Raw genomic sequence first — 72,089 nt, 5'->3', positions numbered from 1 at the left:
GACGATTCAGAAGTATATTGCTATGATTGAGAAGCCTGAAAAACCCTAGAAGACGAAGAAGGAAGCTAGAATTCAATTCCGGAGAGTAATTAAGGCAAATTTTCATCATTCCATTTATTCTTTTGTTTATTCATCATGACTAAGCAATTTGACTTTGATTGTTTGCTGTTATTTACTTTAATTATGAGCTAAAACCTTTAGACTTCTGTTTGGGGATACAAAGTTGACAATATGGTTTGATTGATTGGTAGGATTAATTCTAAGTTGGTGAATTTTTGTTATTTTAGCTTGCTAAAGAACCTTGTGTGTGAATAATAATTAATTTTCTGTTAATAGGAAGATAATTGATTAGCATGAACATCTATTGATTATTGTCCTCATATGATATATTGTGACCACATAGTTATATGTCTAGGATTAATGAATATGAAACTAGAATTAATAAGAAAATTGAGTAAATTCATGTGCAAGCTTGTAAGATGACTATCAAACAAGAGGTTAATTAAAAAGACTAAATTAGTTAACTATTGCAAGTCTAACTTAACCCGAATAATTAATCTAGTAAATATAATTAAATTAGACAATTGGCCACTGTTTGAGTTAGTTTATTTGCTAAGGATTAGGGTAGTGAACATGAACCTAATCACTTGAATCGGTAACCAACGAAAGAATTAATCCATTGCACTATTACTTTGAAAGTCAACCATAGAGTTAACCGAGTTGAACTAAACCGAAGTTCCTTTCCAATTATTGAATCTAGTTAAATCGTTATTTTCTAGCTTTAAATTAGTAATAATTAGTAAGTTTCTAGTCTTGTAAAACTAGAGAACAACCCCTGCTTTTTTAATTAACTTAGATTAAATTAGTTTTTAGTTTAATTTGCCGTTCCCTGTGTTCGATACCCTGCTTATTTAGCTATACCACAATTGATAGGTTCACTGCCTTTTGTGTGTTATTTGATAATTAAAAGTAGGTTTAAAACTAGTGGGTTTTACACACATCAGATAATATTAGTAAAATTTTCTTTTATGTTCTACTTTGACGTTGTAATCTGCTATGTGTTACATATCCATGATTGTGTGCAAAATTGTGAAAGTACCTAAGTTCGTGCCTCACACCTAGCTTATAGTATCACACTCTCACAAAAAGCACAGATACTCAACATCTTTCTGTTCCATGACAAAAAGATGCCTCGACGACCCACCCGCAGAAACCCTGAGCCAAACCCTCCCGAGTTAAACTCTGTTGCTTTTCAGGCAGCGGTGTCGGCTGCGGTTACCGCGGCTATGGCCCAGATTCACCAAGGGAACAATGGAGGAGTCAACGGACCAAGCGCCGGAAGTTCAAACAACGGGAAGAATGAAGGACCTACCAAAACATGTTCTTACAAAGACTTCACCAACGCCAAACCACGAACCTTTAACGACACTGGAGGAATGATCACCCTGAAACGATGGATCGAGAAGGTGGAATCGGTATTCGAGATATGCGATTGCCTTGAAGAGATGAAGGTGAAGTTTGTCGCATGCACTTTCGTTGACCAAGCTCTCACTTGGTGGAACGGACACGTGGAAGCTATGACACTCCCCGTAGCCAATTCCATGCCATGGGTAGAAATGAAAGAAATGCTGATGGCCAAATACTGCCCTCGTGGTGAAATTCAGAAAATGGAACAAGAGCTGTGGAATCTCACTATCCGGAATGCTGATATAGATGCCTACATATCAAGGTTTAGCGAACTGTCTCTGTTATGCCCTGGTATGATTACCTCAGAGGGTAAGAAGATCAAGCGATTCATCTGGGGACTAACCTCCCCAATCCAAGGAAACGTGATAGCTACAAATCCCGAAACTTTCGACAGTGCTAAGAGATTGGCCAAGAAGCTGTATGACCACAACAACAAGAAGGGTGAGAAACCAGTGGAGACTGAAGTTAAGAAGGAAAATGATAGCAAGAAGGGGAAGAACAACAAGAGAAAGGGGCGTCAAGGCTCCGAATCATCCAAGAAGCAGCAAACAATGGCAGTTAATGCTGCGACCGCGCAAGTTCCATCCACACCACATGCTCCAGCCTCAGCTGCTCCGAGTGCTCCTAGACCTTATTCCGGAAATCTTCCCAAGTGCAACAAGTGCGGTCTCCATCACAATGGAGAATGCAGAGAGATGCAGTGCACCAGCTGCAATCGGAAGGGGCACACGGCAAGGTACTGCAGGACTTACCCTCCTCAGAATCAACAACAGGGAAGCAACAACAACAATAGCCGCAACAACATCACCAACACCGGGGCAACAATGGAGGACCTAGCCACACCTGCTATGGATGTGGAAGGACTGGGCATTTCCGTCGAAATTGCCCTAACAACAACAATCCCGGAAATGGAGGAACAGGAAGGGTGCTGACCATGGGTCAGGGGGAGGCGATTCAGGATCCCGCTGTTGTTACCGGTACGTTTCCCCTAAACCACACTTATGCATGCATCCTATTTGACACCGGAGCGGAGCGAAGTTTTGTGAGCAATAAGTTTAAACATTTGTTAAAACAACAACCCCAAAAGCTCAATGAAACCTTTACGGTGGAAATGGCCAATGGGAAAACCGAATCCACTAGGGAAATCTACATCGGATGTACCCTAACTCTAAATCAACACGTCTTTCGAATAGACTTAATGCCTGTTTCCATTAGGAGTTTCGATGTGATTATTGGCATGGACTGGTTAAGCCCCTACCATGCTGAAATTATGTGTCACGAGAAGGCCGTTCGCCTTCACCTTCCCAATCACGAAACTCTAGTTATTTATGGAGACAAACCTAACACGAACCTTCGCCTCATCTCGTGCATCCAGGCATAGAAACATCTGCGAAAGAACGATTTGACGTTCCTGGCTCACATAGTGGATAAAACCAAGGAAGAGGTTAGCATTCAAGACATTCCAGTAGCACGTGAATTCCCAGACGTATTTCTTGAAGATCTTCCTGGAGTACCCCCAGAGAGACAAGTTGAATTCTGAATTGATCTTGTTCCAGGAGCAACTCCCCTCGCTAAATCGCCTTACCGACTAGCTCCTGCTGAGATGCAGGAACTATCCAGCCAACTCAGCGAACTCCTGGGCAAAGGATTCATCCGACCTAGCTACTCGCCATGGGGAGCTCCAGTCCTCTTTGTCAAAAAGAAGGACGGATTTTTTAGGATGTGCATCGATTATAGGGAGCTAAACAAACTCACTGTCAAAAATCGCTATCCACTCCCACGAATCGACGATCTATTTGACCAGCTCCAAGGAGCTAGTTACTTCTTTAATATAGATCTGCGATCTGGATACCATCAACTCAAGGTCCGAGAAGAGGATATACCCAAAACCGCTTTCCGAACTCATTATGGACTTTATGAATTTTTCGTAATGCCCTTCGGTCTAATGAATGCCCCTGCTGCATTTATGGACCTAATGAACCGAATCTGTCAACCATTCCTCGACAACTTTGTTATCGTTTTCATTGACGACATTCTAGTCTATTCCCTAAGCGAAGAAGAGCACGGCCAACATCTTCGACAAATCCTGGAAACCCTGCGGACGGAGAAGCTATACACAAAACTCTCCAAGTGTGAGTTCTGGCTTCGTAGCGTGAACTTCTTAGGTCATGTTGTTAGTCGGGAAGGAATACATGTGGATCCTTCTAAGGTCAAGGCCGTTGAAGGATGGGCAGTTCCGACGACACCCACAGAAATTCGCCAATTATTAGGCCTAGCAGGCTACTATAGGAAGTTCATTCAGAACTTCTCTAAGATCGCCATGCCACTTACCTCGCTTACACAAAAGGGCATACCATTCAAATGGACGGACAAACAAGAAGTTGCATTCCGAACTCTGAAGCAAGCACTCTGCAGTGTCCCGGTACTATCTCTACCAGTGGGAACGGAAGATTTCGTGGTCTACTGTGACGCGTCAAATCAGGGTTTAGGTTGCGTTCTCATGCAGCGCGGAAAGGTGATAGCTTACGCCTCCCGCCAACTAAAGACACACGAAGTGAACTATACAACCCACGATCTGGAATTGGGAGCAGTGGTCTTCGCTCTGAAGATTTGGAGGCATTACCTCTATGGTACGAAGTGCACCATCTTCATGGACCACAAGAGTCTCCAACACATCCTGAATCAAAAAGAGTTGAATATGAGACAAAGAAGATGGGTTGAACTATTAAACGATTATGAGTGCGAAATCAAGTACCACCCAGGCAAGGATAATGTGGTAGCCGATGCCTTGAGCCAGAAAGAGTACTCTAATCTTCGTGTGAAAACTCTCTCAGTAACCATCCAATATCACCTAACCACTCAGATCAGGGTAACTCAGTCAGATGCCATGAAGACGGAAAACAGAGCAAGCGAAGCATTACGCAGAATGGAGAAGAATCTAGAGGTAAAAGAGGACGGAGTATACTATTTCATGAACCGTATTTGGGTCCCTAAACTTGGAGGATTTAGGGAGGTAGTCATGAATGAAGCTCACAAGACTCGATACTCCATCCATCCAGGTTCGTACAAAATGTACTTGGATATTAAACAACATTATTGGTGGCCTAACATGAAGGCAGAAATTGCCACATATGTCAGCAAGTGCCTTACTTGCGCCAAAGTAAAGGTGGAATACCAGAAGCCCTCAGGGTTATTACAACAACCAGTAATCCCCAAGTGGAAATGGGACGGGATTTCTATGGACTTTGTGACCAAGCTACCCAAGACGTCAGATGGATTAGACAATATATGGGTAATAGTTGACCGACTGACGAAATCCGCCCATTTCCTGCCAATAAAAGAATCTTACAAGATGGAGAGACTGACACGAATATACATCCGAGAAATCGTGAGGCTTCACGGAGTACCCGTGTCTATCATCTCAGATAGAGACAGTAGGTTCACTTCACGTTTTTGGCAATCACTTCAGAAAGCACTTGGAACCCATCTCGACATGAGCACCGCTTATCACCCACAAACGGACGGTCAAAGCGAACGGACCATCCAGAAACTCGAAGACATGCTTCGCGCATGTTTGATAGACTTTGGGAAGTCTTGGGATACCCACTTACCCTTGGTTGAGTTCTCATATAACAACAGTTATCATTCAAGCATCAAGGTCGCCCCTTTTGAAGCGCTATATGGACGTAAGTGTAGATCACCGTTGTGTTGGGCTGAGGTGGGCGACACCCAGCTAGCAAAGGAACTAGCATCGGACAAGGCGTTAACGGGACCGGAGGTCATACGTGAAACAACAGAAAAGATAGTTCAAATCAGAGCTCGACTACAAGCTTTGCGCAACCGACAAAAGAGCTACGCTGATAAACGGCGAAAGCCCTTAGAGTTTCAGGTCGGGGATCGAGTACTGTTAAAAGTTTCACCTTGGAAAGGGGTCATTCGTTTCGTAAAATGGGGAAAACTGAACCCACGATACATTGGACCTTTCGAGATCGTTGCCTGAATAGGTCCAGTAGCGTACAAACTGCAGCTACCCGCTGAGCTCAGCAGTGTACACCCCGTGTTCCATATTTCCAATCTAAAGAAGTGCCTATAAGATGAAACTCTCATCATTCCCCTTGACAAAATTGAAATCGATGAGAATCTCCTATTCGTGGAAGAACCAGTCGAAATCATGGACAGGGAGGTGAAGCGTACTAAGCAAAGTCGCATCCCGATCATGAAAGTACGGTGGAACACGAAGCGTGGGCCAGAATTCACGTGGGAACGCGAAGACCAAATGAAGCAAAAGTACCCTCATCTATTCTAGCATTCTCAGATCTAGCTTTCAAAAGAATTTCGGGACGAAATTCCCTCTAACGGGGGGATGATGTCACAACTAGAAATTTTTGTGCCTTGTAACTACAACACTTATGCCAATTATGAATCAAAGACATGAAATCATGTATGATGCTTACTCTATGACAACAAAATTTCAATCAAACACTTCATACAAGCATTGCAAATAGTCAACAAGCAATTGGAAACCTTAGAAAATCCTTATTTAAGTCCATTATGGATTAGGATTTCCTTACTAGGCCCAATGGACCAATAAGCTTCCAATTGGACTATCTTGGGCTTAGAACTCTTAAATGGGCTCTAACTGGACCCACTTCCATTTGTTTCAATATTTTGGGCCATATTGGGCCTAGAATGAAATAAATTAATTTAGTGAACCATATTGGGCCATAATTAACTTAATTTAGCCTTCATGGGTCATAAAAATCACATTTATAATTATTTGGACCAAAAATCACTCAACATAACCATGAAAATTGGGCTTTAGCATACAAGGCCCAATCCTCATCTTTTCTCCCCAAATCTCGGCCCAAGCCCAACCAAAGAAGGAGAGTTGACTTTCCTATGCCACCTCATATTTGTCCATAGGATTCCCATGCACCATCTCATGTTTTCATGCAAATCAATTCAAGAACCTCTCTTCTCTCCTCTCTCTTCCTGCTCTCGGTCGAAACCAAACACACACACACACAATTCATTCAAAATTCTCTCAAAGAAACTCTCTCTCCATTCTCTCCAAATTTTCAAGATCTAAGGGGTGTTCAAGGGATTTCTTCCATAAAAATCATCATTCAAGTAAGTTGGTGCTTAAATCTATGATCTAACTCACTTCTTTTCATCAAAAATCATCTCTTAATCCATTCAAGTTCATGATCTTGCATCTTAGAACCCACTAAGTCGAGATCCATCTAAGGAACTTGCTAGGGCCAAAAATAGCACCAAACTTCTCCAAATCTTCTTCAAAACCGATCCACAAATCAAGGTGAGTTTCATACCCCCTTCTTTTTTGTTTTTATGAGTTTTTATGGGGGAGAATACAAGTAAATGTGTAGATCTATATGTAAATGTATGCTATGTGTGATTAGATGCATGTATGTGTATGATATCTTGTGTTTGTGATGAATATGTCATTCAACAAGTGTGTAAAAACGAGATCTAAAACATAGGGAAGGAAATGAACATAACTTAAACTATTTTACCCTAAACAAGTCAAGAAAAATAACTCATATGGTTAGTATGAACATGCTTGAACATAAAACCCATTTTTGGGCTTAAATTGTTAAAAATACAAAACTAAGGGCCCAAACCGACAAATTATAGTTTCTGGAGGGTCAAAAGAGTCCAAACAGTTTCTATAATAATTTTTATGAAACAAAACATTTTTGAAGGACTAAAAATGTAAATTTTACATTTAATGGGCTAAACTTGGTCTTTTCGGCCCAATAAGCCTCAATATGCGAGATGTTCAAGTTTGAGGGGCTGAAAGGGAAGTTTTCTGTAAAACAGGGGATTTGAAGTGTATTAAAACTATTTCAATGGTCAAAAATGTTTTTCAAATTCAAAAAGGACCAAAAATGTAAAAAATTTCTATTTTGGGCCAAAACTGTAAAATTTGCGAAATTGAGGGTTTTAACCGAGAAAACATTATTCTGAAAGGATTAAAGCTGTTTACAAAACAAAATTTGGTTAAAAATGTCTTTTCAACAAGTTATGATACCAAAGTGTCAACAAAAATGGTTTAAGGACTAAAATAGAAATTCTTTTATATAAAGGACTAAAAGTGCTAACTTTATAAAAGAAGGGTTGTGAAATGGTAAAAATCTTACTTTTAAACAAATAAATCCCTTAAGACACAATACGAGATCCACGACTACCAGCAAAACGTAATAACAAATACACTTTCAACAACCAATATCGTTACCAAACGAATTGATTCGGTCTCGAATCAATAACAAAACAAAAATCAAATAACCGTAGTCCTTCAATAAACACGCGATAACTACGAGGAGTCAATTTTCAATCTTTGGGATTGAAAGTTTCAAATTGTGCTTCTTGGGCCTTCCTATCCCAATAACATGATCTTTAGGCCTGAAGGGGACGCGCTTACATGTTAATGGGCCTTCTATGATCTTATTCCATGTAAAAGGACTTTCAATAGCTCTATTGTGTTGTTGGGCCCCAAGGGTCCATTAGTACTGCTAGCGAAGTCGAGAAGTCAAATACGAGTCGGGCCAAGTGCCTTTCGCATTCCCAATAGCCTTGAATGACTTATGGAAATAAAGGAGGCTTCTTACCCTCCTTTCTCCTCGATTGTGGGGCTATGAGAAACCGAATAAGCAGATTCGTGATGTTAAACAAGAGAAGTCAGGGTGGTTCGATTATGTGAGTAGTATGGACGACGCCTCAAGGATCGTTCATAATTTGTAGTTACAAACTAGTCATTTTCAATAATGCGTGATTGTAACAACTCACAACCCTTAATTAATCCAATGTTACCTGGGTAACAAAAAACAATCGTAGTATCGGTATAACAATAAACAAGTCAAGTAATTTACGCATTGGGAAAACATCGGGTTTTCCCGGGGAGTTCAACACTTTTACCTACATGATGTATACAAAATTCAACAATTATACATGTTTTCAAAATCGACAAGCATACTTACGGATCTTCACACTTTTTATAAACAATACTCTTTTCAGAAAATATCGGATTTTCTGGGTTTTCAAACTTCACAAAAAAATCATTTTCCATAACATTACTTATGAACTCACCAACATTTCATATGTTGACCGTTTTCAAAATAACTTGATTCTCAGGTAACAGGTAAACAGAAGAATATGTATCAAGTTATGTCATGGTGTTTTGCTTAGATTAATGATCAAACGGTTTATGTTATGAAATTCTAATGTTAAAACAATGTACTGAATGTAAACAATATCGGTTGTAATATTTCAATGCATGGTGATGAATGATGTTATGATTCATGTATAATCATTGTGATGGTATTCAATTTAAGTCACAAGAGCCCTCGGACGTTTCCGCTGTCTGGTTCGGGGGTGTGACAACATGTACCGGAACCAATAATCAAATGACACGTGTCCATTTCTTTCTTCGCAAGTAATGTATTGTGGAAGTTATTGTGGAAGTGATGTGTTGTCATGTTTTCATTGGTTCAAATATGTGTTGACCCAATCATTCATTTTCCATATAACTTTGCCCTATATATATATATATATATAATATATATATATAATATATAAACACCAATTTATTGGTCTCAAAATGTTTCTAATAATGTAATTCCATATATATATATATATATATATATATATATATATATATATATATATATATATATATATATATATATATCTTAGAAGGTTGCCAATAATGTAACTCCATATATAGGCACAAACTTCTAATATGGTACTGTGATCATTTGTAATGTCCAAACAGATTTAAGAAACTCAATGTAGTGCTTTTTATGCAAAAACAAAAATGAGAAACAACTTATTTGTTACCAATATCAAAGGGAAAACAACATGTTTGTAAATGACCGATAAAAATTAACGTTTTTGTTTAGACAACCGAAAAACAGAACCTGAGAAACAGAAATCAAATATAAATCGAAGGTTTGGTTTCTTAGTTTTCGAAAACCAAAATGCTTAAAAATGTGCGTAGTAAATATTTAAAAATCGAACCAAACTTTTGGAAACATAAAAAAAACCCATAATCGAAGTGAATTGTAGTAAATGCTTAAAAATCTATATTTTATCTACATATTATAAATGAAATTTGTAAATAGTTGCTTGGTTGGATGGTTAAGGTTGTAGAGATGGGAAATAAAAGTTATAGGTTCGAAACTTGTCCGTTTTGTTTCATTTTATTTTGCAAGCTATCTTTCAAGCCTTAAATTGTCCCACAATAATGATGGAACACAAACCACAAGAACATCGTCTCTTTCCTTGTTCTCTGTTTCTGATTAAAAAACTATAGAGTTAAGCTTATTCAAGTGAACCAAAACGATAAGTTTAGGTTTGTTTTTAAAATTTGAAAACCAAAATATTGAGTTTGTGTTTGATTTGTGGTCAAAACTGAGCCATGTTCACCTTTAACTCTTACTATGCATGCGTTTGAAGAAGTGACAATAAAGACCTAGTGTTTTTACTTAGACATACAATGTAACAAACAAGAGAAAGAAAAAAAATACCCCGACCTTTGATGCTCACCAAATGGACCGTTTTTAATGTATGTTGTTACTAGGGAACAAAACCATAAAAATATTTATCTTGAACCATCGATGCAAAAGTTTAAAGAAAATCACAAACTAGAAGATTACTTTTGTACCTTGGTACTCAATAATGTGAATTGATAGTTAAACCTCCGTTATTGTGAACATTGATTCAAAATACAAATAGGGTTAATTATTTATTTATTTCATTTTTGTAAATGATTTCAACTATAGAAAAATGTAAAAGGATAAATAAATATTTTTATATGGGTGAGAAACTATCTCTAAATATTAGTAAAAGAAAAACCTTATGACATCACCTTCAACAATCAGAGTCATTGATTGTGTTTCATTCATATCTTTTCCACCTTTAGATCGTTACGTTGACATCATCATTTGGTCAACCCATTTTTTTGGTCCATTAATTTTATGAAATCTATTAATGACAATTACTTTTAACATTAGAAAATCTATTAATGACAATTAAATCTCAACAAAAATAAAATTACTTTTAAAAGTAGAAAATCTATTAATGACAATTAAATCTCACAAAAATAAAATAAAATAATACACCGCCCCACCTTTCCTTACATGTTTCTTTTGTTCTGGTTTGAAAATCACAAACAAATGCATTTCTTTTCAATTTATTGCAGGGAAGAAGATATGTATATCAATGGTGCTGGAAGATATATAAGAAAGATTCTTCCACTAATTTCAATGACGCATACGTCTTATTTCACAATGATTCAATCGATTCTCCCTTCTACAACCTCGAATCCAGATATAATTTTTCTTCCCATGTCTCTATGCACAAACAATCCATAATCTTATCTCTTTGATTCCTCCTTGTGTAACCTCAAATCCCTTTTCATCTTATGATCAGAATCGCAAGCACTCATCTATTTCATCTCTTTCTCTTTCTTCATATTTCTTGCGTTTCACCTTAGGTATCTCCTTCTTCCGATCAATTATTTCTTTCTCCGCACAACGACTTATAGTTGATTTGTTATGTTATGATTTTTGGTGTTTATTTCTCAATTTTGATGAAAAAAAAACATAACTTTTACACTTGCTTTCAGGAATTAAGGGAATCGCCGCTCCTTTTCCGCCTTCCTCTTTCTATCTGTTGCAGAAACCGGAAAGACAACATACACACACAGTTAATGTGTTCGACTTTTTGATTTGTTCATAGGTTGTTTTCTACACCACTCGAACCTCTTGCTTTGCATTTTAGACGATTTTTGTTACTGTTTTCTTCTTTTCCCTAAATTTTTTTCGCAATTTTCTGTTTTTTTATATAGCTTTTGTGTGTTTACTTTTTTCTTCAGGGCTATCTTGATGTTGATATTGAGTTTTTGTTGAACACAATTATGATATGTGTTCTAGATGTCAACTGGCATTTACCCAATACCTCAAGAAAATCTAACGTCATCTTGCAAATAAACTTTTTTTGATGGTATTGTCAGATGAAGATAAACAAAGAAGAGAATAAAAAAGAGGAGTCGACTTGCATTGGGTATCAATTCAATCTCCAAATATGTTACTTGCTAGATTTTTTTGTTGCTAGTCATGGAACAAGTAATATGATATATATATATATATATATATATATATATATATATATATATATATATATATATATATATATATATATATATAAAATTTGCTTTTAGTTGTAGAAAACAATAGAATAGACATAAATGTTGTCGTCAAAAGATATTAGGTGAGTTATTAGCTCTAGAGTTTAGATTGATTGAGTAGATGATAAAGTAATATAAAAAAGTGGTCAACATTTATTTGTATGATCATAAAAAATAGAAGTGGTCAAATAATTTAATAATTTTGCCTCTAACATAAAATGAAACTTTTCTTTTGAACTAAAAAAGAGTATCGTGGGGCACAAAACTTAGAAAAACTCCCAAAATAAGACGCCCAACACGATGAACACGCCCATTAAAAAATATAAAAAATGCTTTTATTTTTTACTGAATTTTTAATATAATTTTCCTATTTTATTTAGATACCAATCGGTTTTTCATGTTATCCTCATCCTAGAAACCTTGCAATTGGCTCGGATGAATCATGAATCATGAAACATTAACATACTATGATTTTGGTATGATGAGGGAGATTGACCAGAAAAAGATTGATAAATCGTCTTGGAATTTATGAAAAAGTTGCAAAAATGTATGAATTTTTTTATTTATTTTTCTAATACTGGAAAGCATGGACACCGTAATGTAGTTTTTTAGGTACTCGAATAGAATTAATATTTGGATTAAGATTAAAAAGTATTATGTTATCATTGCAGATTATGAACAATTTCAAAAGTCTTAAAGCACTTCAACCCATTGGAGACATGTCGTTAATATGGAAAAGTTGAGAGAAGAAGTGTGAGAAGAATATTTAAAGCCCTGGAGCATCTGAGGTTATTCGGTATGTATTGGGATACAATCCCCTTCATTGGAATAAAAAACTAACTGTGGGACACTATACTTGAGAATCTTTGTAGTTAGGTCATTCTTAAGATTCTTACATTTGAAGACCAAACATATTCTAACCTTATTCTGTCACACCCCCAAACCAAGGATGGCGGAAACGTTCGAGGGTGGAGGACTTCATGTAGAGTATCACAACAACGAGTATAATAGTGCTCAAAGTAAATACAACCATCATAAATATAACAAAAAAAAAGTTACACCAATGTATATGTTTACATGAGTCGGATCAATTACATTATGAATCAAAAAGAACTGTTTGGCGTTTTATCGTCCCATCCTCAAAACGTTGTTGGTATCCTGTTTTCACTGAATTCCTGAGAATACAAGTAGTTTTGAAAAGAGTCAACACGAAGGTTGGTGAGTTCATAAGAGATTTTATTGGAGAATTAGACCGTTTTCCTTGTAAAAATGATATGATATGTATTCAGAAAATCCGATGTTTTCTTTATAAAGTTTATGTAATGTAGTCTCATAACCGATGACCAAAATGTATAAGTAACCTTTCTTATTAAAGGAAAGTGAAATGTGCTTAAATTGACATAAACGCACTTGAATTAAATGATGTTCCCGAAACTTCTATTGTTTGTTAATACTCGATGTATATGTAGTCCTAAGTCTTAGGACCGAAAAAAATAACAAGTATCGTCTATACTTAAAGCTATAAATGTGGTTTCAATTGATGTGTAGTCATAAATACCAAAAACCGAATGTAGGCAGTAATATCGGTACTTATCGAGATAAAAGTGATTTTAAAATCGACATAAAACCCATTAAAGTTTTATAAAAATCCCGTGAACTTTATGTATTGTTATATCCTTATGTGAGCCGCTATAATCATACTTAAGACTAAATGAACCTGCCACGACGTTTCTCAGGCGTCGAAGAACTGAAATGACAATCATCACCCGTAGACCTGCAGGTCCAACTGTAGCTAGCAGCAAGGTGTGGGGTGTCAAGCCCAATATAGATCTATATACAACTATCACGTTCTCCCTCCGGGAGACTCTGATTATAACGTACAGGATTTTATATTCCGCACTCGGACGTACGGAAAGAGAATGTCTCACAATTTAGGTTAACAAGTTTACAAGTTGTATGCGGGAGTGTAAAACCTTTCTGTATGAATGTACCCTTTTCATACGTGTGTGTTATGTGATGTATTGAAAACTATACCTATTATAGTTTTATCCAAAACGTTTGTATTATATAAGAACTCTTTTATGAAAAAGCGTTAGGATTACACAATCCATTAGACTATGCTTATTATAGTTTATATATATACGTGTTCTAATTGAATGAATAATCTTATCATGAATGATTTATTTTCAGTTTATGATGATAAAATTTACAACATATCACATTCAATACTTAGAACTTGACATTATACACTTTGCTCAACATAGTACAAAGTGTTGTAAAAATTACAAGCTGTTAACAAATTTTCAACCTTCCTACACTGTTTTTGAAAATTCATAGAAAAATCATACGAAGTCGAAAACTAAATCCTTAAATTCTGGGAGTTCCCAAAATGTGTCTAGTTTACTCATAATTTTTATCATGATTTTTAATGACCTGCAACTTAGGTGAAAAAGTCCATAATCACAGACTGGTCCGGATTGGTGTTTGAAATGATAGGCAGTTTTGTAAAAATCACCATAAATTGTAGAAAAATCGTATGGAGATGTGCAAGTAGTCATTTTAAAGCTAAGAAGTGGAACTATATGCACCTAAAACAGTTTAGAAAACTAAAATGTTTAAGGTGTCCAAAACAGTCCGTGAATGGAGTCCAACTTTTCTGATGAAAGCTGTTAGAAAATTTTAGTTATGTTCTTGGTGTTTTAACTTGTATTCCCCCCCTAAAAACTTAAGAAAACATGAAAATGTAGGGGTATGAACTCACCTTGTGTGATTTCAGTAGATAAGTGTTGAAGAAGAGAAGTGTTCAACCCAAGAACACTAGAAGAATCGCTTGAAGATTCGAAGCTCTAACACAAATTTAATGGAGTTTGTGTAAGATACTCATGATTTGAGTGGAAATAATTGAGATAATCTTAAAGGAAATGGATTATGCTTACCAATGGTGGAGGAAACTCTCAAGATCAGCCCTTGAATCTCGCATTTCTAGAGAGAGAAAGGAGTTTGATCTTCTTGTGAAATGAGAACAAATGAGAGAAAATGAGGAGAGAGGATGGATATCCAGCTCTCAAAACATGGAGATGGCTTGTGAGGAAGGTAAAAAGTACAACGAAGTGACAAGGTATGGTGGGGAGGAGTGTGAGTTAATCATGGAGTGGGTATGGGGTTGCTTGTGTCATAAAATAAGGTAAAGTCAACACTCTTCCTTTGTACTTTACCTAACCTTATTTGGATAAGATTTTACCCTTAAAATGTGATTAAATCATTAATTTAGGGGTCTTATTTTTTAAAATAAAGTTTTGGGTGAAAATCCTATGTTAAAATAATTAAAAATGGGTTTAAAACGCAAAAATACGCAAAAACGGGCGAAAAATGTAATTTCCAGCGAGTTTCTTCGGACCTAGGCCGAAGTCCGGTCAGGCGGAGCTTGGTTCGGACGCGGGTGGCTGGTCTCGGAAGCGAAGGCGCGAGCCAGAAGAAGGGGCGAGGCGAGGGTCTGGTCCGAGGCTCGGTCCGAAAGGAGGTAGTCCGACGCGAAGGCAAGGTTCGGTCCGAGGTCAGGCTAGAACCGAAGGTACTGTTGTGAACAGTAATGAACAGTACTTTCGGTTCGGATTTTCCCTTCTATGTTGGTTCGGTTCGGACTTTCCTTCAGTGTTGGGTTCGGTTCGGATGAACAGTACTTTCGGTTCAGCTCATGAACAGTACTTTCGGTTCGGACCCTCATGAATAGTACTTTCGGTTCGGAGGGTTCGTTTCCTTAAGTCCGTTTTTCGCGTAGACTTCCATTCTTGGGCTATTTTTCGCCAATTTCGAGGGTCGGGATGCCCCGAGTGATTATAGAAAGTCGGGGAGAGATTTCGAGAGAGATTTGAGAGAGATTCCACATACTTGGACAGATTTTGGGAGAGATTCGACATACTTGGAGAGATTTCACATACAGAGAGATATTTGGGAGAGATTTCACATACTTAGGGAGATTTGGGAGAGATTCGACATACTTGGGGAGATTTGGGAGAGATTTGACATAGTTGGAGAGATTTCACATACAGAGAGATATTTGGGAGAGATTTCACATACTTAGGGAGATTTGGGAGAGATTCGACATACTTGGAGAGATTTCACATACAGAGAGATATTTGGGAGAGATTTCACATACTTAGGGAGATTTGGGAGAGATTCGACATTCTTGGGGAGATTTGGGAGAGATTTGACATACTTGGAGAGATTTCACATACAGAGAGATATTTGGGAGAGATTTCACATACTTAGGGAGATTTGGGAGAGATTCGACATACTTGGAGAGATTTCACATACAGAGCGATATTTGGGAGAGATTTCACATACTTAGGGAGATTTGGGAGAGATTCGACATTCTTGGGGAGATTTGGGAGAGATTTGACATACTTGGAGAGATTTCACATACAGAGAGATATTTGGGAGAGATTTCACATACTTAGGGAGATTTGGGAGAGATTCGACATACTTGGAGAGATTTCACATACAGAGAGATATTTGGGAGAGATTTCACATACTTAGGGAGATTTGGGAGAGATTTGACATACTTAGAGAGATTTGGGAGAGGTTTGACATACTTGGAGAGATTTCTCATACAAAGAGATATTTGGGAGAGATTTCACATAATTAGAGATATGTGGGAGAGGTTTCACATACTTAGAGATATGTGGGAGAGGTTTCACATACTTAGAGATATGTGGGAGAGGTTTCACATACTTAGAGATATGTGGGAGAGGTTTCACATACTTAGAGATATGTGGGAGAGGTTTCACATACTTAGAGATATGTGGGAGAGGTTTCACATACTTAGAGATATGTGGGAGAGGTTTCACATACTTAGAGATATGTGGGAGAGGTTTCACATACTTAGAGATATGTGGGAGAGGTTTCACATACTTAGAGATATGTGGGAGAGGTTTCACATACCTAGAGATATGTGGGAGAGATTTCACTGGTGGCCTTTTTGAGTGTCCGGCTACGCACTGCAAGGTCCTTAAACCCCGTTAAGCCTTGATTAGGGATCTTGCATACTCCCGATGAGTATGTAACATTGTTGTATCGGTTTGGCTTTCTACGTACCACCGTTTTAGGTTAAGGAGATTTAGGTGAACGCACTTTTCGATTTATGATCTCTCATTAGAATAGAGAGTTGTTTAGAAGTTATATAACGTAAACTTTAGTACTCACGGCGAATTGGGTTGACCGGTTTGACTTGTTGACTTTTGTTGACTTTGACTTGACCGAAAATTGACGGTTGTCACATCATCCCCCTGTTAGAGGGAATTTCGTCCCGAAATTCGAATTTAGGCAAGGAGTTTGTAAATGACTAAGGTCGGCTCTACATTATTTTGATTCTGACTAAGAGATGAGTTATTATACACGAAATCTTAGTTCATACACATTATGGTATAACCAATACTGGGCGGATAGTAAAATGTGTGATTCTACTTCAGTTTCACATCCCAACGAGGAAAGGAAACCAAGTCAGAATTCTCACATGCTATTATCTACCAGGTGTTCGTTATATATAACTGGGGAATGTATAAGCGAGGAAAATCATAGCAAATAACTTAGTAATCTTTCTTACTACGAGGGTAGATAAGCAAGTCACTTACAACGATAACGATGAACTGATCCTAGTAAGAATGGCACATCCTATGAATACTGCGAACGGGTTGGTCCTATCCGAGAGTATCACTACGGACTTGCAGTGTCCGCATCAAATTTGGAGGGTTGTCCTCGGACATCCTTATCCGATACTCGCGACTGGTGATATTCAGATCTCAGGTCTGATTCCTAAAGGGTACCTCGTTCCTTGTGGTTGGTCGGCCTATTCGTTTATGTGAGGCAGATAGTAAAGGTTTCTACTGGAGATATCGTCAGGGCCTCTGAAGTTAATGGAACTACGAGCAATTTGCCTTTCTATTCAAAGAATAAGAACAGAGCCTTCCAGGGTGAAAAGCTTGGTTCTTCAATTTTATTGATGAATAGTTCGCCAGGTTTGACCTAAGAGTTCTTGTAGCTCGGTAGGAAGCATATGGGTTTGGTTTACACGATTAGGCCTTCTTAGATGGTAGGACATTTACTCGCCCTTCTGGGCTACCTTGGCCCGAAGTTCATGGCAGAACTCGTACCCTGTCTTTCCCAAGCTTCTGTGCTTGGGCCTTGTCTGCTATATGCGTGACATTCCCAAGGTCTCCTGTAAGCTCTTGTGATAAGGTTTCGGAAGCATAACACTCCTCTGATGCGTGTTTTGGGGTTCCATAGTAAAAGGTAATCCGTAGGTTCGAGCTGGATGTTTATGAGAGACGAAGGTTTCGATGTTTGGAGGGGTTAGGTGAAAGGTCCTTTTGTAGATGTTAAATTGGGAAGATGAGGGCTATATCAATGAAGATTGAATGACGACAGCAATATCTTTTTAGACAAAACTAGTTAAGCTGTATTCGCACGAAGAGATTACCGGAGTGATAAAGTATCTTGTGTTTCTTTTTAGGGTGATAAACTTTGTTTGATGTTATCATTATCGTAGATGATTTATACCACAGTGTCTAGTACTGGCGGCAGGTGTGTTTCGAGAATTAGTAATGATATTTGACATCATGACCCCTGACAGGTCTCCCTATGATCGAATGGTATATGAACGTCGTATGCGATCTGATGTTGGGGAATCGTCGAGTGGGTGGCCCCACTCGGTTCTTACTACTAGACACGGCTTAGGAGTCGGGATGAAATTATTTGTTTCAAGACTTCAGTATTTCGATTATAATTAACCTCGATGTATGTATAAAGTCATCACATCTTAGTGGTAATGATCTTTAGATCATATATGAATGTATTTGGTTCGATTTAAACGAGAGAGTATTTTAACTACTTTTAGAAAGACGGTGACTTTAGCAAGCATAACAATTTCATTACAAACATATAGTACTTAAATGTTTTTGTCGTTGGGAAACATTACAAAAGTCCTAATATGGTTCCCTATTACCCTTGCTGGTTCGTTTGTTAAGCTCCTCCGCTTTCCCCGTCATTCCTCTCAGTTGGGCAGTTTCTCTTGAAGTGTCCCGCTTCGCCACATAGGAAGCACACTGGAATTTCTTTGGTACTGGATGTTGAAGTGATGTACTGAGTCGGGGTCCTACAGAAACGGGCGGTGTGCCCTTTCCTGTTGCAGTTATCACATTTTAAGATTCGGCAAGCTCCTTTGTGATGGAAACTGCACTTGGCACACTTTGGGAGAGAACCCTTATATGGTCTGGCCGGCGTTTGGGTGGTAGATCCTGTGGCTAGTATTGGGGCATGAGTTGTGACTGCCGTTGCGGTGGTGGGGGTGGCCATAGGTTGTTGTCTTTTAGTGGATTTTTGAGATTGGTGGCGCTTTTTCATGTTCCAAAACTTTCTCTTCTTGCTCGTAGGTTTGAGACCTGAGGTATTTTTGCTGGCGGACACCCGCTGGTGTTCCTGAATGTTACCATTATCTGTATTGTCAGCACCGCTTCCATTTCTGCTGGCGTTGTTAGCATTGAACTGTGCCATGATGGCTGCCACGGCTGCCGTGACTGCAGCCTGAAAAGTAGCAGCGTCTATCTGCAGAGTTGGCACCTTGCTAGATGGTTGGTTTCCTCTTGGTGAAGACATAGTTCTGTTTCACGATGAAAAACATCTTTGTTAGTGGAAATGATTATCTTAAGTGCATCCTTACAATTTATATTAACGCATATAAATTTTTGCACATTACTGCACTACTCCTAGTGTTTCCGCTAACATTCTTGAAATAGGGCTACAGAAGTGGGTAGGGGTAGGTTTTATACGGGCGTCATGCTTTACCCATCTTAGAATCATGTGTGTCCAAACACGCTTGGCTGGGGAGTTCTGATGGGATCCGGTGCATTAGTGCTGGTATGATCGCACCCGTGAGTCTATGATGAAGGAACTTCTCAACAAAATGATTAAGGGTGAGATGATATTGAGTTTTTAGAATGGCTAAACGTCGCGAGTTTCTAACTAAGCTTTATCTTATATAGATCTGTAACGTAATTTGGTCGTTAAGGGCGTTCTGAAAACAATTCCTAACGGGAGTCTTTACATGGTAACCCATGAATTTCCAGTAGTTCCGCACCCAAGTGGTGCCTTATAGCTGACCCAGGCTGGGCCCTTATTGTGACCAAATGGGAGCATGTTCTCGAAGATTTGACTTGCATCCCTATGATGCAATCCTAATACAGAGTAGAAGTAAGTTTAGGTAGTGATCTTTTGATGTTGGTTGTTTAAAACCGGGTTCCATTGGTTGGTGAATGACATAATCCAACCTTGGAGAGAAGATCAGGAACGATTTCGGAGTTAGATTGCTCTAGTTTTACAACTTGAATAGAGTGGGTTGTAGGCAGGCTCCTATCGCAGCATGATGGGAGTGTTTGAACAAAAGGGTGACACAGAACTCGGCTGATTGATACGTCATTGATGCTTAAGATGTAACAATTAGGGAAGATTGACCTTGTAGAGGGTCTTATATAATATCAATGCAGGGGTGTCTTGGCTGCCTAAAGGCCTCACTAAAGGTGCCTACAGTACAAGATAGTTTCATAGGAAATACCACATAGGGCATAGATAGGGATAACGATTCCTTTTTAACATGAAATGAAGTAAGGCGTTTACTACTGGCGGCGGTCATTTTTCTTGTGATCTCTCAGTTCAGCTAGCTGCCGCTCCATATCAGGCATGTGCCTTTCGTACACCCTCTGGCGTACTCGGAGTTTTATGACATCGGTTCGTGATTCAGCCAGTGCTTGCAGCAGGGTTTCATAGTCTTCCTCAGACTTTTCACGAGTGCTCAAGGCGATTGGTGCGGATTGTACGTATTCTTGCATTTGCATCAACCTCTGCGATACTATGGAGAGTTGTTTTGCCCCGAATTCTCGTCTCAGGCAACTCTACAGACCAGGATTGGAAAAAAATTCTATCTGCTGGGGTTCCTTCGTTTATGTTGCAGAAGTTTCGATCTCCATCGAATGACATAGGTTGGTCTTGCTCTTCGCTCCAGATTTCCAAGCACTCTACCCAAGGAGGCATTGGGCCTTGAAAAGCCGGTCGAGGATTAGGATTGGGAACACGGGTCATCGAGGATAGGTTCACCATTTCAGGTTCGGAGTCGAAACCGTCAGCAAGGCCTTCAGCTTGGTGACCATCCATAGGGATTGGGTGATCATTCTTTGGCTCCTCTCCGAGCCATTCAGTATTGTTGTGGTTAGGGTAGTACGGGTCGTCATGGGGATGAAATCCAGCCATGATATCTTCGCGAGAAATGGGGACATAGGAAGTAACTAAGTAGATGTACTAATTAGATAATTATAAGATGATCTTTATCAGGTACTTCAATACACTGTTTAGTGCATACTAGTCATATGTGTTTGGGACAGGATAGACCTTCGAATAAGCGACCCTAACTCTAAATCCCCAATCCAACGAGAACAGGAAGTAAAGCAAAGATTCACAGATTCTAAATCTATGACGTCCTAGCTACATATAATTTTAATGTATCCACTAAGCAATTATTGACCTATTGATAAAAAATCTATTTAGTTCCCAGATAAATAATTATAACAACACCAAATACCCCTATGGTATTTCATTGTGGTAGTGTTGGTAAGTTTTTAGACTTGTTGCCATATCACAACCATTCTTGGGCATGTGCTAATCACTCCTCGGACGAGCATAGTTGATCAGGCTATGCCAATCCTAAGACTGACCATACATCCCCGAGCTTACCTGTGATATCCAACAATCATTACTTTTGTTTTGTTCTAGAACGACGTGACCCTAGTATGTATGCATGCGCGTATACTTTTAATAAGAAACTACTTATTTCAAAAAGTATAGTTGTTTTGAAAACATAAAATCAGAGACTCTAGTCCCAATGCATTTATAGTTTGTATATCTTATGTGGTTCGATATACTGAGTTCACTATAAACAATGCTCTCATACCAATCTGTCACACCCCCAAACCAAGGATGGCGGAAACGTTCGAGGGTGGAGGACTTCATGTAGAGTATCACAACAACGAGTATAATAGTGCTCAAAGTAAATACAACCATCATAAATATAACAAAAAAAAAAAGTTACACCAATGTATATGTTTACATGAGTCGGATCAATTACATTATGAATCAAAAAGAACTGTTTGGCGTTTTATCGTCCCATCCTCAAAACGTTGTTGGTATCCTGTTTTCACTGAATTCCTGAGAATACAAGTAGTTTTGAAAAGAGTCAACACGAAGGTTGGTGAGTTCATAAGAGATTTTATTGGAGAATTAGACCGTTTTCCTTGTAAAAATGATATGATATGTATTCAGAAAATCCGATGTTTTCTTTATAAAGTTTATGTAATGTAGTCTCATAACCGATGACCAAAATGTATAAGTAACCTTTCTTATTAAAGGAAAGTGAAATGTGCTTAAATTGACATAAACACACTTGAATTAAATGATGTTCCCGAAACTTCTATTGTTTGTTAATACTCGATGTATATGTAGTCCTAAGTCTTAGGACCGAAAAAAATAACAAGTATCGTCTATACTTAAAGCTATAAATGTGGTTTCAATTGATGTGTAGTCATAAATACCAAAAACCGAATGTAGGCAGTAATATCGGTACTTATCGAGATAAAAGTGATTTTAAAATCGACATAAAACCCATTAAAGTTTTATAAAAATCCCGTGAACTTTATGTATTGTTATATCCTTATGTGAGCCGCTATAATCATACTTAAGACTAAATGAACCTGCCACGACGTTTCTCAGGCGTCGAAGAACTGAAATGACAATTATCACCCGTAGACCTGCAGGTCCAACTGTAGCTAGCAGCAAGGTGTGGGGTGTCAAGCCCAATATAGATCTATATACAACTATCACGTTCTCCCTCCGGGAGACTCTGATTATAACGTACAGGATTTTATATTCCGCACTCGGACGTACGGAAAGAGAATGTCTCACAATTTAGGTTAACAAGTTTACAAGTTGTATGCGGGAGTGTAAAACCTTTCTGTATGAATGTACCCTTTTCGTACGTGTGTGTTAGGTGATGTATTGAAAACTATACCTATTATAGTTTTATCCAAAACGTTTGTATTATATAAGAACTCTTTTATGAAAAAGCGTTAGGATTACACAATCCATTAGACTATGCTTATTATAGTTTATATATATACGTGTTCTAATTGAATGAATAATCTTATCATGAATGATTTATTTTCAGTTTATGATGATAAAATTTACAACATATCACATTCAATACTTAGAACTTGACATTATACACTTTGCTCAACATAGTACAAAGTGTTGTAAAAATTACAAGCTGTTAACAAATTTTCAACCTTCCTACACTGTTTTTGAAAATTCATAGAAAAATCATACGAAGTCGAAAACTAAATCCGTAAATTCTGGGAGTTCCCAAAATGTGTCTAGTTTACTCATAATTTTTATCATGATTTTTAATGACCTGCAACTTAGGTGAAAAAGTCCATAATCACAGACTGGTCCGGATTGGTGTTTGAAATGATAGGCAGTTTTGTAAAAATCACCATAAATTGTAGAAAAATCGTATGGAGATGTGCAAGTAGTCATTTTAAAGCTAAGAAGTGGAACTATATGCACCTAAAACAGTTTTGAAAACTAAAATGTTTAAGGTGTCCAAAACAGTCCGTGAATGGAGTCCAACTTTTCTGATGAAAGCTGTTAGAAAATTTTAGTTATGTTCTTGGTGTTTTAACTTGTATTCCCCCCCTAAAAACTTAAGAAAACATGAAAATGTAGGGGTATGAACTCACCTTGTGTGATTTCAGTAGATAAGTGTTGAAGAAGAGAAGTGTTCAACCCAAGAACACTAGAAAAATCGCTTGAAGATTCGAAGCTCTAACACAAATTTAATGGAGTTTGTGTAAGATACTCATGATTTGAGTGGAAATAATTGAGATAATCTTAAAGGAAATGGATTATGCTTACCAATGGTGGAGGAAACTCTCAAGATCAGCCCTTGAATCTCGCATTTCTAGAGAGAGAAAGGAGTTTGATCTTCTTGTGAAATGAGAACAAATGAGAGAAAATGAGGAGAGAGGATGGATATCCAGCTCTCAAAACATGGAGATGGCTTGTGAGGAAGGTAAAAAGTACAACGAAGTGACAAGGTATGGTGGTGAGGAGTGTGAGTTAATCATGGAGTGGGTATGGGGTTGCTTGTGTCATAAAATAAGGTAAAGTCAACACTCTTCCTTTGTACTTTACCTAACCTTATTTGGATAAGATTTTACCCTTAAAATGTGATTAAATCATTAATTTAGGGGTCTTATTTTTTAAAATAAAGTTTTGGGTGAAAATCCTATGTTAAAATAATTAAAAATGGGTTTAAAACGCAAAAATACGCAAAAACGGGCGAAAAATGTAATTTCCAGCGAGTTTCTTCGGACCTAGGCCGAAGCTCGGTCCCTAGGCCGAAGTCCGGTCAGGCGGAGCTTGGTTCGGACGCGGGTGGCTGGTCTCGGAAGCGAAGGCGCGAGCCAGAAGAAGGGGCGAGGCGAGGGTCTGGTCCGAGGCTCGGTCCGAAAGGAGGCAGTCCGACGCGAAGGCAAGGTTCGGTCCGAGGTCAGGCTAGAACCGAAGGTACTGTTGTGAACAGTAATGAACAGTACTTTCGGTTCGGATTTTCCCTTCTATGCTGGTTCGGTTCGGACTTTCCTTCAGTGCTGGGTTCGGTTCGGATGAACAGTACTTTCGGTTCAGCTCATGAACAGTACTTTCGGTTCGGACCCTCATGAATAGTACTTTCGGTTCGGAGGGTTCGTTTCCTTAAGTCCGTTTTTCGCGTAGACTTCCATTCTTGGGCTATTTTTCGCCAATTTCGAGGGTCGGGATGCCCCGAGTGATTATAGAAAGTCGGGGAGAGATTTCGAGAGAGATTTGAGAGAGATTCCACATACTTGGACAGATTTTGGGAGAGATTCGACATACTTGGAGAGATTTCACATACAGAGAGATATTTGGGAGAGATTTCACATACTTAGGGAGATTTGGGAGAGATTCGACATACTTGGGGAGATTTGGGAGAGATTTGACATAGTTGGAGAGATTTCACATACAGAGAGATATTTGGGAGAGATTTCACATACTTAGGGAGATTTGGGAGAGATTCGACATACTTGGAGAGATTTCACATACAGAGAGATATTTGGGAGAGATTTCACATACTTAGGGAGATTTGGGAGAGATTCGACATTCTTGGGGAGATTTGGGAGAGATTTGACATACTTGGAGAGATTTCACATACAGAGAGATATTTGGGAGAGATTTCACATACTTAGGGAGATTTGGGAGAGATTCGACATACTTGGAGAGATTTCACATACAGAGAGATATTTGGGAGAGATTTCACATACTTAGGGAGATTTGGGAGAGATTCGACATTCTTGGGGAGAATTGGGAGAGATTTGACATACTTGGAGAGATTTCACATACAGAGAGATATTTGGGAGAGATTTCACATACTTAGGGAGATTTGGGAGAGATTCGACATACTTGGAGAGATTTCACATACAGAGAGATTTTTGGGAGAGATTTCACATACTTAGGGAGATTTGGGAGAGATTTGACATACTTAGAGAGATTTGGGAGAGGTTTAACATACTTGGAGAGATTTCTCATACAAAGAGATATTTCGGAGAGATTTCACATAATTAGAGATATGTGGGAGAGGTTTCACATACTTAGAGATATGTGGGAGAGGTTTCACATAGTTAGAGATATGTGGGAGAGGTTTCACATACTTAGAGATATGTGGGAGAGGTTTCACATACTTAGAGATATGTGGGAGAGGTTTCGCATAGTTAGAGATATGTGGGAGAGGTTTCACATACTTAGTGATATGTGGGAGAGGTTTCACATACTTAGAGATATGTGGGAGAGGTTTCACATACTTAGAGATATGTGGGAGAGGTTTCACATACTTAGAGATATGTGGGAGAGGTTTCACATACTTAGTGATATGTGGGAGAGGTTTCACATACTTAGAGATATGTGGGAGAGGTTTCACATACCTAGAGATATGTGGGAGAGATTTCACTGGTGACCTTTTTGAGTGTCCGGCTACGCACTGCAAGGTCCTTAAACCCCGTTAAGCCTTGATTAGGGATCTTGCATACTCCCGATGAGTATGTAACATTGTTGTATCGGTTTGGCTTTCTACGTACCACCGTTTTAGGTTAAGGAGATTTAGGTGAACGCACTTTTCGATTTATGATCTCTCATTAGAATAGAGAGTTGTTTAGAAGTTATATAACGTAAACTTTAGTACTCACGGCGAATTGGGTTGACCGGTTTGACTTGTTGACTTTTGTTGACTTTGACTTGACCGAAAATTGACGGTTGTCACATATTCCAGAATATGCATGCTCAGGGTCGGTCCATTGTTTTTTACTACCCGGGGCGAGATAAAAAAATTATGCCTTTATATGTGTATCGTATAATAACAAACACACACACACACACACACACACATATATATATATATATATATATATATATATATATATATATATATAATTTCCAATATAAAAAATGCAATAATTTTTATAATCAAACAAATAATACAAACAAAACATACAAAAAATCACCTAAAAGGATGTCTTCGTGCATTTTTGAAGCGAAAACATCTCTTATTTTATAATAATCAATATTTTAGAAAAAATCACTTTCAGTACTTAAGATTGCTAATCCATTCAATATTTCTTTAGTCATGGTACTTCGGAGATACAATTTTAAAAGCTTCAATTTTGAAAAACTTCTTTCCGCGGAAGCAACCGTAAACGGCACCGTCAACAATATCCTATATGCAACCAACACATTAAGGAACATATCCATTCTTCTTACATACTCCATTATTTGAATAGATGTCCAAGGACTTCCACTTTTGTATGCTTCATTTGACAACATTTTCTGCAAAATTTGTAACTTAATGAATAAACAATTTCCATCAATATCATAATCTTCACCATTTTTCAAATTGGATTCAAGATTTAAACAACATTTCTTTAATTCGTCATCAACTAAAGAAACTAATTTGGAACCATCAAACAAAAAACCAAATATCGATTCAAAATATTGCATTTGTTCAAATCTAATTTTCAATTGAACAAGATAATTTTTTTTAAAGTTTTTCTTATTTGAGAAAATTGCGTTTTTATTGCTTTAACACATTGAATATGACTTTTCCAGCGAGTACCTGATAATGATTTAAGTGTTAGATCATCAATAAACTCAAGTAAAACACTCCATCTTTTTGTTGAATTAGAAAAACATTATAAATCGTTTGACATGTACCAAAAAAAGTTTTTGCCTTTTGGCAATTATTTGCCATATCACACAAAACCAAATTTAAACTATGACATCCACAACCACAAGGCATATAAAAAGCCATATTATTTATATCAAGCAATCGTTTTTGAACACCTTGGTGTTTACCTTTCATATTTGCCCCATTATCATACCATTGACCACGAACATAATTAATATCCAAATCAAGAGATTTTAAGGCATCTTGTAAAACATTAAAAAGACCTAGACCAGTTGTATCTTCTACAATTAAAAACTCTAAAAAAAACTCTTTAACTTTTAATGGAACACTTTCCAAATCTACACATCTTACAATCTAAGTCATTTGTTCGTGGTGACTTGCATCCGGAGTGCAATCAAGAATTACAGAAAAATATTTTGTCATTTTGATTTTTTTAATAATTGCACATTTTACCTTGGATGCTAACATTTCAATTAATTCATTTTGAATTTTATGACTAAGATAATGATTATGTGTTTCTTTGTCTTTAATCATTCGAAAATATTCTTTCATTACCAGATCCCACTCCGCAATCGATTTAATTACACTTAAAAAATTGTATTTGAGTTTTCATAAATTTTTTCATTTGTACTACGAAAAGCCAAGTTATTTTTTGCTAAACATTTTACAATATAAATAATTCTAACAATAACTTCTTTCCAATGTTCGGTATCTTTTTTTTTTTTATCATTTCTTGAATTTCTTTGTCAATTGTTTCGTTTTTATTTAACCTAATTCGCGTTTCATTCCAAGTTCTTAAATTATCCATATGATCAGAACTATTTTCATGTTGTTTTAATGTTTCACTAAGATGCTTCCAATCTTTAATTCCTTCGGTTGCCAAACTATTTTTAGTTCGAACGGTTTTAAACAATTTACAGCAAAAACAAAAAACTTTATCATGTTTTTTTTAATACACTAACCATTTTCTATCAAAAGAATCACCATTTCTTAATTTCCGAATAAAAAAATCAAATGAAAAATGTCTACCAAGTGATATTTTGGAAAAATTATGTTGGTATCAACTTCTCTATTTGACCCTTTTTCTATTAGTAAATCTTTCATTTTTGAATCTAAATCTTCCCATACTCTAGGATCAAATATATTAAAATCACTTGGTTTATCTTAGCAAAAAAATCATTTTTTTTTTCAAAATCATTGAAATATCAACCGAATCATTAAAAGTACTAAGTGGAACATTAAAATTATTAACCGGATCATTAGAATTTTGATTTCTAACAAAATATTTATTCAAAGACCCTCTTAATTAATTAGCCTCTTCTTGTTCTTTACTTTTTCGTTTTCTATTTTGAGCACCCGATGGGTGTTTTCGGGGAAACATATTTAAAAATCAACAAATCTAGTTATAAAAGCTAAGCAAAGAAAAAAATATCAATATCTAGTTATAAAAGCTAAGCAAAGAAAGATACAACCTGACCAAAGTTTTCGTTTTTATTTCTCACTTTGAAGATGTCGATAATCTGAAAAATAAAATATAAAATCAAAAATACAAATCCATTTTCAACAACTACCGACTAATAACACTACAATGAAATAAATATATACCTTTCAAGAGACTAAAATACAAAGCAGTAGATTTCAAGATTTCAAAATAAACAAAAATCAACCTCCCAAGTCCTGATTCACATCACAGAAACAAGAACAAAACTTTAGAAAAGGACTTCATAAATTTGTATCATAAACAAACCATAGTAATCAGAATCTATACCTGAAGTAAACCATAAATCTCATATACCAAACAACAGAATATGATGCTCGAATTTGTATCATAAACAAAAGATTTTTTTTTATTCTACTCAAACTGATGCAATCGAACAGGTAAGAATAAAAATTCCTGACTCCTAAAACAAATCGTAAAAACCATATTAAGAGGTGACAGATAGATGCAACAGGTTTGGTGTTCAAACAGAAATAAAAAAATCATTTGAAGAAAAGTAGAGAACTTATCCTAATCAGTTTGAAGAGCAGAAGAGAATCCAGAAACTGAGAAACCACACGTCCACACGTCTTTCGCTCGTTCACTTCGTTGTCTATTTGACTATTTGAAAACAATAAAAAAATCCAAGTCTACAACTCCTACAGCAAATCACAATAATCAATTAATCATATTAAGAACAAAGAAACGATGATTGATGGCAACAAGTTTACTAGTTTAGCAAAATCACAATCAATTGAAGAAAACTCACCCAAAAATCGAGTGGATGGGAATGAAGAATAGAAATCGGCAACATCAATCATGTTGTGTCTCCTGTCTCAAGGTTGTGTTTGATTTGTTGGGTCCCTTCGTTTATTGTCGTTGAAAAGGAAATCAATCTTGGTCTTCGAACTCAGTATTTAGAAATAAAAAAAATCAGAGAATGAGATGTTGAAAAGATCGATTGAATGTATCAGTTGTAGAGAAGATAGAATAAGAAATTGAGAGGAAGGAATGAGAATCGGCAAATCAAACCACACAACAAACAGTTCAGTCGATTTGAACGTTCCGTCGACTCCTTAATCTCCCCACTGTCCGATTTTCAAAAATTTTAGCGTTTCCGTTTGACAATTGCGTTCTCAACTTGGCGCTCAAGAATTCGGTGATGCCCCCCAATGCCGATCGTTGTTCCTGTTATTCTTGGATTGAAGTAATTGGACTTAATTTTTTGGGCCAAAATTACACACACACACACACACACACACACATATATATATATATATATATATATATATATATATATATATATATATATATATATATATTATTAATTGTTGAATAAAAACTATGCCATTATTTTTTTTGATGCCCTGGGCTTAAGCCCAACTTGCCCATGTAGTTGGGTCGGGCCTGTGCTTGCTTTCTAAATGTGCAATTCTTATCTGGTTTATATTGTTGTATAACTTTGTATTTTTTAATAGAAGCAAGAATCGCACGCGATAAGAACAGAAGTATGTGTAAAATGGATATGAAAGTGGATGTTACCCAAAAATGGATGTTGGAAAATCCATTCCATATCCTTCACTTGCATTAACCAATACATTTGTTTTTCAAGATCCAATGTAATTGAGTCGGATGCATATGTTGTCAAAAAGGATCTCAGGTTTGGCTTATTTATTTATTTTAATTTCTTTACAGGTAAATTGACATTTGCATTACTAAAATGATGTCTGTGTGAAGTAACTATGAACAAAGAGTGTTTCTGTTTTGCAACCATCTAAAGTTTGGTAAATGACAATTTTACACTTCTTTTTTCAGGGCGTTTTATTTTCATTTTTTTGTAAAAATATTTTAACTTTTGCAATATATAGATTACAGACTGCACATCTATACGAATTATTCTAACTTTTTGACAGCTTAATCTAAAGTCACCTCATAAGAATTCGACATTCAAAAAGCTTTTTAACTTGCTACCAAAGGAATTTCTCATCGGTGCTTTTGTCATGCTCTTTTATAAGAAAATCAGCCTTCATGTATACTCGGACATGTAACACCCAAAGTTTTGAAAGTCAAGAAAGGAAGGAAAACCTTAATGTTAAGGGGCGACTCGGCGAGTCCAAGGAGGAACTCGGCGAGTCAGAGCGGGATCCGGGTCGAGGAGTAAGTGACCGACTCGGCGAGTCGGCCAAGGTGACTCGGCGAGTCTGGTCTGTGCGTGGAAAACCCTAAATGCGGGACTTGGAGCCTATATAAACGTCTTAATCTTCTTCCTAGGGTTCCTTACTGCCTCTTTAGCCCTGGATACCAAACCCTAGCCGTCATATCCATTGATTGAGCCATTTATTGCCTTCAAGAGTGCATTAAGCTTGGAGAAAGAAGGAGAATCTTGAGAGTGCAAGAAGGGGGCTGTAGATCCGGGATTGGGAAGACATTTCTGAGCTTTTGGAGGTATAAACTAGTTCCTGGACCCTTTTTGCACCTAGATCTATGTGTGGTTGTTGGGGCTCTTTAGCCATAATGATATTATTTTGAGTTAGAAGCCGGATCTGGAGTTGCTACTTCAGATCCAAGTGTATTATGGTCTGGAGAAGCATAAAGTATCAGCCCTTGAGTCGATTTTGAAGCCCCTTGGCCTTACACCCTAGTTTATGGTGCTTTTTGCCTAGATCTCCCTCTCTACACGTAAAGTTTGCAACTTTACGTGGGGAATATGCATGGGAAGGGTAGATCTACAGTTTGGAGTCCATGCATGACTCAAAAGTCCTCTGCATGTATGTAGATCTGAATGGACTCGACGAGTCCTTCGAGTGGACTCGGCGAGTAGCTTGAAGATGAGGAGGAACTCGACGAGTGGGATGAACAGCTCGTCGAGTCGGATGAAGATGGGCATGAACTCGACGAGTTGGATGAACAACTCGGCGAGTAGGATGAAGATTGCCTTGTGCTCGGTGAGTCTGCTCTTGGACTTGACGAGTCAGGTCGCGTAGTCCCAAACCCCTCGAGTTAAGACTCAAGTCAGCGAGTCGAGCAAGGACTCAGTGAGTTGGACAGGACAGGAATCGGGAATTAGTAGACTCGGCGAGTCAGGGGCCGGCTCGGCGAGTCATGTCGCGAATGGAAGGACCCTGAGTATGTGAACTCGGCGAGTCAGTAAGTGGACTCGGCGAGTAGGGTTGACCTGGAAAGGTTGACTTTGACCAGGACTTTGACTTTGACCAGAATTGACTTGGTTAACTGTCGAGGGTCAGTTATACTAAGTGTTGCATTGATATTGATAGCTCGGGAAGCTAGTAGAGCAGGAGTTCAGTGAGTGGTCGGGCAGCAGCTAGTGGGATCATCAGCCAGTTCAGCCGGTGCAGGTGAGTTTCCCTTTGTATGAATTGGTCTACGGCCACAATGCAGACCCATGTAGTAATGAGTAAAAGACCTGGGGGTTATCCCTAGGCACAGTATGCTAGTATGATATTCGGGACGAGGTCCAATGATAGAGGGTGGGTGCCCAAGGAATGGTTTATGTGATAGTTTATACTTGTTGTCTGTGTGATACTTGTATGTGCCTGGTAGGGAGGTGAGTGTAGGTGAGGTCCTGTATCTCACCAATAGCAGAGTGTGGATGGTGTTCCACATCTCAGTAGCAGCAGATCAGGGGCGAGGCCCAAGTTAGGGAAGGAGTGAGGGTGGGCTGGGCCCGTACCTCACTATCAGTAGGAATATGGACGGGGTTCCATGACTCATCAGTAGCAGGACAAGGGCAGGGCCCATAGATAGGCGAGGCCTTAGGACCAGATCCGTTAGTATGTGTTTAGCTTATGTGATGTGATATGATATGATTATGTGCTATTATATGTTAGTGGGCGAGGCCCTGTGACAGGCGAGGCCTAAGTGAAACAGATCTGTATCCGAGCGGGGCTCGAAGCCAGGCGGGGCCTGGAGCGGCGGGGCCGTTGTAGCGGGCGAGGCCCAGGATAGTGGGCGTGGCCCAGTATGTGTAGTATGTGGTTATGCATAGTATGTGGTAGGGTGGGGAACTCACTAAGCTTCGTGCTTACGATTTTCAGTTTTGGTTTCAGGTACTTCCGGTAGCGGAGGGAAGAGCTCGGGGTGATCGCATGGCACACACCATAGTTTAGACAGCCTGGGAATGCTTACTCTGATAACAAATATGAAATTTGGAAACTAATACTTTGTTTATGTTTTGAAATGATGAATTTGTTTAACGTAATGTTTTATTAAAAGAAATTTTTAGTCTTGAATTTTGGGACGTTACAGGACAATTGGATTTGATTATGGACTGCACATCTACACGAACTGGTTACTTATTATAGTTTTCAATTTCATTTTTGAAGAGTAGACTCTTCATATATTCAAGAACTGTTGAGTTTTATGCCAACTTATTGCGACACAAAACAAGGTTTTCATTGCAACCATTTTTTATTCTTTTATTTGTTCTTTTAGTGTATGATACAAAATTAGATTAGTTAGGCCAATGTTATGAACTATCATTGCCGGGGTTTATACAAATTGTAGCCTTATACTCTGAATTTTTTTTCGTACAACGAAATTATGTTGTTTTTCCTTTTGTTTAAACCCAAAAAGAACTTAAATGAAAATAAAAAATGACAGATAATTCAACTAAAAAGACAACTTATGACATTTCAGATTCTAGAGGACATTTGACAGTTTTCATATAGGTCGCATTTGTGTTCTCCAGGTTAAAGTATTTTGCCAACTCAAGAAAAAGGAGCATTTTGCCCCCTTGATTAAAATTGACTTATATTTGGAGATTTGTATAAGTTGATATTAATACCTTAATAAATGTTCTGATAAACACATGATAGAAAAACACAAGGGTATTGTCATAACTTGAGTTAGAAACAGATTTACTTCCAGGATTTTTGAAAAATCATTTATGTTATTTGCTATTGTCCAATGATCGTCAACACCCGTCCTTGGTAACTTCAACACCTTAGAAAGTTGAACAAGAACATCAGAGGGGAGAAGAGTGTAAACATCATGTATGTTTGGAACAAAGAAAATCAATGGTTGCAATAAAAAATGCAAAAGAGCTTGAAACAATAATTCTTTTTGAAAGGTTAATTTTTTTTTCTAAAAGATAATCAGTTGCAATGGGTCAAATGTAATTCCCACAAGTGTTTGAGGACCCTCCTACACCAATCATATTATTATTATTATTATCTACACCAATCATATTATTATTATTATTATTATTATTATTATTATTATTATTATTATTATTATTATTACAAATCAATAATAAAACATTAACTCGAAGAAAATATAAAAAGTTGTAATTTTTTAGAAAAAAATATGAACAGAATTAACAAATCGACTGATGCACTACAAGCTCCAACTGTAGCACCAATTTGTATTCCATTCATTAATACATTAACAAGAAAGAAAAAGACAACTTTACATTTACATTGTTTCCCGAACCTACGAAGAATATAAATTAAAAAGATATAGTCTTGAATGTACTTATATGTGATAACGAAGGTCTTCAAACTAATAAAATAAAAAACGTTATTTACAAAGAGATCCTTCATTGATTATAGATATTCAAACATTTCATTGTTTTTTTCAATGCTACCAATAACACTAATTCTATTTCTGTTCCTTTCTTTTTAATTATTTTGCCAACATTTTATACTTTTATATGTATTTTTTTATATGTTCCCCGTATTTTTACGCAAGTCATAATCTAATTTATTAAAAAATTTATAAAAATGATATAAATTCTTTAGGAATTAGACAAAGTTACATAAATGGTCCTCATGGTTGACAAAATCGACCAATTATGGTCCTTATGACGAATTCTTTACACAGATGGTCCCTGTGGTTTCAAAATCTTGCAAAGACGGTCCGTTTGACTAGTGGTGTTAACTTTTTCAGTTAAGTCCTATGTGAAATGACATATTTGCCCTTCATGCATAAGGACGCTTTATGTAATATGTTTCTACCACAGGGACCATTTATGTAATTTTCTCTATTATTTATTATTTTTTATTTATTTTAATTATATATTTAAGGATTTAGATTTGTTTAAATTTATTGTTTAATATATATATATATATATATATATATATATATATATATATATATATATATATATATATATATATATACATGCTAACATTTTTTAACGTTTTGCTTAAATTATTTTTTCTAATCTTTTTGACATTTTCTTCAAATAAATTTATTAATGTTTTTTATTTTGACGTTTTATTCGAATATTACTTATTTATTTATTTTTTTGAGGTTATGTTCGATTACATTTTTCAACTATATAAGGTTGTATAAGTATTATTTGTGTAAACTAATTTATTAACATTTTTTATAAAAAAGTGTAAAATGTTTGTTAAACGTGAATATGATTAATATAGATTAGGTAGACATAGGCTAAGCTGAGACCGCTTCACAACGTTGTCGAGAACGGCCATGTCATTTCACATTGGATTTAAATGTAATTATTTCGAGTTATTTTTTTTGTTTTTAGCAGTGTTGTAAAAAATCACAACGCAAGGGCCTCTAATCGGCCAGGTAGCGCTTAGGGATTAATCTGAGATTAATCGGGACCTAGTTGTGATTTTTTACAACACTGCTAAAAATGAAAAAAAAAAAAAAAACTCGAAAGAATTACATTTAAATCCAATGTGAAATGACCTGGTCGTTCTCGGCAACGTTGTGAGGCGGTCTTAGCGTAACCTATGTCTACCTAATCTATATTAATCATATTCACGTTTAACAAACATTTTACACTTTTTTTTAATAAAAAATGTTAATAAATTAGTTTACAAAAATAATAATTATACAACCTTATATAATTAAATGTTTGAATTAATAAATAATAATTATATAACCTGATAAAAGAAAAAAAATGAAAACATAATTGAAAGTGAATTAAGTTACGAATTATAATTACAATAGCCGTGAAATCCTTTAACAAATATAAACATACTATATGTTGAAAAATGTATTCGAACATAACGTCAAAAAAATATATATTCAAATAAAACGTCAAAATAAAAAACATTACTATATTTACTTGAAGAAAATGTCAAAAAGATTAGAAAAAATAATTTGAGCAAAACGTTAAAAAATGTTAGCATGTATATATATATATATATATATATATATATATATATATATATATATATATATATATATATATATATATATATATATGAATATACCCTTAAGGGTATATAAGCTTAGGTACCCGAACAAACCATAATACGTCGTTTTGTTTCATATATTCATTATAATGTTCTTAAACTTCAACCCTAAGTTGATTTACTTTCAAGATATTCGAAATTTCCGTATTATCTTTCTCTTACATCACATTTTTTGCCGAACACCTATTAGGCTATATATATTGTAGATGAAAATGAAAATTATGTAAGAGAAAGATAAATGTGTAATTTATAAAAATTTTGGAAGTAAATCAAGTTAGAAGTTAAATTATATGAACATTGTACAATTAGAATGTATTATATGATACAAAACGACGTATTATGATGAGTTTGGGTACCTAAGCTTATATACCCTTAAGGGTATATTCACTTTTCCCATATATATATATATATATATATATATATATATATATATATATATATATATATATATATATATATATATATATATATATATATATATATATATATATATATATATATATAGGGTTAGGTTCATGTGAGACGGCCTAATTTTGTGAGACCGTGAGACGCATTTTTTTATTTATTTTTTAGTTTTTTAGTTAATTCAAGTTCCGAAATAATATTTAAAAAAAGAATTTTTGGATTTTTCCATTTATTTTGCATTTTAAAATTATTTTCTAGAATATGTACAGTGTAATATTCTATTAGAATATTTCACGTATTTAAAAAAAAAGGGATTTTTTTTTTATTTTTTTAGTTAATTCAAGTTCCGAAAATAATATTTAAAAAAAGAATTTTTAGATTTTTCCATTTATTTTGCATTTTAAAATTATTTCTTAGAATATGTCCGTATAATATTCTATTAGAATATTTCACATATTTAAAAAAAACGGGATTTTTTTTATTATTTTTTTATTTTTTTAGTTAATTCAAGTTCCGAAAATAATATTTAACAAAAGAATTTTTGGGTTTTTCCATTTAGTTTGCATTTTAAAATTATTTTTAGATTTGGTCTCACGGTCTTACAAAATTAGAATGGTCTCAAATGAACCTGAACATATATATATATATATATATATATATATATATATATATATATATATATATATATATATATATATATATATATATATATATATAAGTTCAATAGAGAACCATTATTAACGGCAAAAGGAAGGGTTGTAAATTTTTATAATGGATGCACATGTACCGGATTATAACAAAACTCACTTCCTTTTTTTCATTAAATTTTTTTTAGGCCAAGTCATTTATCGAAAAAAAAAAAACTGAATATACCGTTGTTCACGATTTTTCGTCCTCTTTCAATAGAGATCCATGATGATTTATCAAGTGGGTTTCTTTTCGAAAAAAAAACTCACTTAATTTTCTTAGTTTTTTCAATATGTAAGTTTATTTTTATCAAAAACAAAAAAACTAATTATACCAAAAATATTAATATTTTGTACTCTATTAATAAACATCAACACCGACTAAAAAAAAAACCTCGAACAGTACAGATTCACATTGTGAATTTAAACTGTAAATATTTCAATTATTTAACATTCACAATATGAAAAATCTCGAACAGTTCAGATTCACATTGTGAATCTGAATTACTATTATACACATTGTGAATCTGAGAAGGTTCCAAAAAAAACCTCGATCAGTGTTGTGAATCTAAACTGTAAATATTTCAAATTTTAACATTAACAATGTGAAAAAGCTCCGATCAGTTCAGATTCACACTGTCAATCTAACTTCTTATTATGCACACTGTGAATCTAAGGAGGTTCATAATGTAAATCTGAATAGGTTTACAATATGAATCTGAACAAGTTCACAATGTGAATCTAAACTTAAAGTTTTTTTTTATTATTTTATTATTTTTATTTTTTAACTTGAATATGAATCTATGTTTAAAAAGTAAAAAAAATATGAATTTTTATATATTTATTATTATTTTTTTCTATAAAAAAATATAACTTAAATTTTTCATCAAAGAAAATGAAGTGGTTTTTTTTTGAAAAAAAAAGTTCGTTTTTTATATATCATCATGGATCTCTATGGAAAGAGAACGAAAAATCGTGAACAACGGTATATTCGGTTTTTTTTTCGATAAAAAAATGGCTTAAAAAAATTTTAAACGAAAAAAAGTGGTGAGTTTTTTTTTTTTTTGTAAAGGGTAGATTTTTTGGTATAATCCGGTGTGTGTGCGTCTAATGTAAAAGTGTATATCTATTTCCTTGGCCGTTGATCGTTATGATTTCCAACGCTCACGATTGGTTTCTTAGTTCCTTGGTTAATTATGATTCTCTATTGAACGTCACCTTATATATATATATATATATAGTAGACGAATGCCCGCGCGTTGCGCAGAAACACCTATATAGTTGAAGTCTTTACAAATATATGTTTTTTTAAATATAACAATAATAATATTGTTAAATTTGATATAATAATTTGTATACTAAATTGATATAATATATTGATTATTTTGAATTATATGATAATATATATATATATATATATATATATATATATATATATATATATATATATATATATATATATATATATTTATTATAACTTCATAATCTCAATCGTTTGAATGACTTCTACCCGCGAGTTATACATGAATAAAATTAAATACAATAAATGGTTTAATGCTATTTATAATTGTTGTTATTGTTAATTAATTTTTTAAAATTAATTTGCTTAATGTTTTAATTCGTATCATTATGATTATTTAAAACATCAAACATTATTTTTGATTTTAAAGGTAACAATATAATCATTTCTATAGAGTTATTTTTAACTATTGTTATTGTAAGTTATTCTAATCTACTTATTTAGAAACTTTTAACGATTATAAAAATATCTTTAGGAAATATTTTACTTAAATTGAGATTACAATTTAGTTTTTGCATTCATCACTACAATTTATCACTTTTGACTGTTTATAAAATATTCTTTGGTTTTTTTAATTGGAAAAGAAATTTATATTTAAGTTCACATTGTAATGCGTGATAACACCTATATCGTTAAAGTCTTTACAAATATTTTTTTTTAAATATAACAGTAACGTTGTCGTTAAATTTAATATAATAATTCGTATATTAAATTGATATAATATATTGATTATTTTCAATTATACGATAATATATATGTATATATATATATATATATATATATATATATATATATATATATATATATATATATATATATATATATATAGTTTAATTTCATAATCCTAATCGTTTGAATAGCTTCTACCGGTGAGTTACATATGAATAAATTGAAATATAATATATGGTTTAATGCTATTTATAGTTGTTGTTATTCTTAATTAATTTTTTAAAATTTATTTGCTTAATGTTTTAATTTCTGTCATTATAATTATTTAAAACATCAAACATTATTTTTTGATTTTAAAGGTAACAATATAATCATTTATATTGAGTTATTTTTAACTATTGTTTTTTGTATGTTATTATAAGATACTTATTTAAAAACATTTAACGATTATAAAACTATCTTTAGGAAATATTTAAGTTAATTTGAGATTACAATTTAGTTATTGCATTTATCACTTTTAAATATTTACAAAATATTCTTTGCTTTTTTAAGTGGAACTGAAATTTATATTTAAATTGACATTGTAATGTTATATTTAAGTTTGCAATTTAAGTATTTTGTCCAAACTATTCAAAAGCTACAGCTTTAAACTGATAATGGTTTATATATAACAACATATTAAATCTAATAAATTAAGTATAATATGTTAAAAATTAAAGCCATAACTTTATAAGTAGATGTATAGATATCACTTTAGTATTGAAATTTAGTTTATTTATGATTACACTTTAGGTTTGATATTTAATAACCTTATTAACCAACTTATAATCATTATTAGAAAGTCAGTATAATTTATCACTTTTAACTATTTACAAAATATTCTTTGGGTTTTAAGTTAAACTAAAATTTATATTTAAGTTGGCCTTATAATGTTATATTTAAATTAATAATTTAAGTATTTTATACAAATTGTTCCAAAATTGTATCTTAAAAATGATAATGGTTTACATCCAACAGTATATTAAAACTAATAAATTAAATATAATATGTTAAAAGTTAAAAACATAAATTTATAAGTAGAAATAAAGATATTATTTTAATATTAAAGTTTAGTTTATATATGATTACACTTTAGGTTTGATATTTATTTAACATAAGTAAGCAAATTATAATTATTATTAGAAAGAAATTGAAAAGTCATGAGTGTTTCAAATGAATGTGGTGCTTGGAAAAATGCTTCCTTTATAAGTATATAATGATAATGATAATGATAATGATATATATATATATATATATATATATATATATATATATATATATATATATATATATATATATATATATATATATATATATATATAACAATAAATTTAAACAAATCTAAATCCTTAACTATATAATTAAAATAAATAAAAAATAATAAATAATAGAGAAAATTACATAAATGGTCCTGTGGTAGAAACATATTACATAAAGCGTCCTTATGCATAAAGGACAAATATGTCATTTCACATAGGACTTAACTGAAAAAGTTAACGTTGTTAGTCAAAAGGACCGTCTTTGTAAGATTTTGAAACCATAGGAACCATCTGTATAAAGAATTTGTCATAAGGACCATAATTGGTCGATTTTGTCAACTATGAGGACCATTTATGTAATTTTGTCTAGGAATTATTTCTGAGATTTTGAAAAAAAAAAACAGAAAATGAGGTTTTGTCTTATTCTAACATCTGCGAGCTATTTAGTCAACGAAGTCTTTCGCGCACGTTAGCAGAGAACCTACCTAGCCCACTGCTCAGTGCTCTCTGTGTTTAAAACCAACGAGGTCGGGGTGGGTTTTATGGTATGCAAAGCAGCTCAACCCTGAAGAAGAAGAAAGTATCAAATTCAAATCCAAACACACAACGATGGATTTTGAATTGGTGAAGAGTTTCTTGGAGAAAAGCAGCTCCGGTGTATCATCCGAGGATATTGATTCCATGCCTTTCAGGTTCTTCGAGCCCATGATTATGTCAGGCCTTAAAGTAGATCTCATAGAACGTGGTCGCGTCCTTTGCTCCATGAAAGTTCCTCCTCGTTTACTGGTTAGTTTGGGCATCTTTCACTCCATCGATTCAACAAAATGAACGATCTTTGTAACCCTAAGAAATTACTTTGGGGAAAATCAGACACCCTTTAGTTGCTTTGTTTTCAGTGAAATTGAAGATTCAGTAACCAATTTTCTTTTTCGAAATCATGGATTGAAGAACGTAGGTAATTCCTTGCACGGTGGAGCTACGGCTGCGCTAGTGGATGTGGTGGGTTCGTCTGTAATCATGACAATGGACAGTGTAACGACCACCGGAGTTTCAGTAGAGATCAATGTTTCATACTTGGATGCTGCTTTTGTTGGTGTACGTATCTCTTTCATCTGTTCGTAATTCATTACTATGAACATATCATCCTAATTCCACTTTCTATGATGTTGATTGCAATCCTCTTTATATATGGTTTTATCGTAGAATGTTAACATATTTGTGGGAAAAAAATGGTTTTGCCCCATGGAAGATAGTCTCAAGAATCTTGAATCCTTGTTGTATTAGGATTTAGGGAAGAATCATGGATTGCAAAATATATATTATATACAAACTTCAACTTCCAAAAGTATATTTCTATCCCTTGTTCTCAATCATAATTTACAAATCTTGTAAACTCTTTTTGGCTTTCTATAGCCAAGAGCAAATGTAAACTATCTTTCTTGTTATTTTTGACTTAATGGACTTGAAGCCTTTGAGTATTGCAATGTACATTTAATCAAATGATAAAAAGATTTCATGGTTTTGTTACAGGATGAGATTGAGATAGAGGCGAAAGCATTGCGTGTGGGGAAGGCTGTTGCTGTTGTGAGTGTAGAATTTAGGAAGAAGAAAACTGGAAAAATAATTGCACAAGGGCGACATACCAAGTATTTGGCTGTATCAAGTAAATTATGAACTTTAGGTTATCTTCTCATATTGAGTAAGCCCCTTAATCACAGTACACTATTTCTCCTACATGTATCTCTACAAACCGTTTGAATAAAATATTGTCTGTATAAATGATGTTTGACAAATATTTGGGCAAGTGACATCAATATTTGGCAAATGGAAGGAAAAATATTAGGGTCCCTCGATCACAATACACTATATCCGTTCATACATATGTCGTATCGGTAATAGTTAAACAGTAAATTAAGATTTTATTACATTATTTTCTTTATCTACTACAAAAATTTTCTTTATCTACTACAAAAACTAGAATTCATTCCAATTCTATTTTCTTACTCTTCCATCATGGAACAAAATCCAAACACTCCACCAAATCGAAATCTATCTCCATAAGTGGCTTCATGAACTTGCTCAAGCCTCCTAAATCCCCTAATAAAACCTTTTCCAACATCCTTTCCCAACCCAAAGTTATTTCCATCAAACTTTTTAGTTTTTACAAACCACAATTCTGATTTCAACAACCAAAATTTTAAACCTAACAATCTCCACAACCCCACCGGAATCTCCCAATGAAATACCTGACACACAATTCAAGGAGCACCGATGACACACACAATTCGGCCGGACGTTCAAACACAATCCATAACAAATGACCCAAGAATTCTAAAGCAAATAGCTACACCCAACAACAAGACATGCTAAACATAATCAACCTCAACGATGAGACCGACACCATGGAAAACTTCCACGACAACTGGTTTGAAGGGATAGAAGGATTGAGATCGGGTCAAAATAATTTGAACCCAAACGAAATGACTTTTTTAGGTAAAAGTTTGACTGTTACCTTCAACTTCAAGAGCAAAATGTGGAGATAATGGAGGTAGCCAATCATGAGACATGTTTGTAAGTGAAAAGATAATCTTATAATAAATATGAGACAAGTTTTTATTTAGTTTATTATATAATTATTTTTATTTAAATTAAGATAACCTTTTTTTATATTAAATCTTGTATTTTTATTTGTTTCATTTATTATTTATTTGATTGAATAATTGAGATTATAAAAAAAAAAAAAATAGTGATGTGGAATAGTGAGAATTCCTCATATCTTAAGAGGTTATCATTTTGACCATTTTCCAAATCACTTATTTGTATACATGCCATTTGGAGTTAACAAGAAAATATATACCAAAGTAGGTTAGCAAACAACCTAATATCCCATATAAAATATTTGAGTTGATAAAATCATAAAATAAGTACTTATTAATGATGATAATTTGTGGATGGGCTTGCGGAGGTTGATGTAACGTATAGATCTGGAGAATATCTCCAATTGTTTATTGTATCGAGTTTATATGAGATATTATTTCGTATTTGGCTGATATATTTGATTATTACGATTACGATATTTAACATATGTGAGTTTATGAATTGAATGAGATTGTTGATTAAAAACACATGTAACTCACTAGTTTGCGGGCTAACATAGTGGTGCTATGTACTCATGTGAAAAGGATTGAGACGCCACTCCATGGAGAGGATTTTGGAGGAATAGAAAAGATGATATAATCTCTCATTTTTACTGTGGTTGTGGATAATGATTTTGTAACACCAGGTCGTAACAACTCTGATATTTTAAAATGTTTTTGTTAAAGCCCATTTTTACTATGATAGAGTATTATGGTAACAATGCAACCACATAAATTTTTGAGTTTTGAAATTATAGGTGTTATGCAGAGATGTTGCTCGACCACCTCCTGAGTTGCCCACTGATCATGATGGTTCATGTTGGGTTTCTCATACGGTTTTGGTAAGGATTCAGTTTGGGATGGTTATGTGAAGTTTACGTAGGAAAATAAGAAGGGTTGGAAGAAAAATGTGAAGGTTGTTTCCACTCGGAAAAGGATAATGGTGAGGGTGGAAACATGTGATCGAGTTGCAGGCAGTATAGTACGTAGTTGTGAAGAATCAAAATGGAAAACATTTTCATACGATGGTGTGAATGAATGAAATACTAAGTCAAGGTTTGTTATGGTAGGATGTTGGGGTGGTGTGTTTTGACCGATTGGTCAGGTGAAAATACGAAAGAAACTTATGTTAAAATAAAAGAGAATTTGTAGAATGGTTGTATAAAGGATTGACGATTAAATGGCTATTTATCGAACATGCACACATAATGTAAAGTTTAATAAAAAAAATAACGGTTGACAAATGTCTTATTTTGAAATAAAGGAGAGAGGGAACGATTTCTTCACCATGACGTACTCTTCAAATGGTTATGCATTGCAGCCTAAACAGTATGGTCTTCACGAAGATGCTGTACCAACTCTGCACCCTGCAGATTGTGGGGTATGTACAATACATATTTTAAGTCATTGGATACTTTAATGACCTTTTATAAAACTTTTACAATCTAATAGTATACAGAAACTTATTCAAATAGTATACAAAAACATATTCAGATAGTAATAAGCTTTTAAAATACTACAACCGAAGATGCTATAAGTGGGGGGCATTCTCCAATATAAAATGTTATATATAATAAATATATTTATAGAAAGCTAGCCGACGTTATTTTGAAACAAAATAAAGTAATATAAATAGCCGACTGTAATAACTTTTAATGCTACACGATAAAGTAAGTGTCTAATTCGTCGCGCTCTGTATATTTATTATCTTCTCTGAATCTCTGGAATCTTTTCACATGATGTATCCGTTCTTGTCAAAGCTTAATATCTCATTATTAGATCCACAAAACATCGACTAGTTTGACGAATTCCTGTCATGAAACTCACTAGATTAATTATGTGCACAGATTAAATTGGACCAGTCTTTTTCCCTCCTATGGATAATTTTAACATGCATATTTTATAGGGAAAATGACTTAAAAGTCCAACGAAGTTTTCAAACCGTTTAAAAACCCGAATCATGTTTTGTCTGTTCAAAAAAACCCAACAAACTTAACATTTTATCTAAAAAGCCCAACTAAGTTACACTTTCTCGAAAGTCAAATAAGAGAAACAGATGACGTGGCTTATTACCGTATCGGAAAAATGACTTGTTAGACCAACAAAGTTTCCAAAACGTTTAAAAAACACCAATCATGTTTTGACTGTTCAAAAAAAACCCAACGAACTTCAACAAAACAAAATTGGAATTTTCTGAACGGTTTGAAACTTTGTTGGACTTTTTAGATAAAAGGTTAAGTTCGTTGGGTTTTTTTGAACAGACAAAACATGATTGAGGTTTTTTGAATGGTTTGGAAACTTGGTTCATTTTCCCTATTTTCTATGTTGATAAGTAAAACCAAGAAAGTGACATTTTATTGATAACATATCAAATTTCCACATGCTTACCCAAGACACAAATAAAGGTTGAACGCATTGAAAGATCCACATTACAACTCTTTTAACAAAAGACTCTCCAATTCTTCGCTAAAGATGGACAGAAACGCATCCAGTTGTTTAGCAGGAAGCGACACACCGATTTCAATATCAGCATGTGACTCTTTGGAAGCATTAACAGAAATCGAACTATTGTAATCTATTGATATGGTCTCATGCTTTTTTGGCTTCCCCCATCCAAAATCCACATCGTAAATCTTGGTCCTTGGTGTTCCTGACACACTAAGCCCCGGAATTGGCAAAAAGGCTGTCTTAATCACCGTCTCCCCATCTACAATCACTCCATTCTTCTTCTTTAGTGTTTCACTTAAAGCCTTTCCAAATAATTCTGCAGCAGTAAAAAATCCATTGTCGCCTGCTAAAATTGTGCTTTTTACAGTTGGTGTGATAGACGCCCCTACACAATTACCAAAATAAGTTTGAGGAACTGGTGGATCGAGGCGCGACCTCCAATCCACAGCACAAACAAACCTTTCCAGATCATCATCTCCATTCCTTTCTCCAATAAGAACATGTGATTTGGCCATGCAACGCCACATGTAAGCACATGCCACCGAAAAAGATGATACGTATTCCAGTGTCGGCAGTTGAGTGGATACCCACTTCTTAAGCCGGTTGATGTGTTCTTGGGTCAATACAATGGTGGTCCGAACTTTATCTGTAGGGCTAACAAGGTGAGAAGGCTGGTATTCCATAGTAATAGCTGGAATCCCCGGTATATTTAAGCAGAGTTCATCTAAGGAGCTCGGGTATTTAATCACTCTTTCGTAAAACGGTAAAGATTTATTGGCTAAGAAGAACTCATCTGTACCATGTTTAGCGATCGAGCTCCATGCCTTGAGGAAGTTATACCTTGTGCTCGCATCACAAAGGGAGTGGTGGTTGGTGAGCCCAATAGAGATGCCGGATTTAGGAAAAAGTGTAACTTGGACAGAAAAAAGAGGGACAGTAAGGTAGTCGGATACTTTTGTGGCACGTCCTAATAGAGGTACAAGTGGATAAAACATGTCACAGTTACGAGGATGATAGCCTGTAAGATCGTTGAAATCAAGATCACACTCCACAAAGGTAACCGAAACAGAGTCACCCTCTACATGACGGATTTCGGGTTTTCTTTCCGAATTTGGTTCAGGAAACAAAATTAAGTTGCCTGCAAATGGAAAGAAGTGTTGAAGAGTGATTGATAATGAGTGTTTAAGGTTTGGAACCACTTTTTCCAAGAAATCCTCTCTAGAGTGACGGAACTCATAAAAGAAAACCTGGTGGATAGGGAAGAAGGGTATCCATATCATGTCGAAGAACGTAAGCGGCAGGGTCCTGTCCCCGACGGTGGCAGGTGGCGGAGACACTCGACTGTTCTCTAGGACGGTCAGCATATTGGTTGTGGTGTTTGTTTAATTGGAGTGGTTTGGTTTATGTTAAAGTTTGCAGCCGGTGGACTTGTATAACCAATATGGCAATATCATCGATCGTAGGGAGACGTCATGACTGACGCTAGCACCCTTAAAATTTGCGCTATTCGTCTGGAAACTATAGCTGTCTTTGAAAATTTATTCCAATAGGACAAACCTTGAACCGTTTAAATACTTTTTTATAGTCCAATAATTAGCAAACTTGAATAAGTTATTTGGATTTTTTGATTAAATGATATTATATTATATATAAATTTTGAAACGTGTAAAAACTAGATCTAGAAGATATACGTACAAACCTACTCCATATAAACAAAACAGTGTCTATTTAAATAACCAATAGTTCAAGATGATCCGGTGTGTCACGGACCAAGTTTCTGGAAAATTCTACAATCGTCTAGAGAACTCCGGAACAATCAAGTATACTCGAGAAGTCTCCGAAGAGATCAGGAATGCTCTACAAGAACCTGGAAGATGCTAGAGTATTGTAGATGTCTGTGGAACAAAGGAGAACAATCCGGACTAATCAAGAGGACGCTAGACGAAGCTAGAATGACCCGGAAGACTTTGAAAGGATCTAGAACACGCTAGATCATACAAGAATGATTTGGATAATGTCGGGACAACTTAAAGATTTCTAGAGCATCGTATACAAGTCTACCATATTCTAGAGTCTTGTAAAATCCATGTATATAACATGAAGAGTCTATATTAGTCATGAATGATCCGGACCTAGAAACTTCCATTTGAGAAGGTGTAAGGTTCCTATAAATAGGGGGAGGACTCATTTGTCCAAATCATCAAGAAGTTGTCTTGTAAAGAAGTTGAGTTATATAATAGAAGCTTTATTGAAGTGTCCCTTGTCGTAACTCTTGCTTCCTAAGTTCGTTAGTACATCTAGATCGTCGAAGCTAGCCTGACTTAGTCGGAGAAGCACTAAGTGTCACACGATATTGACTAGTCTAAAAGAGTCATCCCGTGACAGGTGGCACTACAAAAATTACACTTTGGGGCAACGACACCTATGCCTATCACAAATATTGTTGCTACAAATTTAGCTATGCCACCGACAATAAGTTCTCGGTATACGGTTGATCAAAATTTCTGGACCTAAAGATTTATGCTGACGACACGTCGTCGTCATAGCTTCGGCGGGATGAAAAACAATTATACGGTTTTCTCAAAACCTATGCCGCCGACCTTTAGTGGTGGAGCTATCCTTTGGGCAATGTGGTGTAGGTGTATGGAATAAACGGGACAGATTAAACCTATTATATATATATATATATATATATATATATATATATATATATATATATATATATATATATATATATATATATATATATATATATATATAACCCGTGATCACCACGGTTATAAAATTAATTAAGCTTTCGTATTAAAAAATCAAAATTATTAATGAACTATTTTAAATAAATTATTATTTAAGAGATATTTTTTTAGTTATATAAAATTATAATCATTGATTTAAATAAATACGTGGAGTTATATCATTTTATAATTTATATTAAATTTATTTTATTTTTTAATCTAATGTTATTAATTTAGTATAATTAAATGGAGAAATTTTAAATTTTGAAATTTAAAATGAATAATCAATTATTAATTTAATAAAATTAGAGTGAAAAATTTAAAATTTGAAATTTGAAATGAATAATTAATAGGTTGACAAGTGGCATGATAAATGATATATAACATTAATGAGGGGTTCTAGTTGAATGACACGTGTCAATATGAGATTAAACCTATTCTTTTATTAAAATAAGGATATATATATATATATATATATATATATATATATATATATATATATATATATATATATATATTAGTTTATAACCCGTGGGAACCACGATTACAAAATTAATTAAACTTGTAAAAAATTCAAAATTATTAATCACTTATTTTATATAAAATTTTAAATAAGTTATTAATTAAAATATATTTTTATTAGTTATGTAAAATTATAATAATTGATTCAAATAATTATGTGGAGTTAATTTTCCATATATATTAGACAAATAGAATTACATTAATTACGAGGTTTAATCAATTTAAAATAGAGAATTAATAGAATGACAAGTGACGTCATATTAATTAGGAGGTCTAATATTATGATACTTGGCAAAAGAACTACTCTTTTATTAGTATATGATATATATATATATATATATATATATATATATATATATATATATATATATATGGCTTAGAGAATATATGGTTGTTATGTATCTAATATTAAGTATAAAACCATTAAAAAACCACATAGTTCTAACAAAATGCAATCAAATCTCTCTACCGTCTTTCTTTTACCCTCTATTAGACTAGATTATAGGCTTTGCACATATTTTTATGGAGTTTAAAATATTTAATTTTGGATCACAAACCATGTATAAGAATACATTATCAAGTACTTATAAGCATTCATATTCAAATTTAATATAGAAAACTATTTTGAAAGATTGAAATTGTTCATTAAAAACCAATAAATGTCTTCTCATAACATATCAAAAAGAACCATGCAAGTATACATATGCTAGGTATCAAAGAAAGTTATGAAGCGTACTAGAGGTCTAATATAAATAACACATTTGAAACACATAGATGTTGGGATTAAATTATGAAATAAGAAATGATATGAACTCAAAAGCAATAGGAATAATCTAACAATAAAAAAATTGTGTTTTTTTTTAATAAAAATGAAGTCAGTTTTAATATATATATATATATATATATATATATATATATATATATATATATATATATATATATATATATATATATATATATATATATAAAGACATAATTGAATATGAGGTCAAAATGTAAGGACATTTTAGTAGTTTTTTCTATTACAAATTGTATATTATACATGTTTATCAATTGACAATAATTGTTGAAAACTAAAAATATAATGTGGTTAATTTAATTTCAAATATCCGAAATCATATCCAAAATTTCAGATATCAAATTCCACTATCCAAAAATTCGGACATTTGATTTTTAACAGATATATCATGTGAAAATTACAGCGATTGGTTTCCCTTAAATTCAATCTTTGACCCTGAGTGAAAAAAAATTGATATGTTACATCTCTGTGAGTTTGACAAGTTTTAGCCTTCGTCCCCCTATCAATATAAAATGACTACTTTGCTCTTTATATATATATATATATATATATATATATATATGATTTTCTTTTATTCCTTTAGAATATTTAATAATACTAAACTAAAAAACAAGGCTACCCCACCCCACCCACCCCATAGATCATATTCATTATTGTCCAAATTTCATCCGTCGCAACCTCATCTCTAACCACCAATACTCCGATCAGCCTCAACTTTCATAACCTAGTCAAACTCACTGTGTCACACCCAAAAACCGAGAACGGCGGAATACGTTCTGGGGTGGAGGACGTCATGTATAGTATCATAACAATGCATAATAGTAAACACAAGTGACAACAACCATTGCATTAATATAGTAAATGTAAATACAAGCGTTTTCTGTACAATTGATAGACACCAAAAGTATAAAAAAAAATAAAGATGAGTCTTGTATGTGCTTCATCTTCTCAAAAGGGGCTGCACCAGTACCTGTCTATTTTTGACCTGAGAATACAAGTTAATTTGAAAACGAGTATCAGCATAAAGCTGGTGAGTTCATAAGAATTTAGTGTCGTTGTTTGTATAAAAAGTATTTACAAATATGTAAAGTAAAAGCTGTGATTAACGTTTTGAAAATAGTGAAATCCCCAGAAAATCCTATATTTTCCAGTTTTGTGTATTTGTAAGTTTAATCCTTATAGTGTATAAAAGTTTTTCCCATAAAGGCTATCAATCATGAATTCAAGAGTGTAGGCTGCATTTACGAAGTGTAAATGAAGAAAGAAAATATATTATCTCAACAGTTTACTGTCGGTTAGATATATTAGTGATACAAACTTTAGTTAGTAACATGCGTATATATATTTTCACTTCGGGAAGTTAGCTTAGTTATTAATTCTTTGTACATTAATTTGGTATGGATGTGATTCCTAATGTAACCAATCTTAGTAATAGTAGAGTGTCCAATGACCTTCCTGGTCATTCGTAGTGTAGTGATGTTCGCCACCCCTAGGCCTAGTCGGCTCGGACTGTAATTCGCAGTCGGGATGTAATAGTGTCCGTTCTGTATAGATCTATACCGGTAGTGGTTGCTTTCCTTCCGGGAAGCTCTGGTTACATAGTATATGCTCAGTAGAGTGTCATATAGAGGAATACAATATCGTATTCTGGATTAGTGTATTTTATTATATCATAGTGTAGTGAACTTTATGTTATAAGGTATAAAGTATTCCTTTTTTACATGTATTATTCCATAGTAGTAGTAACTATAGTGAACTTCATAGTGATAGTGGTAATAAGCAGTAGTCTTAACTATACATATTATAGGTAACTAGGGTATAGAGTTATAATCCTCTGATTTATAAAGGAATTTGGATTAAGTAAGGACTTTCATATCTAACACAAGTATATATGATATATAACTAAGAATTCAACGACAGTCGGATAGACAACAGTATACCCTAAGACCCCAATCAAACAAGAACAGGTAGTAAGGCTAGCTATCAGTCCTAAGTCCTTAAAGTCTCACTTATATAAATATAATTGCGTAGATATAATTTTTATCAGAAAAGAGGTTTAAAAACAATTTGATAATAGTTTACTAACAATTAACATGAAAATGCGTTTGAATATTATTTAAAAACAGTTTTATTTACAAGACAATTTAAAACATAGAAATCCTTTTTAATGGCATGTGATAATTCACATGTGATTGATACTATAACTTGTTGCATTCAACTTGTATTCCCCCCCCCCATAAAACATTGTAAAAACATTTGAAAGGTTAGTTAAGGGGGTATGAACTCACCTGAAGCGAGTGGACCGGATGGGAGTCTCGGTTGAGTGTTTTGGTGCCAAGTGAAGACTTAAACACACTTTATGAACCTAGTTACATATGAAGACATATGTTTATATAGAATTAGTGAATGAAACACTAATTTAACACATATAGACATCCTAATGTGAAGAAAAACACTTTGTTCAAGTGCTAGGAGGCTATTAGATTGCAATGAAAGAGTATAAGACCTCACCATGGAGTTTACTCTTCTAAAACTCACCTTGGGTGAGTTTACGGCTGAGGGACCATTTCCCCCATGAGTTTACGGTCGTAAACTCATGGGAGGAATGGGTTTAAGTGCTAAAAGGTTTCTTAGATCACAAGGGATAGTTCTAGCGCTTAATCCAAGGCTTGAGGGGCGTTTAAGGTTAAAAGAGGGTACTCCCTTGGAGTTTGCGGTCCTAGGACCACTCCTTGGGAGTTTATGGTCATAAACTCTATGGTTTACGGCCATAAACCCCTTAGACACACCTTTTCCTTCGTTTTTGAGGTCCTAAGCTCATTCTTACAAGTTTCTAGGTGAAGGTATAAGGCCAAATTGGGGTTTAAGGCTTGATTTACATAGTTTGAGGGAGTTTACGGCCTAAGAATTTTCTTGGGCCGTAAACCCTCTTTCAAGCCTCCAAACTTGGTGATTAATGTCTAGAACACTTCAAGGTTAAGCCCTAAGCTAGTTTCTAAGCCTAAGGAAGTGATTTGGGCATTTTTGGCACACCTTTGGGGGTTTACGGCCTAAGAGTGTTCTTGGGCCGTAAACTCCTTATTCTTGGCCTTTTTGGACGATTTTTAAGCTATATCGACATGCAATGATTTTTAGAACAATCTAGGGTGAGAGAACTTACAGTTTGGAAGCGGAAACTTGCGGTTTTTGGAGGAAATCGGGTCTTGAGGAGAGAGAGTTGAGAGAGAGTGACTAGGGTGGTAAAAAGTTCCAAATGATGTCTACTCACCCTTATATAGGGTTCGAGTTTTGTAGCCCGGTGTACATCTACCCGATACTTATGTTAAACGAGGTTTAAAGTTTTACTCGATTAAATGGTCGTAACCCGGCTTAAGTTGTAAACTAGATTTTTCCGCAAATAAAATTAAGGGTATTACTCGTGTTTTATTTATTTCAAAACTTATGAAAATAAAATAGAACATTATTTTATTTGATCAACCCCAAAAATTAATTGAAATAATAATAATAATAGAAATTATTTTATTAGCGGAAAGTGGGTTACAACGATGGAATAAATTTTCGGGTTGTCACATCATCCCTTCGTTAGAGGAAATTTCGTCCCGAAATTTAGAATTTAGGTAGCTGAATTATTACAATAAAACTAAGCAAAGACTTGAGGATATTTGAGTCTCATTTGATCCTCGCGCTCCCAGGTGAACTCCGGTCCTCGCTTGGCGTTCCAGCGAACCTTTACAATTGGGATGCGACTTTGCTTCGTTCACTTGACTTCTCGGTCCATAATTTCCACGGGTTCTTCCAGGAAGTTAAGGCTCTATTTGATCTCAATCTCGTCGAGTGGGATTACGAGGGTCTTGTCAGATAGACACTTTTTCAAGTTCAAGACGTGGAAGGTAGGATGTATGTTACTGAGTTCGCGGGGTAGGTTAAGTTTGTAAGCTACAAGGCCGATTCTAGCGAGAATCTCGAAAGGCCCGATATATCTTGGATTCAACTTTCCACGCTTTCCAAAGCATATCGTGTGTGACAACCATCAATTTTCGGTCAAGTCAAAGCCAACTAAAGTCAACAAGTCAAACCGGTCAACTCAATTTGTCGTGAGTACTAGAGTTTATGTTATGTAACTTCTAAACAACTCTCTATTTTTATGATCTCTCATTAGAATAGAGAGTTGTTTAGAAGTTACATAACGTAAACTCTAGTACTCACGGCAAATTGAGTTGACCGGTTTGACTTGTTGACTTTAGTTGGCTTTGACTTGACCGAAAATTGACGGTTGTCAAAACTATAATAGGTATAGTTTTAAATACATCACATAACACACACGTACGAAAAGGGTACATTCATACAGAAAAGTTTTACACTCCCGCATACAACTTGTAAACTTGTTAACCTAGATTGTGAGACATTCTCTTTCCGTACGTCCGAGTGCGGAATATAAAATCCTGTACGTTATAATCAGAGTCTCCTGGAGGGAGAACGTGATAGTTATATATAGATCTATATTGGGTTTGACACCCCACACCTTGCTGCTAGCTACAGTTGGACCTGCAGGTCTACGGGTGATAATTGTCATTTCAGTTATTCGACGCCTGAGAAATGTCGTGGCAGGTTCATTTAGTCTTAAGTATGATTATAGCGGCTCACATAAGGATATAACAATACATAAAGTTTACGGGATTTTTTTTTATAAAACTTTAATGGGTTTTATGTCGATTTTAAAATCACTTTTATCTCAATAAGTACCGATATTACTGTCTACATTCGGTTTTTGGTATTTATGACTACACATCAGTTGAAACCACATTTATAACTTTAAGTATAGACGATACTTGTTATTTTCTCGGTCCTGAGACTTAGGACTACATATACATTAAGTATTAACAAACATAAGAATTTGCGGGAACATCATTTAATTCAAGTGCGTTTATGTCAATTTAAGCACATTTTATTTTCCTTTAATAAGAAAGGTTACTTATACATTTTGGTCGTCGGTTATGAGACTACATTACATAAACTTTATAAAGAAAATATCGGATTTTCTGAATACATATCATATCATTTTTACAAGGAAAATGGTCTATTTCTCCAATAAAATCTCTTATGAACTCACCAACCTTTGTGTTGACACTTTTCAAAACTACTTGTATTCTCAGGAATTCAGTGAAAACAGGAAACCAACAACGTTTTGAGGATGGGACGATAAATCGTCAAATAGTTCATTTTGTTTCATAATGTAATTGATTCGAATCATGTAAACATATACATTGGTGTAACTTTTTCAGTTATATTTATGATGGTTGTATTTACTTTGAGCACTATTATACTCATTGTTGTGATACTCTACATGAAGTCCTCCACCCTCGAACGTTTCCGCCATCCTTGGTTTGGGGGTGTGACAGATTGGTATCAGAGCATTGTTTATAGTGAACTCAGTATATTGAACCACATAAGATATACAAACTATAAATGCATTGGGACTAGAGTCTCTGATTTTATGTTTTCAAAACAACTATATTTTTAGAAATAAGTAGTTTCTTATTAAAAGTATACACGCATGCATACATACTAGGGTCACGTCGTTCTAGAACAAAACAATAGTAATGATTGTTGGATATCACAGGTAAGCTCGGGGATGTATGGTCAGTCTTGGGATTGGCATAGCCTGATCAACTATGCCCGTCCGAGGAGTGATTAGCACATGCCCAAGAATGGTTGTGATATGGCAACAAGTCCAAAAACTTACCAACACTACCACAATGAAATACCATAGGGGTATTTAGTGTTATTATAATCATTTATCTGAGAACTAAATAGATTTTTATCAATAGGTCAATAATTGCTTAGTGGATACATTAAAAATTATATGTAGCTAGGACGTCATAGACTTAGAATCTGTGAATCTTTGCTTTACTTCCTGTTCTCGTTGGATTGGGGATTTAGAGTTAGGGTCGCTTATTCGAAGGTCTATCCTGTCCCAAATACATATGACTAGTATGCACTAAACAGTGTATTGAAGTACCTGATAAAGATCATCTTATAATTATCTAATTAGTACATCTACTTAGTTACTTCTTATATCCCCATTTCTCGCGAAGATATCATGGCTGGATTTCATCCCCACGACGACCCGTACTACCCTAACCCCAACAATACCGAATGGCACGGAGAGGAGCCAGAGAATGATCACCCAATCCCTGTGGATGGTCACCAAATTGAAGGTCTTGCTGACGGGTCCGACTCCGAACCTGAAATGGTGAACCTATCCTCGATGACCCGTGTTCCCAATCCCAATCCTCGACCGGCTTTTCAAGGCCCGATGCCTCCTTGGGTAGAGTGCTTGGAAATCTGGAGCGAAGAGCAAGATCAACCTATGTCGTTCGATGGAGATCGAAGCTTCTACAACATAAACGAAGGAACCCCAGCAGATAGAATTTTTCCAATCCTGGTCCGTAGAGTTGCCTGAGACGAGATTCGGGGCAGAACAACTCTCCATAGTATCGCAGAGGTTGATGCAAATGCAAGAATACATACAATCCACACCAATCGTCTTGATCACACTTGTGAAAAGTCTGCGAAAGGCTATGAAACCCTGCTGCAAGCACTGGCTGAATCACGAACCGATGTCATAAAACTCTGAGTACGCCAGAGGGTGTACGAAAGGCACATGCCTGTTATGGAGCGGCAGCTAGCTGAACTGAGAGATCACAAGAAAAATGACCGTCGCCAGTAGTAAACGCCTTACTTCATTTCATGTTAAAAAGGAATCGTTATCCCTATCTATGCCCTATGTGGTATTTCCTATGAAACTATCTTGTACTGTAGGTACCTTTAGTGAGGCCTTTAGGCGGCCAAGACACTCCTGCTTCGATATGATATAAGACCCCCTACAAGGTCAATTTTCCCTAATTTGTTACATCTTAAACATCAATGACGTATCAATCAACCAAATTTTGTGTCACCTTTTTGTTCAAACACTCCCATCATGCTGCGATAGGAGCCTGCGTACAACCCACTCTATTCAAGTTGTAAGACTAGAGTAATCTAGCTCCGTAATCATTCCTGATCTTCTCTCCAAGGTTGGATCATGTCATTCACCAACCAATGGAACCCGGTTTCAAACAACAAACATCAAAGGATCACTACCTGAACTTACTTTTACTCTGTATTAGGACTGCATCATAGGGATGCAGGTCAAACCTTCGAGAACATGTTCCCATTTGGTCATAATAAGGACCTAGCCTGGGTCAACTATAAGGCACCACTTGGGTGCAGAACTACTAAAAATTCATGGGTTACCATATAAAGACTCCCGTTATGAATTGTTTTTCAGAACACCCTTAACGACCAAATTACGTTACAAATCGATATAAGATAAAACTTAGTTAGAAACTCACGACGTTTAGCCATTCTAAAAACTCATTATCATCTCACCCTTAATCATTTTGTTGAGAAGTTCCTTCATCATAGACTTAGGGGTGCGATCATACCAGCACTAATGCACTGGGTCCCATCAAAACTCCTCAGCCAAGCGTGTTTGGACACACATGATTCTAAGATGGGTAAAGCTTGACGCCCGTATGAAACCTACCCCTACCCACTGCTGTAACCCTATTTCAAGAATGTTAGCAGAAACACTAGGAGTAGTACAGTAATGTGCAAAAATTTATATGCGTTAATATAAATTGTAAGGATGCACTTAAGATAACCATTTCCACTAACGAAGATGTTCTTCATCGTGAAACAGAACTATGTCTTCACCAAGAGGGAACTAACCAACTAGCAAGGTGCCAACTCTGTAGATAGACGCTGCTACTTTTCAGGCTGCAGTCACGGCAGCCGTGGCAGCCGTCATGGCACAGTTCAATGCTAACAACGCCAGCAGAAATGGAAGTGGTGCTGACAGTGCAGATAATGGTAATATTCAGGAACACCAGCGGGTGTCCGCCAGCAAAAATACCTCAGGTCTCAAACCTACGAACAAGAAGAGAAAGTTTTGGAACATGAAAGAGCGCCACCAATCTCAAAAATCCATTAAAAGACAACAACCTATGGCCACCCCCACCATCACAACAGCAGTCACGACGCATGCCCCAATACTAGCCACAGGATCTGCCACCCAAACGTCGGCCAGACCATATGAGGGATCTCTCCCAAAGTGTGCCAAGTGCAGTTTCCATCACACAGGAGCTTGCCGAATCTTAAAATGTGATAACTGCAACAGGAAAGGACATACCACCCGTTTCTGTAAGGTCCCGACCCAGTATCTCCCTTCAATCACCAGCACCAGGGCGGACCCAGTATGCTACTCATGCGGTGAAATGGGACACTTCAAGAGAGAGTGTCCAACCAAGAAGAATGACGGAGGAGCCGGAGGAATGTAACAAACGAACCGGCAGGATCAGTAGGAAACCATATTAGGACTTTTGTAATGTTTCCAACGTCAAAAACGTTTAAGTACTATATGTTTGTAATGAAATTGTTATGCTTGCTAAAGTCACCGTCTTTCTAAAAGTAGTTAAAATACTCTCTCGTTTAAATCGAACCAAATACATTCATATATGATCTAAAGATCATTACCTCTAAGATGTGATGACTTTGTACATACATCGGGGTTAATTATAATCGAAATACTGAAGTTTTGAAACAAATAATTTCATCCCGACTCCTAAGCCGTGTCTAATAGTAAGAACCGAGTGGGGCCACCCACTCGACGATTCCCCAACATCAGATCACATACGACGTTCATATACCATTCGATCATAGAGAGACCTGTCAGGGGTCATGATGTCAAATATCATTACTAATTCTCGAAACACACCTGCCGCCAGTGCTAGGCACTGTGGTATAAATCATCTACGATAATGATAACATCAAACAAAGTTTATCACCCTAAAAAGAAACACAAGATACTTTATCACTCCAGTAATCTCTTCGTGCGAATACAGCTTAGCTAGTTTTATCTAAAAAGATATTGCTGTCGTCATCCAATCTTCATTGATATAGCCCTCATCTTCCCAATTTAACATCTACAAAAGGACCTTTCACCTAACCCCTCCGAACATCGAAACCTTCGTCTCTCATAAACATCCAGCTCGAACCTACGAATTATCTTTTGCTATGGAACCCCAAAACACGCATCAGAGGAGTGTTATACTTCCGAAACCTTATCACAAGTGCTTACAGGAGACCCCTGGGAATGTCACGCATGTAGCAGACAAGGTCCAAGCACAGAAGCTTGGGAAAGACATGGTACGAGTTCTGCCATGAACTTCGAGCCAAGGTAGCCCAGGAGGGCGAGTAAATGTCCTACCATCTAAGAAGGCCTAATCGTGTAAACCAAACCCTCATGATACCTACCGAGCTACAAGAACCCTTAGGTCAAACCTGTCGAACTATTCAACAATAAAATTTAAGAACCAAGCTTTTCACCCTGGAAAGCTCTGTTCTTATTCTTCAAATAGAAAGGCAAATTGCTCATAGTTCCATTAACTTCAGAGGCCCTGAAAATATCTCCAGTAGAAACCTTCACTATCTGCCTCACTTAAACGAATAGGCCGACCAACCACAAGGAACGAGGTACCCTTTAGGAATCAGACCTGAGATCTGAATATCACCAGTCGCGAGTATTGGATAAGGATGTCCGAGGACAACCCTCCAAATTCGATGCGGACGCTGCAAGTCTGTAGTGATACCCCTCGGATAGGACCAACCCGTTCGCAGTATTCATAGGATGTGCCATTCTTACTAGGATCAGTTCATCGTTGTCGTTGTAAGTGACTTGCTTATCTACCCTCGTAGTAAGAAGGATTACTAAGTTATTTGTTATGATTTCCTCACTTATACATTCCCCAGTTATATATAACGAATACATGGTAGATAATAGCATGTGAGAATTCTAACTTAGTTTCTTTTCCTCGTTGGGATGTGAAACTGAAGTAGAATCACACATTTTACTATCCGCCCAGTATTGGTTATATCATAATGTTTATGAGCTAAGATTTCGTGTATAATAACTCATCTCTTAGTCAGAATCAAAATAATGTAGAGCCGACCTTAGTCATTTACAAACTCCTTGCCTAAATTCAAATTTCGGGACGAAATTCCCTCTAACGGGGGGATGATGTGACAACCGTCAATTTTCGGTCAAGTCAAAGCCAACTAAAGTCAACAAGTCAAACCGGTCAACTCAATTTGCCGTGAGTACTAGAGTTTACGTTATGTAACTTCTAAACAACTCTCTATTCTAATGAGAGATCATAAATCGAAAAGTGCGTTCACCTAGATCTCCTTAACCTAAAACGGTGGTACGTGGAGAGCCAAACCGATAAAACAATGTTACATACTCATCGGGAGTATGCAAGATCCCCAATCAAGGCTTAACGGGGTTTACGAACCTTGCAGTGCGTAGCCGGACACTCAAAAAAAAAAGGTCACCAATGAAACCTCTCCCACATATCTCTAAGTATGTGAAACCTCTCCCACATATCTCTAAGTATGTGAAATCTCTCCCACATATCTCTAAGTATGTGAAACCTCTCCCACATATCTCTAAGTATGTGAAATCTCTCCCACATATCTCTAAGTATGTGAAACCTCTCCCACATATCTCTAAGTATGTGAAATCTCTCCCACATATCTCTAAGTATGTGAAACCTTTCCCTTATATCTCTAAGTATGTGAAATCTCTCCCACATATCTCTAAGTATGTGAAATCTCTCCCACATATCTCTAAGTATGTGAAACCTTTCCCTTATATCTCTAAGTATGTGAAATCTCTCCCACATATCCCTAAGTATGTGAAACCTCTCCCACATATCTCTAAGTATGTGAAATCTCTCCCACATATCTCTAAGTATGTGAAACCTCTCCCACATATCTCTAAGTATGTGAAATCTCTCCCAAATATCTCTCTTTATGTGAAATCTCTCCAAGTATTTCAAACCTCTCCCAAATCTCTCTAAGTATGTCAAATCTCTCCCAAATCTCCCTAAGTATGTGAAATCTCTCCCAAATATCTCTCTGTATGTGAAATCTCTCCAAGTATGTCAAATCTCTCCCAAATCTCCCTAAGTATGTGAAATCTCTCCCAAATCTCTCTTTGTATGGGAAATCTCCCCAAGTATGTCAAATCTCTCCCAAAACTCTCTAAGTATGTGAAATCTCTCCCAAATCTCTCTTGTATGAGAAATCTTTCCAAGAATGTCAAATCTCTCCCAAATCTCTCTAAGTATGTGAAATCTCTCCCAAATCTCTCTAAGTATGTGAAATCTCTCCCAAATCTCTCTCTGAATGAGAAATCTCTCCAAGAATGTCAAATCTCTCCCAAAACTCTCTAAGAATGTGAAATCTCTTCCAAATATCTCTTTGTATGTGAAATCTCCCCAAGTATGTCAAATCTCTCCCAAATCTCTCTGAGTATGTGGAATCTCTCTCAAATCTCTCTCGAAATCTCTCCCCAACTTTCTATAATCAGTCGGGGCATCCCGACCCTCGAATTTGGCGAAAATAGCCCAAAATCGGAAGTCTACGCGAAAAACGGACTTAAGGAAACGAACCCTCCGAACCGAAAGTACTATTCATGAACCGAACCGAAAGTACTATTCATGAAGGTCCGAACCGAGACTACTGTTCATCTGAACCGAACATCACATAAGAGAAAGGTCCGAACCGAGACTACTGTTCATCCGAACCGAACATCGCATAAGAGGAAGAACCGAACCCGAAGGTACTGTTCATTACTGTTCACAACAGTTCCTTCGGTTCTGGCTTCTCTTCGAACCGAACCTTCTGACCTTCGCTTCTGACTTCTCTTCGGACCGAGCCTTCGGACGAACCCTCGCCTTCGCTCCTTCTTCTGGCTCGCGCCTTCACTTCCGAACCATGCACCCTCCTGACCGAACCTCGGCCTAGGGACCGAACCTCGGCCTAGGACCGAGAGGTCTCGCTGGGAACACATTTTTCTCCCGGTTTTCGCGTAGTTTTGCGTTTAAGGCCCGTTTTTAATTATTTTAACGCGGGGTTTTCACCCAAAATCATATTTTAACATAATAAACCCTAAATATTCACAATTTAATCATAAATTCATAAAATCTCTATTTAAATAATAAAAGCAAGTGGGTAAAAGTACAAATAGGTGGAGTGTTGACTTTGCTTTACTTTATGACACAAGCAACCACTCCCACACCCACTTTATGACCAGCCATACCTCCCCACCTTACCTAGGTCACATCAATGTCCTTTCCACTCAATCATCACTCCTTCCCACGTTTTTGAGAGCTGGATATTCATCCTCTCTCCTCATTTTCTCTCATTTGCTCTCATTTCACAAGAAGATCAAACTCTTTTCTCTCTCACTTTCTCTCTCTAGAAATTCGAGATTCAAGGGCTGATCTTGAGTTTTCCTCCACATTTGGTAAGCATAATCCATTTCCTTTATGATTACCTCAATTATTTCCACTCAAATCATGGATATCTTACACAAACTCCATTATATTTGTGTTAGAGCTTCGAATCTTCAAGGGATTCTTCAAGTGTTCTTGGGTTGAACACTTCTCTTCTTCAACACTTATCTACTGAAATCACACAAGGTGAGTTCATACCCCTACATTTTCATGTTTTCTTCAGTTTTTAGGCGGGGAATACAAGTTAAAACACCAAGAACATAACTAAAATTTCCTAACAGCTTTCATCAGAAAAGTTGGACTCCATTCACGGACTGTTTTGGACACCTTAAACATTTTAGTTTTCAAAAATGTTTTAGGTGCATGTAGTTCCACTTCTTAGCTTTAAAATGACTACTTGCACATCTCCATACGATTTTTCTACAAATTATGGTGATTTTTACAAAACTGCCTATCATTTCAAACACCAATCCGGACCAGTCTGTGATTATGGACTTTTTCACCTAAGTTACAGGTCAGTAAAAATCATGATAAAAATTATGAGTAAACTAGACACATTTTGGAACTCCCAGAATTTACGGATTTAGTTTTCGACTTCGTATGATTTTTCTATGAATTTTAAAAAACAGTGTAGAAAGGCTGAAAATTTGTTAACAGCTTGTAATTTTTACAACACTTTGTATAATGTTGAGCAAAGTGGATAATGTCAAGTTCTAAGTATTGAATGTGATATGTTGTAAATTTTATCATCATAAACTGAAAATAAGTCATTCATGATAAGATTATTCATTCATTTAGAACACGTATATATATATATATATATATATATATATATATATATATATATATATATATATATATATATATATAAACTATAATAAGCATAGTTTAATGGATTTTATAATCCTAACGCTTTTTCATAAAAGAGTTCTTATATATTACAAACGTTTTGGATAAAACTATAATAGGTATAGTTTTAAATACATCACATAACACACACGTACGAAAAGGGTACATTCATACAGAAAGGTTTTACACTCCCGCATACAACTTGTAAACTTGTTAACCTAGATTGTGAGACATTCTCTTTCCGTACGTCCGAGTGCGGAATATAAAATCCTGTACGTTATAATCAGAGTCTCCTGGAGGGAGAACGTGATAGTTATATATAGATCTATATTGGGTTTGACACCCCACACCTTGCTGCTAGCTACAGTTGGACCTGCAGGTCTACGGGTGATAATTGTCATTTCAGTTATTCGACGCCTGAGAAACGTCGTGGCAGGTTCATTTAGTCTTAAGTATGATTATAGCGGCTCACATAAGGATATAACAATACATAAAGTTTACGGGATTTTTTTTTATAAAACTTTAATGGGTTTTATGTCGATTTTAAAATCACTTTTATCTCAATAAGTACCGATATTACTGTCTACATTCGGTTTTTGGTATTTATGACTACACATCAGTTGAAACCACATTTATAACTTTAAGTATAGACGATACTTGTTATTTTCTCGGTCCTGAGACTTAGGACTACATATACATTAAGTATTAACAAACATAAGAATTTGCGGGAACATCATTTAATTCAAGTGCGTTTATGTCAATTTAAGCACATTTTATTTTCCTTTAATAAGAAAGGTTACTTATACATTTTGGTCGTCGGTTATGAGACTACATTACATAAACTTTATAAAGAAAATATCGGATTTTCTGAATACATATCATATCATTTTTACAAGGAAAATGGTCTATTTCTCCAATAAAATCTCTTATGAACTCACCAACCTTTGTGTTGCCACTTTTCAAAACTACTTGTATTCTCAGGAATTCAGTGAAAACAGGAAACCAACAACGTTTTGAGGATGGGACGATAAATCGTCAAATAGTTCATTTTGTTTCATAATGTAATTGATTCGAATCATGTAAACATATACATTGGTGTAACTTTTTCAGTTATATTTATGATGGTTGTATTTACTTTGAGCACTATTATACTCATTGTTGTGATACTCTACATGAAGTCCTCCACCCTCGAACGTTTCCGCCATCCTTGGTTTGGGGGTGTGACATCGTGCCCTTCCAGGGGGAGAATTTCAAAAGGACTCGGTCTCCCACCTGGAATTCCAAGGGTTTTCTTCGTTTGTATGTATAGCTTTTCTGTCGATCCCTAGCGGCCTTTAGTCGCTCCCGTATCTACACGATCTTCTCGGTTGTTTCTCGAATGATCTCCGGACCTGTGAGAGCGCTGTCAGGAACACGTCTTAGCTAACTGGGTGTCACCCACCTCAGCCCAGCATAGAGGGGATCTGCACTTCCGGCCGTAGAGGGCTTCGAATGGAGCTGCCTTGATGCTCGTGTGATAACTATTGTTGTAGGAAAACTTGACAAGGAGTAAGTGGGTATCCCACGCTTTACCAAAATCGATCACACAGGCTCGCAACATATCTTCTAAGGTTTGGATTGTCCTCTCACTTTGTCCGTCGGTCTGCGGATGGTAAGCTGTGCTCATGTCTAGTTTAGTTCCCAGAGCCTTCTGTAAGGATTGCCAAAATCTGGAAGTAAACCTACTATCTCGATCGGAAATAATGGACACAGGCACACCGTGCAATCGGACTATCTCTTGGATGTAGATTCGCGTGAGTCTTTCCCTTTTGAACGATTCCTTGATCGGAACGAAGTGAGCGAATTTTGTCAAACGGTCGACAATTACCCAAATGATATCATACCCACTCGGAGACTTGGGTAACTTAGTTACAAAGTCCATAGTGATCCGCTCCCACTTCCATTCGGGTATTTCTGGCTGCTGTAGCAGACCTGATGGTTTCTGGTATTCGATCTTGACCTTGGCGCAAGTAAGGCATTTACTCACGAAGGTAGCAATCTCTGCTTTCATGTTAGGCCACCAGTATGACTTTTTAAGATCCAGATACATCTTATCTAAACTTGGGTGAACGGAATATCGAGTGTTGTGGGCTTCCTTCATGACCAGATCTCTGAAGCCACCGTGTCACGGTGTCCAGATTCGGTCTATGAAATATAAGGCTCCGTCACCCTTGACCTCCAAGTTCTTATCCATTCCTCGCAGGGACTCTCCCGACACATTCTCAGGTTTCAAAGCTTCTAGCTGAGCTTTTTTAATCCGTGCGGGGAGCTGCGAATGGATAGTCATTGTTAATGACTTGAGTCTCCGACTAGAATATTCTTTCCGGCTTAGGCCGTTGGCTACTACATTGGCTTTACCCGGATGGTAACGAATTTCGCATTCGTAGTCATTGAGTAGCTCGACCCATCGTCGTTGTGTCATGTTGAGCTCCTTCCGGTTGAATATGTGCCGGAGGCTCTTATGGTCGGTGTATATTGTGCTCTTTGTGCCGTACATGTAGTGTCTCCAGATCTTTAGGGCGAACACAACCGCTCCTAATTCGAGGTCGTGTGTGGTATAGTTGACCTCGTGTGTCTTCAGCTGTCTTGAGGCATATGCGATGACCTTGCCTCGCTGCATCAGAACACAACCAAGCCCCTGATTTGATGCATCGCAGTATACCACAAAATCTTCTGTTCCTTCGGGGAGGGATAGTATCGGTGCGGTGCATAGGGCTCATTTCAGGGTTTGGAATGCCTTCTCTTGCTTCTCTCCCCATTCAAATGTCACGCCTTTCTGAGTCAATGTGGTAAGGGGTTTTGCAATTCGTGAGAAGTTCTAAATGAACCTGCGATAGTAGCCAGCAAGGCCTAGAAATTGGTGAATTTTTGTAGGCGTCTTCGGTGCTGACCAGTTCTCGATAGCTTTAATCTTGGATGGGTCCACGTGGATTCCTTCTTTGCTAACCACGTGTCCTAAGAATTTGACTCTTCGGATCCAGAATTCGCACTTCGAGAACTTCACATATAGCTTTTCTGATCGTAAGGTTTCTAGGACTCGTCGTAGGTGATCGCTATGTTCCTCCTTACTTCGAGAGTAGATGAGTATGTCATCAATGAAGAAGATGAAGAATTGATCCAAGTAAGGACGACACACCCTATTCATTAAATCCATGAATACTGCGGGCGCGTTGGTCAGTCCGAACGGCATTACCACGAACTCGAAGTGGCCGTAATGAGTTCGGAAGGCTGTTTTCGGGACATCCTCCTCAAGCACTTGTAACTGATGATATCCGGATTTGAGATCAATCTTGGAGAAGTAACTAGCCCTTTGCAGTTGGTCGAATAGGTCGTCTATACGGGGAAGAGGGTAGCGATTTTTAACCGTCAACTTTTTGAGTTCTCTGTAATCGATACACATACGGAATGATCCTTCCTTCTTCTTTACAAACAAGACCGGTGCTCCCTAGGGTGAGAAACTTGGTCTTATAAAGCCCTTGCTGAGCAGTTCATTAAGTTGACCGGACAGTTCTTGCATTTCAGCAGGCGCTAGACGATATGGCGATTTAGCTACGGGGCTAGCTCCTGGGACTAGATCGATTCTGAACTCAACTTGAATATTGGGAGGTAAACCTGGTAGCTCTTCTGGAAAGACGTCGGGGAAGTCGCATACAACGGGGAAATCTTTTAGGATCTTTTGTTTTCTGGCTCGTGTCGACAACGTGTGCAAGAAATGCGCGATATTCCTTACGTAAGTACTTCTGGGCTTGAATACTCGAGATGATGCGAAGGTTCGTACTGGGTTTGGCTCCGTAGATTAACATGGTTTCATTGTTCGGCAGATTTAGACGGATTGCTTTGTCGAAGCACAGGATATCGGTGTGATGGAGACTCAACCAGTCCATGCCCACAATGACATCGAAACTCTTGATCGGTACAGGTATGAGGTCGATTGGGAATGAGCGATAATCTAACATGAGAGTGCAACCTATGTAGATTTCGTTAGAGCTCTCTGCCTTTCCGTTAGCCATTTCTACGACGAATGTTTCTTTTAGTGGTTGAGGGGATTGTTTTAGTAAGTGTTTAAAGTTTTGGTTTATGAAACTTCTTTCTGCGCCACTATCGAATAAGATACAAACATAAGAGTTGTCGAGAAGGAACGTACCCATGACTACTGTGGGGTCCGCTACTGCTTCGATGTGGCCAATAGCGAGTAGTCGTCCTGTTCCTCCCAAACTTCCGGCCTTCGGATAGTTTTTCTTGAAATGACCTACCTCACCGCAGCCATAGCAGGCCTGGCTCATTCCCGAGCCAGGGACTTGGGAGATAGGTTTGGGTTGGGATCTGCAAAACCGAACGGTATGGCCCTTCCGGTCGCAGTTAGTGCAGTGCAATTCACGGCAGGGGCCGTTATGATGGAAGGGGCACTTGGGGCATTTGGGTAAGTTTCCAGCATAGGATTTTGCTGGTACGGGGGTAGCAGGAGTGGTGGCAGCATGGACAGCCACGATTTGTTGGTTTTTAGAGGAGGATTGAGTTTTCTTGCCCTTCTTCTGATCCCAACACTTCCTCTTGTTGTCGGATGATTTGGGTGGTGCGTTGATATTTGCCGTGGTTGTTGCTTGAGTGGAAGGAACTTCATGATCAATCAACCTTTGGGCCAATTCCTTGGCGCTGTCAAAGGTCGTAGGGTGTGAGGCTATAACGTTTCCTCAATACGGGGGCATTAAACCCCAGATGTATCATTCAATCTTCTTTCTCTCCGAAGGGATCATGTTAGGACACATAGCTGCCAAGTTGCAGAACCTAGCTGTGTAAGCTGTTATGTCGGTCCCTTTCATCTTGAGGTTCCAGAGTTCCTCCTCAAGTTTCTGAATTTCACCCCTAGGGCAGTACTCCCTTCTCATGAGGTCCTTTAGTGCGTCCCAACCCATGGCGTTGGCTGTTACTAAAGAGAGTGAACTGACATGGCCGTTCCACCATGTCAGGGCCCTGTTAGTGAAGGTAGCAGCAGCGAACTTTATTTTGCTCTGCTCCGGGCATGAACACATTTCAAAGACTGCCTCAGTTCTTTCGAACCACTAAGACAATGCAAGGATTCCTCCGGTCCCATCAAAGAAAGTGGGTTTGCAGTTCATGAAGTCCTTATAAGTACACCCCTACGTCCTTTGATGGACTTCGCCAAATCTAGAGTTGCCGCCACTTGCATCACCGAAATTCATCTGAGCCATAGTTGCTATTACAGCCGCAGTTACGGCCACTTGGAACACCACCGGGTCGATCTGTGGGGGAGGTGGTGGTGGAGGTGGAGTTTGAGTTGCAGGTCTGCCTCTGTTCGGACGCTTGCGGGGAGGCATCCTTTACTGGAAATTCACAAAGATAAAAATAATAGTAAGAATCGATTGTAAATAAGTTGCAAGAGTTTCACAGACTATATTGACATAGTCTATTTATCAGATAAAATTATAGAGACCGAGTAGGGATACACAAATTTCAGACTTTCACACAAAGTAGATAACTGCCAATATTACTGGTATTAATGATGTAAAATGAATTCGGGAAAAACGACCTAACAGTAGGTCTTACATCAAACCATAAGGGAAAACATTGGCAGTCTAGAGACCTAATTAGAGTACTTTTTAGAGTTAGGAATGTTTACAGACTGGTGCTCTACCAAGCATAGAAAAAGAAAAGGCTATTCCTTAAAAAAAAAGGGGGAAGATAAGTAGATATCTTCTACTGGCGACGAGTGTTCATCGGTCGGACCCTAAGGTCAGCCATTCGGCGTACAACTTCCTGAAGATGTCTTTCCTGAACCCTCTGACGCGCTCGGAGTTCTCTGATTTCGGCTCGGGCTGCAGCTAGCTGTTGCTGCAGAGCCTCATTGGTCCTCCTGGTTCTTTCCATGGCTTCTTCTAGCTGGCGGATGCGAACAATGTTAAGGTTGGAGTTGGCATCAACTTCCACAACCCTGCCAATGTCTGCTTGACCTTGTTCGACGTTCCTGGCAATCCTACGGACCATGATGGGCAAGACTCGGTCCGCTGAACCTCCTTCGTTTATGTTGTAGAAGCTTCGGTCCCCATTGAAGGGTAAAGGCTGACCCTGTTTGTCGCTCCATCGGTTCAAGGTTATGACCCACATAGGAGTGGGACCCTGAAATGCTGGACGGGGGTTAGGGTTTGGAGCTTTTGGGGGCAGGTTGTTGGCTTCTGGTTCGGAGTCGGAGCTATCCCAAAAGCCTTTTGCTTGGTGATCATCCAGAGGGATCTGGTGATCATCTTCTGGCTCCTCATCAAGCTGTCCTCCATTGCCTTGGTTCGGATAGTACGGATCGCCGGGAAGGTGGAAACCAACCATGCTATCTACGCGAGAAAGGGGGAAAGAAGGTTAATAGACGTACTAATCTAAAATACTTATTAGATGATTGTTACTAGTCGACCCAATACTTGCATAGTGCATACCAATTACATGTAACCGAAGTAGGATAGAACTTCGAATAAGCGACCCTAACTCTAAATCCACAATCAAACAAGAACAGGAAATGAAGCAAAGGTCACAGATTCTAAGTCTATAGCGCCTTAGTCACATGTAACCATGATGTATCCACTTAGCAACTATTGCCCTACTAGTAACAACCCTTTTTAGTTATCACATATGCAGTTAATAGAATGCAGAATACTCCTATAATATTCTTGTTCTGACGTTCTTGTGGTGGTGTTGGTAAGTTTTAGACTTGTTGCGACACCACAATCACTCTTAGGCACATGCGAGTCACTCCTAGGAAAATGTAGTTGATCAGGCTACATCCTCCCAGATGTGACTATATGTCTCTAAGCCCAATTGTGCTATTCAACAATCTTAATACTTTTGTTCTGTTCTAGTACGTTTTCGACTCTTTGTATTTTATAGAGGTGTATATATATACTTAGTTAAATATTTTAGTATTTAAAAGTATATATTCTTGGTCAGAATGTTTTAGTCCCGAAGTGTTTATAGTTCGTATATCTTTTATAGGTTGATATACTTGATTCACTGTAAACAATGCTCTGATACCAATCTGTCACACCCCAAAACCGAGAACGGCAGAATACGTTCTGGGGTGGAGGACGTCATGTATAGTATCATAACAATGCATAATAGTAAACACAAGTGACAACAACCATTGCATTAATATAGTAAATGTAAATACAAGCGTGTTATGTACAATTGATAGACACCAAAAGTATAAACAAAAATAAAGATGAGTCTTGTATACGCTCCATCTTCTCAAAAGGGGCTGCACAAGTACCTGTCTATTTTTGACCTGAGAATACAAGTTAATTTGAAAACGAGTATCAACATAAAGCTGGTGAGTTCATAAGAATTTAGTGTCGTTGTTTGTATAAAAAGTATTTACAAATATGTAAAGTAAAAGTTGTGATTAACGTTTTGAAAATAGTGAAATCCCCAGAAAATCCTATATTTTCCAGTTTTGTGTATTTGTAAGTTTAATCCTTATAGCGTATAAAAGTTTTTCCCATAGAGGCTATCAATCATGAATTCAAGAGTGTAGGCTGCATTTACGAAGTGTAAATGAAGAAAGAAAATATATTATCTCAACAGTTTACTGTCGATTAGATATATTAGTGATAAAAACTTTAGTTAGTAACATGTGTATATATATTTTCACTTCGGGAAGTTAGCTTAGTCTTTAATTCTTTGTACATTAATTTGGTATGGATGTGATTCCTAATGTAACCAATCTTAGTAATAGTAGAGTGTCCAATGACCCTCCTGGTCATTCGTAGTGTAGTGATGTTCGCCACCCCTGGGCCTAGTCGGCTCAGACTGCAATTCGCAGTCGGGATGTAATAGTGTCCATTCTGTATAGATCTATACCGGTAGTGGTTGCTTTCCTTCCGGGAAGCTCTAGTTACATAGTATTTGCTCAATAGAGTGCCGTATAGAGGAATAGAGTATCGTATTCTGGATTAGTGTATTTTATTATATCATAGTGTAGTGAACTTTATGTTATAAGGTATAAAGTATTCCTTTTTTTACATGTATTATTCCATAGTAGTAGTAACTATAATGAACTTCATAGTGATAGTGGTAATAATCAGTAGTCTTAACTATACATATTATAGTTAACTAGGGTATAGAGTTACAGTCCTCTGATTTATAAAGGAATTTGCATTAAGTAAGGACTTTCATATCTAACACAAGTATATATGATATATAACTAAGAATTCAACGATAGTCGGACAGACAACAGTATGCCCTAAGACCCCAATCAAACAAGAACAGGTAGTAAGGCTAGCTATCAGTCCTAAGTCCTTGAAGTCTCATTTATATAAATATCATTGCGTAGATATAATTTTTTTATTATTAGAAAAGAGGTTTAAAAACAATTTGATAATAGTTTACTAACAATTAACATGAAAATGCGTTTGAATATTATTTAAAAACAGTTTTATTTACAAGACTATTTAAAACATAGAAATCCTTTTTAATGGCATGTGATGATTCACATGTGATTGATACTATAACTTGTTGCATTCAACTTGTATTCCCCCCCCCCCATAAAACATTGTAAAAACATTTGAAAGGTTAATTAAGGGGGTATAAACTCACCTGAAGCGAGTGGACCGGATGGGAGTCTCGGTTGAGTGTTTTGGTGTCAAGTGAAGACTTGAACACACTTTATGAACCTAGTTACATGTGAAGACATATGTTTATATAGAATTAGTGAGTGAAACACTAATTTAACACATATAGACATCCTAATGTGAAGAAAAACGCTTTGGTCAAGTGTTAGGAGGCTATTAGATTGCAATGAAAGAGTATAAGACCTCACCATGGAGTTTACTCTTCTAAAACTCACCTTGGGTGAGTTTACGGCTGAGGGACCATTTCCCCCATGAGTTTACGGTCGTAAACTCATGGGAGGAATGGGTTTAAGTGCTAAAAGGTTTCTTACATCACAAGGGATAGTTCTAGCGCTTAATCCAAGGCTTGAGGGGCATTTAAGGTTAAAAGAGGGTACTCCCTTGGAGTTTGCGGTCCTAGGACCACTCCTTGGGAGTTTACGGTCATAAACTCTATGGTTTATGACCATAAACCCCTTAGACACACCTTTTCCTTCGTTTTTGAGGTCCTAAGCTCATTCTTACAAGTTTCTAGGTGAAGGTATAAGGCTAAATTGGGGTTTAAGGCTTGATTTACATAGTTTGAGGGAGTTTACGGCCTAAGAATTTTCTTGGGCCGTAAACCCTCTTTCAAGCCTCCAAACTTGGTGATTAATGTCTAGAACACTTCAAGGTTAAGCCCTAAGCTAGTTTCTAAGCCTAAGGAAGTGATTTGGGCATTTTTGGCACACCTTTGGGGGTTTACGGCCTAAGAGTGTTCTTGGGCCGTAAACTCCTTATTCTTGGCCTTTTTGGACGATTTTTAAGCTATATCGACATGTAATGATTTTTAGAACAATCTAGGGTGAGAGAACTTACAGTTTGGAAGCGGAAACTTGCGGTTTTTGGAGGAAATCGTGTCTTGAGGAGAGAGAGTAGAGAGAGAGAGTGACTAGGGTGGTAAAAGGTTCCAAATGATGTCTACTCACCCTTATATAGGGTTCGAATTTTGTAGCCCGGTGTA

At 36.2% G+C, this 72,089-nt stretch overlaps 2 protein-coding genes across 2 annotated transcripts; one reads left to right on the top strand and one right to left on the bottom strand.

Annotated features, from left to right (window-relative positions):
• The first annotated feature begins 40,518 nt into the window (after nt 1-40,518).
• Nucleotides 40,519-41,841, top strand: LOC111886315 (uncharacterized). Its single transcript, XM_023882551.3, has 3 exons — nt 40,519-40,834; nt 40,997-41,143; nt 41,579-41,841. The coding sequence occupies exons 1-3, from the start codon at nt 40,658-40,660 to the stop codon at nt 41,720-41,722; spliced, it is 468 nt and encodes a 155-aa protein (XP_023738319.1). The 5' UTR covers nt 40,519-40,657; the 3' UTR covers nt 41,723-41,841.
• Nucleotides 41,842-45,076: 3,235 nt separating this feature from the next.
• On the bottom strand, nt 45,077-46,664 carry LOC111886314 (malonyl-coenzyme A:anthocyanin 3-O-glucoside-6''-O-malonyltransferase). Its single transcript, XM_023882550.3, has one exon. The coding sequence runs from the start codon at nt 46,494-46,496 to the stop codon at nt 45,114-45,116; it is 1,383 nt and encodes a 460-aa protein (XP_023738318.1). The 5' UTR covers nt 46,497-46,664; the 3' UTR covers nt 45,077-45,113.
• Between the last annotated feature and the right edge of the window lie 25,425 nt (nt 46,665-72,089).

Source organism: Lactuca sativa, chromosome 2, assembly GCF_002870075.4.
Source record: "Lactuca sativa cultivar Salinas chromosome 2, Lsat_Salinas_v11, whole genome shotgun sequence".
Lineage (NCBI taxonomy): Eukaryota > Viridiplantae > Streptophyta > Magnoliopsida > Asterales > Asteraceae > Lactuca > Lactuca sativa.
This window is presented reverse-complemented; position numbering and strand designations above follow the sequence as displayed.

What these genes read in the sequence shown, in the direction of transcription:
- LOC111886314 (XM_023882550.3), bottom strand. Translation starts at nt 46,496, where the DNA reads ATGCTGACCGTCCTAGAGAACAGTCGAGTGTCTCCGCCACCTGCCACC.
- LOC111886315 (XM_023882551.3), top strand. Translation starts at nt 40,658, where the DNA reads ATGGATTTTGAATTGGTGAAGAGTTTCTTGGAGAAAAGCAGCTCCGGT. An exon ending in AAGTTCCTCCTCGTTTACTG is followed by an intron (nt 40,835 to 40,996) that starts GTTAGTTTGGGC and finishes CATGGATTGAAG; the next exon opens with AACGTAGGTAATTCCTTGCA. An exon ending in TGGATGCTGCTTTTGTTGGT is followed by an intron (nt 41,144 to 41,578) that starts GTACGTATCTCT and finishes GTTTTGTTACAG; the next exon opens with GATGAGATTGAGATAGAGGC.